At 36.6% G+C, this 61,107-nt stretch overlaps 4 protein-coding genes, 2 long non-coding RNA genes and 1 pseudogene across 8 annotated transcripts in view; 3 read left to right on the top strand and 4 right to left on the bottom strand.

Annotated features, from left to right (window-relative positions):
* The window catches only part of LOC149379003 (uncharacterized), a 3,532-nt gene extending 1,638 nt beyond the window's left edge, over positions 1 to 1,894 (top strand). The window contains exons 3-6 of one of the 2 annotated variants that reach the window (XR_016294202.1): positions 1 to 82; positions 194 to 408; positions 679 to 785; positions 1,408 to 1,894. The exon at positions 1 to 82 is cut by the window's left edge and continues 351 nt beyond it. This is a non-coding gene — a long non-coding RNA (uncharacterized LOC149379003). Of the gene's footprint in view, positions 83 to 193; positions 409 to 665; positions 786 to 1,407 lie in introns of both variants that reach the window. The other variant, XR_016294203.1, reaches the window with a different exon arrangement.
* A 2,181-nt stretch (positions 1,895 to 4,075) lies between these two features.
* On the top strand, positions 4,076 to 6,493 carry LOC149379002 (uncharacterized). Its single transcript, XR_016294211.1, has 4 exons — positions 4,076 to 4,129; positions 4,750 to 4,843; positions 5,251 to 5,571; positions 5,916 to 6,493. It is a non-coding gene; the product is annotated as an uncharacterized LOC149379002 (long non-coding RNA).
* A 6,520-nt stretch (positions 6,494 to 13,013) lies between these two features.
* On the top strand, positions 13,014 to 14,773 carry LOC149379001 (uncharacterized). The gene is made up of 2 exons (XM_089603354.1): positions 13,014 to 13,434; positions 14,464 to 14,773. Exons 1-2 carry the CDS (start codon positions 13,153 to 13,155, stop codon positions 14,572 to 14,574), a joined length of 393 nt encoding a protein of 130 aa, XP_089459480.1. The 5' UTR covers positions 13,014 to 13,152; the 3' UTR covers positions 14,575 to 14,773.
* Positions 14,774 to 24,482: 9,709 nt separating this feature from the next.
* LOC149379000 (putative disease resistance protein At1g50180) lies at positions 24,483 to 27,669 on the bottom strand. The gene has a single exon (XM_089602497.1). The coding sequence runs from the start codon at positions 27,597 to 27,599 to the stop codon at positions 24,834 to 24,836; it is 2,766 nt and encodes a 921-aa protein (XP_089458623.1). The 5' UTR covers positions 27,600 to 27,669; the 3' UTR covers positions 24,483 to 24,833.
* A 924-nt stretch (positions 27,670 to 28,593) lies between these two features.
* Positions 28,594 to 40,924, bottom strand: LOC149378999 (phosphatidylinositol-3-phosphatase myotubularin-1-like). 2 transcript variants are annotated; one of them, XM_089602498.1, is made up of 19 exons: positions 40,619 to 40,924; positions 40,469 to 40,537; positions 38,885 to 38,959; positions 38,511 to 38,582; positions 37,931 to 38,000; positions 36,937 to 36,986; positions 35,797 to 36,086; positions 35,615 to 35,688; positions 35,477 to 35,540; positions 35,308 to 35,373; positions 34,781 to 34,880; positions 34,575 to 34,688; positions 33,856 to 34,025; positions 33,696 to 33,780; positions 33,119 to 33,346; positions 31,917 to 31,976; positions 31,693 to 31,757; positions 30,545 to 30,824; positions 28,594 to 29,575 (listed from the first exon to the last, which is right to left on the bottom strand). In XM_089602498.1, the coding sequence occupies exons 1-19, from the start codon at positions 40,703 to 40,705 to the stop codon at positions 29,057 to 29,059; spliced, it is 2,538 nt and encodes an 845-aa protein (XP_089458624.1). In that variant the 5' UTR covers positions 40,706 to 40,924; the 3' UTR covers positions 28,594 to 29,056. The 2 variants fall into 2 exon arrangements, with proteins under 2 accessions (XP_089458624.1, XP_089458625.1); XM_089602499.1 differs by lacking the exon at positions 38,511 to 38,582.
* Positions 40,925 to 51,732: 10,808 nt separating this feature from the next.
* On the bottom strand, positions 51,733 to 52,402 carry LOC149378998 (sufE-like protein 1, chloroplastic/mitochondrial; annotated as a pseudogene).
* A 1,230-nt stretch (positions 52,403 to 53,632) lies between these two features.
* Positions 53,633 to 56,560, bottom strand: LOC149378997 (type-1 restriction enzyme mjaxp r protein (DUF668)). Its single transcript, XM_089603032.1, has 2 exons — positions 56,404 to 56,560; positions 53,633 to 55,779 (listed from the first exon to the last, which is right to left on the bottom strand). The coding sequence occupies exon 2, from the start codon at positions 55,642 to 55,644 to the stop codon at positions 54,025 to 54,027; it is 1,620 nt and encodes a 539-aa protein (XP_089459158.1). The 5' UTR covers positions 55,645 to 55,779; positions 56,404 to 56,560; the 3' UTR covers positions 53,633 to 54,024.
* Positions 56,561 to 61,107: the final 4,547 nt, after the last annotated feature.

Genomic DNA, 61,107 nt, shown 5'->3' with positions numbered 1-61,107 from the left:
TGAGTCCAACAAGTACTCGATGCTCGATTTTGCGCCGTGAATTCCTTTGCGTGTCAGCAGTCAATACTTGTCCGAAAGAAAAGTAAGTAAATATAAACCATGTCTGTTTTTTTATTGGTTTTCGGGATTAGTTCGTGTATTATTATCACTTGGTCGTCATCATCTCTGATCTGTCTGCTGATTGGTTGTCTAGGGAGTGTTGAGTTCTAGTGTTTTCTCGACATCTACCATCTGAGAGATAGGAAGACCATTATATACAAGAAAGCATAGACAAAGACAGAGACAAAGACAAAGACAAAGACAAAGACAAAGACAAAGAACAAAAGACGAGAGAAGATTTTCCCGTGGGCCTCACTTCTGAAGACACTGCAAGAAGGTGTCCGAGTTGGCCTCGGAATATGCACCCAGGTAGATTTCGTGCATTTTTCTTTTGTTGCTGAAACATTAACAAAATTTGAGATCCTTTACGAAAAGAAGTAGAGGCTAAATGATTTTCAAATTTCTACCCTTGATTTGTCCAGAAGAGTGAAGTTTTTATATTTAAGCACTTTATATGTTACTGTATTAGTGATAACTATCGAATTGCATTGTGTATATTCATGTATGTTAAGAATGAAAGAATCTTTGTTTATTTGGAGTGAAACCATTAATGACTCGTTCATCAGTTTCCATTTTCAGGTTCGCACTATGGAGACATTGACAGTTGTTGAAGGCGAAGATTCCGAGGGCGATTTAATAGTAATTTTAAAGGTGTTATAATGGAACGGAGTTACGACATACCAAAGGTAAGTCCATTGATTGCTAGCTTCTTGTTGAAATCATTGATTCAATATTATTTTTAAAAAGCTGATACTCGCTCAAACACATTTTCGTTTCAGTTTGTTATAAATTATTGTTGTTTTGATGTTTCCATGACTACCATGCATTTGGATTGATATGATTAAGCTTAAAGCGATTTCGCGGTAAATTGCATTTCTCAAACGCGAGTTGGAAAACATTTCAGTTCGAGTTTGTTGTACAAAAGTAATTTTTGGTTTTGCCTTTCCGAGCTTTTGAATCTGATTTTATTTATATATTTAATTATATTGCTAGATTTGGGGATTCGATTGTTGCAAGTGGAGTTTTTAATAGATACGATTTTTTTTTTGCATTGAAAAAAGGGAAAAAAAATTCAATTGCTCTCGATTCGATTAAATACAGATGCATACTATCAGTAGCGGATCTGTTTAATTTTTGTCCTATTAAATGTATCAACAATTAAATAAGATGATGTATAACCTCTTTTATTAGGTAATTTGTCCCGAAGAACGGGTGGTTCTTTTCTAATCGACAGTGACATAATACTCTCGTGCATGTTTACTTGCCTACTTTCTCTCCTGTGTGTTTACGATGCTAATATATATGCAGTGACTGCTTCCATTCACGGAAGCTCGTGCTGTAGCGGCGATAGAGGACTAGATTTTGACATTAAAGATTTCCAAAGTTTGATCTCCAATCTCGGAAGCCAGCTGGAAGGAGACTGACTATCACTGGAAGGATTATTAGATTGTATTTATTATTGTGTATTCGCTGTGGCTTTCTTCATCAAGCACGGAGTTGAAATCGTTTTCACTGTTACTGCTTTGTCGTGAAATAAGTCTGAGGCTCGTGCTCGCCGGAGACGGGGAGTTGAGGCCGAACAGAGGTAGCTTGACGCCGTGCCGCGGTGGAGATTGCCAAAGCCCAAAATTGTAACTGTTCGCTAATTTCAAACGGTATACAGTGAAGTAACAAATACATACTCTGATATGCTTGAATAGAATTGTACGTTCATTCATTAAAAAAAAAAATGTAAAATTCGCACAAAATGGAAAAAGGAGTATAGTAAAATATACTATTTAACATTTTATGATCATCAATGCCTATTCTTTCAAAAAGTGATATCCTGTGATTTAGAGATTATAGTTGGTGCTGTATCTATTAGTTAATGCTGTTATGGGACTTTATATATATATATATATATATATATATATATATATGTATGTATATATATATATATGTATGTATATATCTCGAAAAAAAGTAATCGGGTTTAATCGGGTGAGTTCTTCGAGTTATTTTCGGAAAGTAATCGGGTGACAATGTTAATAAGTCATATGAAAAAAGGAAACAAAATTAAATCAAATTAAACCGAAAATAATCGGGTGATTTCTTCGAGTTATTTTTTACACACACATATATATAAAAGAACTTTTCAAAAGTCCATATATAAAATAAAATATTTAGTACTCTTAAACAATCAAATCTACATATATATTCAATAAGTAAGTGACATAAGTATTACAGAAAAAAAAAAAAAAAAATAGACTAAAATGTTTGTGTTTCTCGCTTTAAATAATAGTTCATAAAATCTCGTTCGTGTCAAATATTTGCAATATTAAAAAAAAAATTGTTTATTGTTATTTTAGTTCAACCCGATCGCATGACCACCTATTACAATCTAGACTTATAGAATTAAATCAAGACACTTGATTTCTTTATAACTCTAGAAACTTCACAACATATCTACCATAATTTTTAAAATACTCTACGAGCTTCTCTGTCATTCTTATTAATCTAAAGAAATTTATCCATGATTCTAGAAGCTTTGAGTTGGTGAGTACAACTCAATACTCAGGTGGGACCCCCTCGTGGAGCAGGCCGAATAGGATCCCGCAATAGCCTTCGTGTTTGATACTCTCGACCCTAAAACTCAAAAAATCTTATGTGCCGATTTTATTTTGATGGTCATGCGATCAAAAGATTTCTTGAGTTTTAGGTCGAGAGTATCGAACACGAAGACTATTACGGGACCCTATTTGGTCTGCTCCACGAGGGGGTCCCACTTGAGTATTGAATTGTAATCACCAATTCAAAGCTTCTAGAATCATGGATAAATTTCTTTAAATTAATAGAATGACAGAAAAGATTGTAGAGTATCTTAAAAATTATGGTAAATATTTTGTGAAGTTTATAGAGTTATAAAGAAATTAGATGTCTTGATTTAATTCTATAAGTCTAGATTGTTATAGGAGTTAATTTATGGGGTTTTTTTTTTTTTTTTTTTTTTTTTTTATGTCCTTTAAAAACTACATTTCCATTTATTCTTATTTTTGTAATACTACATTTCCATTCATGAGGAAAGTAATTTGACAAAGTAACGCATTGTCAGGTTTCGTCCACGATTTCCTAAAATGGTAGAGAAATCGCTTATAAAAGCATCGCAAAGCATCGATGCTTTCCGTCCTAAACCATTTCTGAATTTTCCCATCTCTTCTGCGGCGCGATCATTGTGTGGTAATGTTTCAGTTTCTTCCTATTCATTTTTTTAGTTCAATTGTTATTTTCTTGCGAGCCTTTGAATCTCTCTCATTTTCTAATCTGTGTAGCAAAAGAATTCCCAAAGTGATATTTTCATAATAATTTTTTAGCTTTGCTGTATCTGTTAGAAACCTTTAGGTACTGAGGGTTTTGAAATTGATAATAGATGAGGTCTTTGTTGATTTTATTTGTGATAATTTCATGGATGTGTTTAATATTTGTTGGTCAAGTCTTTGATGGAACTTGGAATAATAATAAAGCCATAATATTAAATAAATAAATAAATAAACTAGACAATGAATGATTTTTCAAACTTATATTTTGTATTCTTGATTTGTCCTAAGAGTGAAGCCGATTATTTGAAGCTCGTGATATGATACTGATTTTGATACAACTATTAGATTGTGTATTTTTATCCATCAAAAGCATGTAAGACTCTTTTTTAAATTAGTTTCAACTGTTTCCATGTTCAGATTCGCGCTATGGATACTTTGGCTGTTGTTGAAGGTGAAGATTCTGAGGAAGATGATGGTAATTTTAATGGTGCTCATATGGAACGGAATAGCGACATACCAAAGGTAGATCCATAAATCACTAACTTGCTATGCGAATCATCGATATGGTTTCATTTAAAGAGCCGTTACTTGCTCGAACATTTTTATTTCAGTTCGTTTGAATTTATTTTAGTTTTGGCGTTGCCATAGTGACCAAACATTTGTATCTAATCTGATATGATTTTTTTTTTTTTTGCAAGATTCGGTGGCTCGATTGTAGGCCAGCCAGAGAAAAGGTATGAACTAAAATTGGGGTCTGTCTTTGAACTAACGTAATTTAACGGTTTCGAAGTGCTAGTCCATTCAATTCAATGATTTTATTATGGGAGTCCACAAAAATAGCATCACATGAACTAAACTTGAAAACTTTAGATCTTTTAACTGTGCGTCTGATTTGTATTGGCTTCATTGATTCCTTTGAAGGAAGATATGGGAAACTAATAAATTTAGAGTTCTTTTAAAAACCATAAGTAATTCTTTATTCTAATTATAAATTTATAGAATCGTTCAAATTATTTTCTTTATAAATTTTTACTATGACAACTTGGGAAAAATTTATAATTTTCCAATCAATCATCCGTTTTTTTTTTCTTCGAGAACTGTAGTTATTGTTATAGGAAAATCATATTGAAATCAGAATTTGATCCCAGAAATCCCTTTTTGGCCGACTGGTCTAATTATTTGCACATTGTTTTGTGAAGAAAACAAAAATATGAATTTCGTTTAAGCTGTTTCTTTTTGTTAGCTTGAATAATAGTTTTTCATATTTAAATTCAAATTGATACGTTCCCGGTGTCTATAAAAGACCTTGTTAATCCTCACATAAATCGTAATTGAGATTCTCTCTTGCCTACAGAATATGATCTGGAATTGAAAGAGAGCTGGAGCAAAGAGTCGGAATAAGGGGAAGTCTTGGGCGTCGGAGATTGAGATTGGCGAAGAAGGACAAGGTTTATTTTCTTGTCCACTTATTGCATTCTGTTTTTTTTTTTTTTTTTTTCATTCTTTGATTTTTATCTATTTTGTGCCTCACATATTCATTCTTTGGGGTTTGACTCCTTTTTTTTTTTTTTTTTTTTTTTTTTTTTTTAATACAATGCTTTTACTAAGCCAGTCCACCACAAACATCCCTTTTTTGGATGACTAATCAACTTACTTGCACCTTGTTTCATGAAGAAAATAAAAATATGAATTTGTTTAAGCTCTTTCTTTTTTAGAGCTTGAATAATAGCAGCTTTTTTTTTTCCATTTAAAATCAAATTTGCATGTTCACCCAAATAAATCCCCCCTTGCCAATCAATCGTCATTCGAATTTATTTTAAATGGCCGAAATAACTTAACTTTCTGTCTATAATAGGGCTCGTTAATTCTCAATCCGGTTTTCTGGCATGAAGTTATAATTCAGCGTATTGTGTAGCATCACAAGACTGTTTTCTTCGTACCCAATGAATGGGAGAAAAAAACATGAAGGGATGAGCAGAAATAAGAGCGGGCTGATGAACTTTATCGAATCCAAGGCTCCAGATCGGAAACCCTTTCTTCGCCCACAAGCAATCCGACAGGCACCGTGAAGTGACCGGATTCTTCACGGAGACCAACTCCGGCGTTCCTGACCCATCTGGCCTTCGTCCCCGACCTGAGGCTATCACAATCCGATCATCTTCCTTCGGCTTCGGATGTAGGCTATTTTCTTTTCCTCTTATTGCAAACTGTTTTTTTTTTCTTTCTTTACATTTTATGTGTTTTATGCCTTACACTTTATTTACTAGTGTATAGTACATAACCAGATGTCAAATCAGTTTTTTATTTTTTTTATTTTTTGTATATGTTTGTAGTCGTCTTGTTTTTTTTTTTTTAATGCAAAAAGTCACATGTTACTTGCAGTTGGTCTATCTCTCATATGGACTACAACACTTCAGTGATTTTGCTAGATAAGCTGATATTTTTGCTAAAGGATGTTAGATGTAATAGTTATTTCACTGGAGTCCCCAAGAGCCATATTAAAAAGAAGTTTCTTTGCAGCTGAGCCATCTTCATGAACGGGTTCGCGACGCCAGTGGCGGGTACGAAGAGCGAGCTTTTCCATACGTAGTGAAGATGAAGAAGAAGACCCAAGAGAGCCTCAAATGCATAGCGCCGGTTTTGGAGAGAGCTTGACAGTCTTGGAATAGGGACAATATTGCGGATCGGTGTCCGAATCAAAATTGTGACATTTATGCTGATCCCGATTTTTGCTCTGCCAGCGTTGCGAGGCATCGCTGCTGAAGACAACGCACCCAAAAGTACATTTAGAATATGCACCCAAAAGTACATTTAGAAGGTGTCCCGGATATCCTCGAGAATACGCACCCAAAAGTACATTTAGAATGTTGTAAAGACTCTTTGTTTGTGTAGTGTTAAACAAATTATGATGCGCTGATATTGTCGGTTATTGATGCAAAGATTCCGAAGGCAGGAATGGTATATTTTTTCGGCATTTTAAGGGAACTGAGTAGCGACATACCAAATGTAAATTTATCAATCACTTGCTTGTTATGGAAATGATTTATTTGTTTTTTCTTTTTATTTTCTTTCTAAAATGACACTATTGTTCGTAAAAAAAGGGGAAAAAAGAAGTTTATTGCTCTTGATTTGACGATCATCGTAGTTGCGGATGTGCAGTAGCATTGAAGAAGTCGTGACCGAAGATTCGAAAGTGGTAGGAAAAGAATATTAGGTTTTTTTTTAGATTTCGGTATTTTGACGTTTGTCTAGGCTTTTTGGGATTTTTGAAATTACTGGTAGAATAACAACCCTCTTATTATGTGTTTTTAATTTTTTTTTTCTGGGTTTTGTTGATTTATGGTTTATTTCGATTGATATATGTTTAATTTTTTTTTTTTCTAGATTTATTTAGGTTTATTATTAGGTTGAATATTCCGGGTTTTGTTGATTTGTGGTTTATTCCGGTTGATATATGTTTAATTTTTTTTTTTCTAGATTTATTTAGGTTTATTATTAGGTTGAATATTCTGGGTTTTGTTGATTTGTGGTTTATTCCGGTTGATATATGTTTAATTTTTTTTTTTTTCTGGATTTATTTAGGTTTATTATTATGGTTGTTTATTTTTTTCTGGATTTATTTTTCTAGGTTATAGATACGTTTACCCAAATGTTTAAATCTTTTGAAATCGACAGCTCAATGTCTAATGCACGGTGTTAAATCTTATGCTCAATGTCTAATGCTTAATTGCACGGTGTCAATTTCTGTTTATTAATACGTTGTGTTGGAAATTTCAGAAATTGATTTATAGTTTTTGGTTAATGCATGCTTATTTCAAAATCTGCTTTTCTCTGTTGAATACATGCTCAATGTCTAATGCACAGTGTTAAATCTAATGCTCAATGTCTGATGCTTAATTGCACGGTGTTAATTTCTGTTTATTTATTTTGTCTGTAATGTTGGTTAATTTAATATTTAAATCAAAGATTGTGTTTATTGTTAAAAATTTGGTAAATGATGGTTAATCTCTGTTTACTGTTAAAGGTCAAATGGAATGCTAAAGATTTTATTTCTGAAATTTCTGGATTTTTTGGAATGTTTAATAAATCTGTTGGTAAATGTTGGTAAATGATGATTAATACTGAATTTGATTTTAAACCAAAATATTCTAGTATAATATTTTGTTGAATTATGGGTGTCAATTTACACGAAAGGATGGGAGAACATGACAGGGCGTCTAAATCTTCGAGGAAAAAAGTGCCAAATCATCAAGTAAGGTATGTTAAATGATATATTTCATAACTAAAAGTACCTACGCCTAATACTAAGTCCGTGTATCGCGGATTGGAGAATTTGTAGTGCAACCAGAATTCTGGAACCCATAAATAAGAATATGTCAACATTCCAAATTGGGAGTATTGAAGGACATTCTGTCTTGTCTAGAAACTGAGAACCAGAAAAGGATTTTTCGTGACGGGCCGTTTCGAAGATTGACACAATTTGTTGGTGACACGTTTCCAAAACAGCTTGCGCATTTGCTTGTTTTGCATCAAGTAAACAGCAAAAAAGAAAATGAACTACGGTTCAAAATTGGAGGCAAAAGTTTAGTCTTCACACTATGATTTGTTGGTTATGTCAGGTTAGTATTTGAAATTAGTGTTTTTTTTAGGCTATAAATTAGTGTTTAATTCTTCCCTTTATATTAGAGTTTATTTAAGTTCGGTAAATTATTGTTAATTTTGGAGCTGGACCTGTTGGTTTTCATTCAATTTCAGGTTTGAATTGTGATGAAATTCCAGTAGCAAATGAAGAAATTTGGGGAACAATTTAGCATGACGTTTCATGTCAATAAAAGACTTGCGAATTTCATGAACTCTTATAGTACTCTTGCAATCTATCCTGCAAGCAAATGACGAAGAAAGAGTGTCGCTTGTAAATTAGCCATAGTCGAACACGTGTTGATATCGAAGCAACCAAAAGTGTTGATAGTGCAAGAGCATCTCAGACTTGCTGTCAATCCCGAAGAGTTTGTAGAGTATCCTTGGGGCCAAGCAAGTTTCAATGCACTATGTTCTTCGATGCATAGTATCTCGTTGAAGCTTTCTTTGAAAACATTGACAGAGTACGATATCGAAGGCTTCATTTATCCGTTACTGGCATGGGCATACGAAGTGATACCAGCCCTAGTTGATCAAGAACTAAAGAAACAACAATGTGAGCTATCTAAGGATGTTTAAATGGATGTACAACAAGAATCCAGAGTACGATGATCTCATTGACAATATCTTTGGTAATGAAGAGGTATGGAATACTTAGTGTAAATGTAGATTGAACCATTGTTACTTAGTGTTATTAATCATTGTTAATTTTTGTAAATGTAGAATGCTCGATAATACGAATCATATTGTATACTTAGTGTTATTAACCACTATTAATTTATGTAAATGTAGATTGAAGGACTTGTTATATCAGCCACAACAGAAGAACAAGATATGGATGACACGGGAAGAGAAGTAGTTGATGACATTCCTGAAGAAAAGACACCGACCAGAAAAGGAAAAGAAATAGTAGGGACTTCTGATGGGAATGAAGATAGTGATCCAGTGGTCTTGGAAAAAAAATAAAAAAATCTATTTAAAGGATAGAATACATATGTGTTAAGTTCGAAAAAACAGTGAAAGAGGTAAATGACCTGAAAAGAAAGCATAATAAAGACATGGAAGAGAAATCAAAGTATTAAAGAACAAAGTTCAGCTGCTAGAGGAGAAACAAAAAGATACAAATATTGAAGAAGTAAATTTCTTATACCCATAATTTCTTTACATAATATTATATGTAATCTAACGATGTGCATTGCGTTCACAGATTTTCCAAGATGCTAGTGGAGAAATGAATTTTGACGACATCATGGTCACAACTTTTGTAGAAGAGGTAAATTTGAAATTGTAAGAAAATGTTAATCTATTTCAAAACCATAAATTCATGTTAATATTACTGATTAGTTCTATGTCTTTAGGATGATGTTGTTGAGGATGACAACCTCAAAAAATATGAAAGCGATGTTTCGAATCGAATCGACTCTATTTCAAAAGTTAAAAATCACGGGTGCTCAAAGCTAGTGGTTGAAGTAAGTATATTTCCAAAGTGATAAAAGAATTGTCTATGTTGTTTATTGAACATGATAACGGCCGTTAAATTTTTTTTATTGAATTGCAGTGGAACAATAAGTGGAGACCAAATAAAGCGTCTGAATTAAAGGCCGCAAGCGGTAAAACATCAAAGGATGCAACCAAACAGCTTAGCGAGACCTCGCGGACTATTGTTGCAGAGACAACACGTCCGGTACGTTGTCACCATTGAAAAACTGTAACAAGTCTTGGTATTAACGTTTGGCTGTAACAAGTCGTGGTATAAATAAGGTGTAGAAAAACTGTCACCATTGTTCGAAAGTTTAAAAAGCGCTCAACATATGAAGCTGGTAAATGTGTCTTTAAAGAAATTAATACTAAGTTAACCATAATTAACACTAACGGTGTAAATTAACTAAAATTAACACAAACTTTGATTATATTTACAGGAAGAAGTTACGCAGTTAAACGACAATATAGCATTTATGATTGACAACATAAATCTTTTTGGTGTTTTGATTGACTCTAGAACTGAGAATCTTTCTCAGTTTCAACCACAAGATTACGTGCAAGCTGTTGCGCCAAAGAGGTCGGCTAGAATTCCAAAATACAATCTTACCAACCACAAGACTATGGACGGCCCAAGAGGGCTACAAAATCTTCAGCATTGACAAACACCTTACACTCAAGAAAATAAGACGAAAAAAATGATGGAGAGGCAATCGGAGAATTGACGAGATTTAGACCTCTTCTATTTAGATAAATTATTTTGCTATTGTTATGAGCTAGTTTTTTTGGTTTGCTGAGCCAAAATGTTCTTTTTGTTTAAGATCATTTGACTTGGTTTTATTATGTAGTATGTAAGTTGAGCTTAAAGCTATAGTTCCTACTATTTTGGTTTGAGTTTAAGATCATTATTGACACTATTTATTTATGTTAATTATGTGTTCTTTTTAGATCATACTTGACTAGATTTATTTTTGTAAATGTTCCAAAGCTGGTTTATTTTGTAAATTCATATAGACTTGGTTTATGTTTGTACAATACCTATAGAATGGTGATGGAAAGTAAAGAGTAGACAGATATATGAAGATATTGCTTGATCGGTGGTGAAAAAAACGTTAAGACATAATTTACAAAACTAAACATAAATAACACTAGGACAATTAATAGGCAACATACTCGACCAAGTCAATAATGATTTTAAAATCAAAGAACCCTATTAGATTATCCAAATATTAATCTCAATACCGGGTCTGATATTCTGAAAAAAAAAAAAAAAAAAAAACAAACAAACCAACCAAATTGAATTAAAAACATAGATCCAAAACATAATTGTACCGAAATTTTAATGAAAATTAAATAACAAAAAAAACTAAAATTTGCAAGAACGCTTATTATGTCCCGCTCTTCAACATTTTCCACATCTTTGATGATACGGACGAAACATCTCACACTTAGCCCGATATCCCTTCTGTTTCGGCCTTCCTGCTTGGACTTTATGAATTGGAGGATGAATAAGTTGAAATTCTAGTGGTAAGACCCAATCTCTGTCATGTTCAATTAGGTTAACGTCCATTGAATAAGTAGCAATATAACCGTTCTGTGTGTAGTATTAAGGTATAAAATCCATTGGCTTTAGGTTCAACCTCCACAAAGTAGCGAAAACATGCGAACATGGGAACAAATCCAATTGCCAAACACCGCATGAACAGGTTCTGTTGACGACATCAACAACCTTGTGGATAACACCGTCAAAAACTTCAAACTGATGGGCATTGATCGGCTCTATCTGCACATATGTAAATTTACCGTAATTAATAGTAATTAACAAAGCAATTGAGATTAACAAAAATTTACAAACATTTACACTGTATTGCTTACATTTATAGTACATGCATCCACTTCAACCTTCGTGAAGAGTTTAAGAACTTTACCAGTAAGTCTGAATACCATGAGAGGAATTAAATCTATTTTTTCATTAAACCACCGTTGTAGCAATCTTCTAAAGCTCAATACAAGACAAGCTACATGCCATCCCCAAGCTTCTTTCAAAACCGAATTGAGACATTCGAAAATATTCGTAGTCAATAAGTTAAACCTTCTACCAGGTCTCGACCACAAGCCGCCACTGAGCCACAGTCTTCGCCTGGCCATGGCCATGCCTCCTTCTCCGCCTTTTCCCTTGGCCATGCCAAGGGCCTCCACCCATGACATCGACTATGAGCTGCGATTGAACTACTCTCTTCACCTAGGCCATGGCCAGGCTATCGTCTCCGCTCGTACTCTCGATCAGGGCCATGGTCTCCCACCCATGTCCTCGACCACACGCTGCGACCGAGCGATGGTCAGACCTGTGTCTCCATCTCTTGCCCTCCTCCCCAGCCTACCCTCTCCACCATAGACACGAACTTTGCCCAAAATGACCTTCAAGGCCACCAATGGTCCCCCAATCGAACATAAATGGTCGCCATGGATACCAAAGTCGCCCTAGCACCTTTTAAGTACATTCCTAACATATAATTATTCTTCCTCTCACCACTTAATATGAGGTCAAAAAACTCTTTCAAACTTGGAAAAAAAAAACTTCATTTCACTCTACTCTCCCACTCAAAAAACACGCAAACAGAGGAACAATGTATTTCTTTTATCTTTAGAATTGAAGGAAAAAGAACATTTCTCTCACAATTAAGATAAACTCTCCCTCCACCATACATAAAACACACAAAGAGAAACATTTCCCTTTGTTTTTTGCTTGAATTGAGGAAGAATTACTATCGTATGTCCTCTCCCTTTCTTTAATGTTTCTCCAAAAACAAAGGTTACACTATGCCAAATTATTTTCACTCTCAAAAGTGTCAAAGAACTTGAGAAATCTCATTGATGATGATGCGTATATCGTTGATGATGAGGCGTATTTCCATCATTGGGGAAGTATCAGCCAAGATGAGGTCGATAACCGAGGTTATGAACGAGGTGTCGGTGCTTTTTGAAATTATGAACGAAGTCTTCGCAGTCAATTGTCGTGGAGGTTGAGGCTGGTCTGTAGCGTGTAGGTCGTCGAGGAGCTGAGGGGGTCTAATCTAGGAGGTATCGAGGGTTGAGACGAGATTGAATGTGGAGGACTTGGTTGCGGTATGTCCATCAAGACCATGTAAGGGCCGCGAAAAAGCGGAATGATTCCGGGCCAATGTGATTGGCAATCGTAGCAAGAAATCGATACTTATCAAATTACAAAACAAAGAAGATCCTATATATTAATTTTAGGAATATCCTTAGTTATTTATAGAGAGAAGAAAAAAAATAATTAGGCAATTATTTTCGGATTTGTTGTATGATAATAGTTACTTCTTATTTCCCGAATTCGCTTACACAACCTAGAATTCTCCGGATTAATATAAATTATAAATCCGCGCTCCCGTATCCGAGAATTGTCTTGATATGGACGACTTGTGGGACTCACTAAATAAGATCAACATTAAACATTAATAAATAAATAGAAAAAAATAAAAATAAAGAAGAACACAGAGAAAGCTAACAGTACAAAACCCATAGTTTTCATTTACATGCAAAATCCTCTCATCTCTGTATTCTCCGCCGATTCAGAACCCGAAACCCAGCTTTCTCAGACGCTTTTTCGACACCGAAAATGTCGGAGAACACCTCAATCGCGAGCAAAGAAACCGAGCGGAGAGAAGCGAGGAACGAGCTCTCGCTGTTCCCCAACTTCAAGTTTTCATTCCCGTTTCTGAAGCCGAAAGGAGGTTCCAAGACCGAAGGCGATAAGGCGAAAGAGGAAGCGAGTCCGGAAATGGAAGATCCGAAGCCGATGATAGTGAGATTTCCCAAGGCCAAGGTCACGGTTCCTCCTCCGGAGGTGGCTGAGAATCACGAGACTGGAAAGACTTCGAATCCTATCATTCTCTGGCAGGTAATTTGTTTGTTTGGTTTTTAGAGTTTTCGGTCTTTGTTTGTTGCGAAAAATCGGAGGAAATGTCGATTGACTCGATTACTTTACTGGAAAAGCTGATCATTAGTTGTGGTTCTTGCTCTCCGTTTGAAGTTCGGTCTTATTTGGAACTGAGGTTTCTCTTTCTCCATTTTTAGGTTTAGGGGTTTCGTTATGAATGGAGTCGTTTTGTACAGATAAATCAGTCATGACATGTGAGAGGGCTTTGTGAGACAGATTGGGAATTCGTTGGGCATTGCATTTGTTTGAAATTTGGTTGAAGATAAAATGGACGAATTGACTCAAATTTAAAGCCCATTCATGTGATCTGAAGAGTTCAAAAGGTTCATGTTAACGGAATTCTATATGCATACTCATATCTCGCAATAATATACGCTTAGAAAGAAAGGATTCATAGATAGTAGTTGACTGATTGACAGAAATAGCTTCTTTAAACTGACATGTCTTTGTTTGTTTTTTTTTTTTTTTCCTTTGTATTAATAGTTTGCACTTTGATAATTATCAAGAAACATTTTAAATTTCTTTCGGGGCCTTGCTAAGTTACTTTCCATATTTATTTGGAGATGTTCATTATGTGATTATTTCTTTTGTCTAGCTTTTCCTTTGCCTGCAACCATTCTAGTTGCCTACACACTTTGTTCTTGTATAGAATTGATTTTAGAGTTTATCAGAGGCTTAATTGAGATAGCTCAAGGGTCTTGATTGAAGATGTGTATGATAAACTAACGCATTCACGAACTTTTGTTCTAATCAACAATATCCCTTCATAAGCCGAGCGTAACTTGTTCCACATGTTGTACTTCTCAATTCCTTGATCTTAGCTAACTATGCTCTTCACGTTGGCTTGTTGTAGTTTCTGAAATCTATAAACCAATGTGTAAACATGACATATATCTGCATTTGCTCTTTTGAAAACTAAGGCTCAGAAAGGGTCTTAAATTTTTTTTTTTTTCCTTTTGGCGTATGGTTGAATCCCCTGCATTTTTCCAGGTTTATGCTCTTGGAGGGTTTCTTGTTTTGAGGTGGTTTTGGGCACGATGGAACGAGAGGAAGGATCGGAATGAGGATTCCTCCGACAATGATCCGAATCCAGATGAATAAGTGTGTGTGTTTGTGATTCTGAAGTGTGAATTACTAAGTGTCGAGTACAGAATTAACTGCCTTTCGTATACCTACGAACGTTTAGTGTTGATTACGGATCAATTCATGAGTTTTGCTGTGTGTTTTCGAGCTACACTTGTTTGAAAATACTGTTATAGATAGAGAAATTTCCTCATATCAGTGAACAGAATTTGTCTTTTATCTGCCATAGTTACAACTCTACACAATCTCTCGCTTTTTCATTTTGTCCGTTTTTTTTTATTAGAAAAGTATTGATCGGAAAATACAAAATAATTCAAGGACTGAAAGTACACGGGGCCTTAAAATACAGGAGGAGAAAACACAAGACAGGCCTTGAGAAACTAGATGCTATTTTTATCATCCCAACTGAAATATGCAGTACGAAGAAAAATACATCCCAACTGACTACTACTCCTTTTAAATAAGTGATAAGGTTTAGGACAATTAAAGAAAAATTGGAAAGACCTATTTATTATTTTTATATTAAATTATATTTAATCCAAATCTCATTGCATAAAACCTGTCGACAGTGCTAAAGAAAGAAATGAATATTTTTATTATTGCTCTATTAACTCTAAAAGTTTTTGTTTTCTATTTTTTAACTTTTGTAGTTGTACTGAAAAATTATTTTGCAATTATTTTCAAAAAGCTGTTTGGTATTGAGAAATTGAAAAAAGTGTTTGGTACAGTTTTCATTTTTGTTTTTGAAAAAATGAAAAGAGAAGATGAGGAGAAGGAGGAGAGAAAGAGAATAAATTTTTTTCCAAAAACATCTTTTATTTGTTTTCAGTTTTCTTTACTCTTTTACAAAACAGCTGCAAAAAATTTTAAAAAAAATTTCCGAAAAATTAAACCAAACGCATTTTCGTTTTTTGTTTCCAATTTTTTTAACTCAAAAACTCTTTTTGAGATGAGAACCAAACATAGCCAATAGGAACTTGACATAATTTTTTTTTTCCCGAGTAATCTCTGTTCTATTAGTACTGTTTTTTTTTTAGTATGGGCATTATCGGTTAGGATTACATGATATATTAGTAGTGCAAAGCGCAAGTGGCATTATCGGCCAAGAATACATAATAGGTGGCACTATTGGCCAAGATTACATACTTTTTAGAATAAATCTTAAGGGGTATGCATTTCTGCATCCCATGAGGGCTTGAACCCATGACCTCTCCGTGGTGTGTGTGTGGGATTACCGCTAGACCAAGCTAGCTACCACACTATTAGTATTGTTTTGTTAGCATTGAACAATCAATATTTACCGAGGATTAAAATTTTGAGGTATTGCGGGGAATTTTCGTCGAAATTGCGCTATTTTTGGGATTCCGGCACAAAAATGACATTTTGGTCGTTTCGCCACTTTATGTCGTTTTGTCGTGGAAATTTCATCGCAATTTCTATGTCGTTTTGCTCTGAATGTCGTTTGGAACCTTATCTTTGCAAATCGGCGACGTATCCTCGTCATTTTGACAGTGCCCACATTATTTCGACGCCGTCCGTGCAAAATCAACAATATTTCCGTCATTTCTTGGTAATTTCGGCGACACTCCCGTGTTATTCCCACTGTTTTGTGCCGACAGTTTGAGTTTGTGATGAAATCGAATTGTTCTGATTTTTTTGGAAAAATCTTGCTGAATGAAATATATGTATTTATGTTGTGTGGTTCACATATGTTTTTCTCAATTTTTTTTTAATAGAATCCAAATTTATTTGATATTTTGAGACTTATATTTCAAAGTTAGAATTTATTGTTGTTTTTTATAGAACCCGAATTTATTTAATGTTTGAGACTTAGATTTCAAAGTTAGAATTTCTTGTTGTTTTGATAGAATCCGAATTTATTTTAATGGACTGACTACTGTGATCTCCAAGCACGAACCGATGGTTATTATCAACCCCACCGTCACTCAACCTACTCTTTTTTATCTATGTTGAACTTAGTATGTGTTTTGAACTTATCTTTGTTTTTGAACCTATTAAGTATTTTGGACTTTTTGTTTATGTTTTTTTAATGATGTGTGAACTTATTACGTGTGTTCCAGACTTGAATTTGGAGTTTAAATTTATTATGTGTGTGTTTGAAACTAATTTTGCTAAGTGTCTGAAGTATGGATTTTATTTGTTATATTAAGAATTATGCAACATTATTTTCGTCGGCATTTTCGTGTTTTATCGAAATTTCCGTCGGCACCGCAATATCCGTCGGCACAATTTCTTTAAATTTCCACATTTTGTTCGTCGTAATTCCCATCGGCCACCGCAATTTCTGTTTTTTGAAGCCACCAGCACGAAATCGACCGTCGACATTTCAATCCTTGATATTTACGATTAGACTTTCATAACGGCACAAAAGGCCTAATACCATTATTTTTAACTAAAAATTCTACTATATATTAATAATACCAAATAATTGTCACTTACCAAATATCACCCAAAACCCAAAATTTCACCAACTAGTACCAAAGTATGCGAGATAAATAAATGTTTCCCCAACTATCCTCAATCAATATTTCCTTTTTTCTCTCTTTTTTCCCTCACATCCCTTCCCTCTTTTCGTTTCTTTTCGTCAGTTTTCACTTTCACGTTTTCAGCCTCCTCATCTCGCCGGAATCTTCTTCACGATGCTTACCGGAATTTACACCATCAGCTGGCCATAATCTCGCAAAACAGTCGTCATTTTTCCCTGGGAATAGGAGATTTGAGTCACATTTTTATAGGTTTGAATGCTATACCTAAATCTTCTCATTTTCTAAATTTGTAATAAATCTGCTCATCTTCTTTATTGGTTCTCGTTTGAGCGTGGGTCGGGTTTGGGTCGTCTTCTTCCTCGCTCCGGAGCTTTGGGTCGTCTTCTTCCTTGCTCATTAGGTTTGGATCGAGATCCAAAAATTCTTCCACCAGATTTGGGTTAGTTCGTCGTCCTTTTAACAGATAAGAACAAGTTTAAGTGATTTTTTTCAATTTGAACATGGTTCCAATGCGTTTCTGAGTTATTACTTCGCCGAAAATAGAGTTTTTATTTTATTTCAGAAGTTGGGTTTTTCAGGTGTCACGAAGTACATACACTTTGTGACACATGTTTCACAAAGTTGATGCATTTTGTTACACATGTGTCACAAAGTGGATGTATTTCGATGTTAACAACCTTATTTTAAAACTTATATCTAATGTGACCAATCGTATACAGGGATAGTGGAAGTGAGGCTGAAGAACTTGGAATGTTTTGAAATTAGAAGGTAAAATTTCATCTCCGCTCAAACATCATATATTTTCAAACTAGTGTGTTATGAAATTGCCCAACTTCGTTACACATCAGTCACGAAATAGATGCATTTCGTGCCTGATGTGTTACGAAATGGATGCACTCTGTTTTGATGTGTAACGAAGTTGGGCAATTTCTGAAGACATCAATCAAAACAAGTAACGAAATGTAGTTGACAATGTGTACACCTTTATGCTTACCTCAGATATGATCCAATGCAGACTTGTTTTGCGGAGGAAAGAAAAAAAAAAGGTCGACCGCAAGAGAGAGCTACGTGCCGCAACCCAATTCCACCAGATATGAGAGGTGGAGGGATGGGTAGTTTTGGTTTGGTTTATAATTTGACATCGGACCGCTTTTGTTATTTTATTTTTGTGTTTCCTGTGCCACAGATGAAGACCTCTTTTTAATTATATCTCATTTCCTTTCATTTCATTTTAGACTCCTATTGAATTTGGCATGGAACTCTTTTGTAGTTTCTTTTACTGTTTGACGTGGTTTTCTTTACTGCATGTTTTATTGTCAAAGGTGAATCCGTGACAGATCTGTCACGAACCTATGTATTTTGTGATTTTGGCTCTTTAGCAAACGTTGTGCTATCCTAATTAGCCTCTTGAGTTGCTATTGTTAGGTAATGCTCAGTCTCTCTAAAGATAACATACTGACTAATAACAGATTTGGACGCTTCTCCATCCTTGTTACAAAGCTTCCAACTCTTGGATAATCGACAAACATATGCTCGAGCATGCACAGTCAAATACCATAAGGTTGTCGAGCTTTGGAGTAGACCACTCTACACTTGTATAGTGTCCTGCAATTCCACACCAGCGATAGGCATCGATTTATCAAATAAGCCTCCATTTTCATGGCCTCCCCCTAACCCTCTTTTATTCGAACAATATACATTGCACACCCTCTCAAGTAGTGTTTAATTCATCCGCTTCACAAGTCAATTTTGTTGCGGGATATTTCATATGGTCTTCTAGTCGAAGATTGAAAATATAATAATAAGAAAAACATATATATATATATATATATATATATATATATTATCTATGAAGCAAAATCAAAACAAATATCTATCGAGTTGTAAATAATTATGACCGGAGAATATTTAAAAAGAACCAAACTACTTAGGAGAGAAGTCGAAATGCAAAACACACAAAAAAAAAAAAAAAAAAAAAAAAAAAAAAAAAAGAAGTAGTCTTAATATTTTTGCTCACCAATAATCTTTGTAATCTTAGCATAACACCCAACTATATTCTAAATATGTGTTAATTATTAGCACAAAGAATTGAAATTTGAAAATAAGAAATATGAAACATTAGAGGCTGTAAACTACAGAATCAGATTCTAAAAGCGCAATAAAATTCGTACTTTGGTTCCCCATGTCATCATTCCTTTAATTTGTCAATGCAAAGATCTATTCTAAAACTCAACAAGCCACACTTTATTTTGGTGTAAATAAGCTTTCAATATTTGATGTAGTTTTCATAATTCTTATTTTAATTATATTCTAAAGTTTGTTTTTTGGTTTAATAGGATTTTTAAGCTTGAGTGCCAAGGTGCTCACAGTAAAGGACAATCGATATTGATTTAACTTTTTCATTGGACATCATAGAAAATTTAGAGATATTTACCTTTTAATTTTTTTGCATGGTATTATCAATATAGGTGTAGCTAAAGTTTATATTATCGGAAATGATATGTGACACGGGTCACGACAACGAACGACCCACTCACGTTTTGACACGTGGCACTGTGCTGCCACGTGTCAAAACGTGAGTGGGTCGTTCGTTGTCGTGACCCGTGTCACATAGCAACGCTCTTATATTATAGTCGTATTCATTGGATGATCTAGATAAACCTAGAGAAAAGTGGGTGGATGAATCATGTACAATCATTTGTTAATTTTGACAATTAGATAATATTTATCAAGTTTGACTACATTGGATGATTTAGTGATGTAATCGGGTTGGATTAGTCGGTCTTTTCATGTGTTCTCAATCCGAACCGTAGGGTGAACCTATGTAGGGCGTTGGGCCACCCCAATTTTTTGCAAATTTTTTTATAAATATCTCAATTTGATATGAAAATTTCTTAAATATTTATAATTATATAAAACTCCGTAACTACTGATTTGTTTTCATAAAATTTCCCAACTACTTTATTTATTTCTATCTTAACATAGCTTTGCTTCTATTTTTAATGAATGTATAAAAAAAAATTAACGATATTCTACAAAATTATAAAATATGTCTAATGATACCATAACATCAAGGTAAAACTATAAAATAATGATAAAAACTATAACATGAATATAGTACATATATACATTTAGAATATAACTTAATTTTTATAATTTTTTTCTTTTTGATTACTTTACTTGTGTTGAAGAATTTGATTACAAATTAACTTAGTATTTAAAGATAATTTAAATACTTATTTAAGGATATGCTTTGCGTTTTTTATATAAGAAATCAAGTCGTTCAATATTATTTAAATGAAGGATATATTTTGAAATATTTCTAATCTTTCTTGATGTATTTAATTTATATATTTTATAATTTAATTTTCGGCCACCCTCAACTTCAGTTCTTAGTTCCGCCCCTGTGAACCCCTACAATTAATTTTTGTAGTTTTAAAATTCAAACCAACCTGTTTGAAAGGTAAAGTCAAACCAAATCAAACAAAAAACTAATATTCTCGACACATGATTTTATAACTCGAATGAAAATCATATACGTATATAATACATTATGTCAATTAAAATCAAAATTTTACTTATCTTAAGAAATTTTACATATTAAAATAAAAGTTACCCCTATTTTAATTATCAAATTTTCATGTATACGCAATTAATAAAGTATAATAATGAGTATTGTTTGATTTAATTATAATATTATTTAAAAAATGATATTTTTTTATTAGCATACATATAAAATATTCGCAATCTTAAAAAATTAAAGGATTAACATCATCACGTTAGTTTTGTTCAACTCAATCTCACGGCTATCAAAAACCAAACAAATCCAAAACAATTACGGTTTGAATTGGTTATAACCAAGGTTCTAAATATCGGCGATATATAGGGATATATCGCCGATATATCCGTTTTTTTTAAGGCTCGGTAAAAAAACTGATATAACAGCCTAAATATCGTTTTCTTCCCGATATACCGTTTTTCTAAAAAAAATTCCTACAACAGCCAAAAACATAAAAGTTATTCCTAAAATACCTATTTTCATAGATCTAAACAGGTCCAAAATTTAAAATTGAGTTCTTAGGAATATGAATACTCATTATTGCTTATTAAAATTCATAGAACTACATATGAAGTGATTTTTTTTAAATGTAAAACAAATTCCTACAACAGCCAAAACAGAAAAGTTATTCCTGAAATACCTATTTACATAGCTCTAAACAGGCCCAAAATTTAAACTTGAGTTCTTGGGAAGATGAAGACTCATTATTGCTTATTAAAATTCATAGAACTACATATTTTTATATGGAGTGATTTTTTAAAATTTATTAATTTCATAATAAGGTGAACTTTATTGTTAGCTAAATAAATGTTATATATTCATTCATTACGTATATTTATAGATATAAATATACGTATATATCTATATAGATATGTTATATATATATATATATATATATATATCTATTTAAAATATAATTGTTATATGTATCATTAAATTATATATACATTTTATATATTTTTATAGGATTTCTGCCGATATATCCGTCGGTATCCGATATATCATCGATATATCATCGATATAATCGGTAGTCGGTATTTAAATTGTTATAGAATATCCGTCGATATATCCATCGATACTCGATATATCCGTAAAATCAGAACCTCGGTATGGGTATCGGTATCGATATTTTAAACCTTGGTTATAACCCAAATTTCTTAAGGTTTTAATGGGACATTTAAAAAGTGTGCGCTTTGTTTGGATCACCGGATTGTTTGGTTTGGCAGTTTTCATGAATACCCCGATGACTATAGATTTTGTTGATATTGGATAGATTTGTATTTCATGTCCATATAATTTGAATTGGAAAACCGAATGAACATCCATATATTTATCTTTTAAATTCAGGTTCTAACCGTATGGATAAGCTCACACTAACCCGTCAATTTGGGATCCGATTTGGGATTTTCCTTGGAAGGTCTCGGGAAGGAATTGGAATGTAATGATATCAATTTATACATAAGAAAGGTTTTCTATTGAGTTTCTACAACGGTTATTATTTTCGTCGTGCAAAAAGCAGACTAAAATCAATATCTCACCACAGAACTACCATCTGACACCACAGTGAAATGTTTAAAAATAGTATATCCACTGGTCTACACAACGTACAGACTACTATTATGTAAAGTCTCTCCGTGGCAAGAATGTGAAATTCCACAACAAAGCATCTACTGTTGTAGAATGTCTCGCCGCGATGAGGATACTACGTTTGGGAGTGATTTTATACAACGGTTATGTACCGTTTTAAAAACTCAAGTTTCTACAATAGTTCTGAACCGAGAAACTTGACTTTCAACAATGATTTTTATGCCGCTATAGAATCTTCTACAACGAAAGATTCTACAACTGTTGTAGAAATTTTTATGAAAGTTTTTTTTCCCCGTCATAGAATCCTCTTTTTTGTAATAGTGCACTATCATCTTCTTCCATTTTTTAAACTTTTCAAAAGTTCCATCTTTATACTTCAAGATATGAACTCACTCCTTCTCAGAGCAATGACGTGTTGAAATACTAATATCAACCTATAGTTATTGGCTTAATAAATTCCAAAACCTTAAATTCGTAATTTCTAACAAATTTCATTGTCATTTCATTTACTAAAAAAAAAATTAACTCTTTTTGCTAAAGCCTTCGTCTTCTTTCTCACCCTCAAGATGGTACATTCATATTTCCATCATTGGTGCCTTCAACATTTTCCATCTTTGACCTCCTTTCTCGTAGATTCTAGAGTGGCCGCAATCATCTTGAGTTAGTCTCAGCAAATAAATACAGTCAAGATGAAATGGAGACCGAGAGAGATAAGGTATATAATTAAATTGAACAGAAAATTAGAAAATAGCTTAAACATTTGACATTGCTAAATAGTCAACGTTCGGTAAATCTTAGATAAATAACCACTTTCAGACATGTAATTTTAGGTAAATAGCCAACGTTTGGTACATGAAAATAAATATTTACCTAAGTTTTACATCTGAAAGTGATTATTTACCTAAGATTTACCAAATGTTGGCTATTTAACAATGTCAAATATTTAAGTTGGTTATTTTCCTAACATAAATAACCACTTTCAAACACGTAAATTTTAGGTAAATAACCAACGTTTGGTACATGAAAATAAATATTTACCTAAATTTTACATCTGAAAGTGATTATTTACCTAAAATTTACCAAACGTTGGCTATTTAGCAATGTCAAATATTTAAATTGGTTATTTTCCTAATAGACCCTAAATTGAATCCCTGCAATTTTTTTTTTTTTCAGGTTTCTGCTCTCGGAGGGCTGCTCATTTAATGTGGTTTTGGTACGATGGAATGAGAGGAAGGGTTGGAACGAGGATTCCTCACGATTCAAATCCAAATGAATAGGTGTTTGTGACTCTGAGTGAATTACTAAGTGTCGTGTACAGAATTAACTTCCTTTCAAGTTCTTACATAACGTTTGGTGTGATTACAGATCAATCCATAAGTTTTGCTGTGTGTTTTCGAGCTACACGTTTGAAATTGCTGCCATAGATAGAGGGGTTTCCTTATTAATGTAAACAGAATTTGTCTATTGCCTATCATAAAAAAAAAAACCACTCTGCATAATCAATTCATGGACTGCAAGTAGCGGGTCTAAATATACAGGAGGCAAAAACACAAGCCATTCCAAACTGACTACTATTTTTTTTTTTCCTTGGTCCAATAGATAGTCATATTCACATGTATGTTTTGTATTTAGTTAATCTTTAATAAATATTTGGTAAACAGCTAACTTTTGTGTAATCAGTTGTAAATAATTGTAAATAGTGTAAATTGTTGTAACCGTAATAAAAGCTGATTATTTACCAAATAACTTTTGTGTAATCAGTTGTAAATAATTGTAAATAGTGTAAATAATAGTAACCGTAATAAAAGTTGACTATTTACCAAATATTTATCATGGCTAAATAACAATTTAAAAATGCAAATATGGCTAATTTGTTTTTTTTTTTAGTTAAATAAGTTTAAGACGGTTAAGGATATTGGAAAGGCCTGTTTATTTCCTATTATATTGAATTCTATATAATCCAAATCTCGTTGCATAAAACCTAAGGAAGTCCTAAAGAAAGAAATAAATAATTTTATCAGTGTTTTTGTGCTATTGTTACTGCATTTGTAATGACAGCTCTTCTTAAAGCAAAACCCGTGTTTTGTTAGTATTGCACTTGCATAATCAGATCTCAGATATGCCTCTTTTAAAGATGGACATTTACTTGCCTTGGAAACCTGAACAAAAATAACTCTGATACACTTCCTTTAACAAAAACAGTTACTATCTTCCACGGAATAAGTGACAATTATGATTGATTTCCAAAACACAGACAATGATGCATTGTAAAGAATCTCACTCTTCATATTCACTGATACCCATTAAAAGATGTTGGGATCTCAGATTTTTTTTAAAAAGAAACTTAGCATGTATATCAAAAGATGGCAAAAGCCGTGTTACAAAGTCTTTTTACATCACCAGAGAGACTAACAGACCGAACGTAGTTAGGATCTCAGATAAAGCTATACTATAATAATTCTAAGATGGTTAAGGGGTGGAATTAGAATAATGAGAAGTTACTTTTACCGAGTAAGTCTATGGATTATTGTTCATTTGTGAACGGTGAGGATTTTGAGAGGAAATGAATACATTCCTTGGAAATGTATACGCTATTTCCAACTAGTGCAATGATCGAGTGAAAATCATTCCATGAAAATCTCTTCATGAAAGTTTCTAGTATCGAGGAACGAGACAGAGGTAACGTGACAAACCTTGGCATAATCTTCACCCCCAATCCCATCACCACTCACTCTAAGCCTGTCTTGAAACAACTCGGGCATGTCAACGATCTCGATCCGCCGCAGCGAAGCCACGAATCTGAGCCCGTCCGGGACCGCCCTCAGCGCCGGAACGTCTTCGACGACCAATCTCTCGAGACTCGGCATCGCGTCTCTCTCCACGACCCACTCTTTCAGAGACGACAGTCGACACAAATGCAGCGTCTCGAGCCTCGGAAACCCCCCTCCGGTGCTGCACACCATTCTCGACACCGCTAACGCCTCGTCGCTCAGCCGGAGAATCCTCAGCCTCGGCAGCCTCTCGAGAACCGGCATCGGGTCTCGGCTCAGCCACGAGTGCTTCAGAGTCAGCTTAGCGAGTCCGCGGAGAGAGGAGAAGTACGATATCGAGTTTCCTAGTTGGCCTTGGAGGGCTAGAGCCGAGAGGCTTTGGCAGCGAGAGAGTGATCGGAGCGCCGGTGGGAATGTTTCGTCGGTCGGGATTTCGATTTCCAGCGATCGGAGCCGGCCCGATCGGACGACCGGGGATCTGAGCAGAGCCGAGGCTTCGTCTCTGCTACCGAGCTCGATCCTCAGGTTCTGGAGGCTGGTCAGCTTGATGAGCGAGTCGTGTCCGATCCAAGTCTTGTGGTTTCCGAGCGAGAAGCATCGCAGATTGTTCATCCGAAAGGTGACGCTGCTCGTCCACGCGCTCCCATAGTTGAGCCTCAGTGCCGATATCAAGAGGCGTTTGAGGCCGGTCAGCCTCGAGATCCCCCTCGGGAGGGTCCAAATTTCCAGGTTGTCACGGAGGTCGATGGTCCTCAGTCGCCGGAGGTTTCCGATCGAGTCGGGTAGTTTCTGAATCCCGGTGTCTCTCAGCCCCAAGTACATCAAGTGCCTCAGATTGCAGATTTGTATAAGCGCCTCAAATGTGACCTTGAATCGGTTGAACCCCAGCTCCAACGACCTCAGGAGCTCGAAACTCTCGTTCTTCAGACACGAAGCGGAAAAGCCTCCGATGGCAAAGCACAACAGGGATCGGAGATTGGGCGGTCGGTTTCTGAACCCGTCGAAATCGCAGCCCGGGTGGACCGCAATCCTCCGCGAGTGGACCGTCTTCGCTGCACGTTTTCTCTGAATGATCCGAAAGAAGTTCTCTTCCCTTGCTTTCGACATGCAAAATTCTCTCATAAGATCATGGATCCGATAGGATTTTATCCCCGAATCGTTCCTCTTGCTCACTTGAAGCATGCACCGGTCTACCAACTCTTCTAGATATTGCTTCGCCATGTCTTCTTCTTCTTGTTCTTCTTCGATCGGTGATTCAACAATCCCTTCGGCGATCCACAGCTCGACCAATGTCTTCTTGGGTATCTCTTGATCTTCCGGGAAGCCGCTCAGATAGAGAAAGCAGGGCTTCAAGTGATAAGGTAAGTCGTAGTAGCTCAGAGCTAAGATTCCCTTCACTCCCTCGTACTCTGGTCTCGGTCCGAGTTTCTCCATGATAAGAGAACACACGTCGCCACTCACTCTCTCCCACTCTCCAACCGATCTCTTCTTCCCCAACAAGCCTCCGAGGACAATGATTGCAAGAGGTAGACCCGCGCATTTCTTAGCCATTTTCTTTCCCAAACTCTCGAACTCTGAAGGAAAATCGTGGCCGAAAGGGAAAGCCTTCCTTTTCAAAAGCTCAAAGCTCTCATCCAACGTCAAGAATGGAGGTTCGATCGGAGATGATTGTGAATCCGCGAGCAAAGCGACTTCCCTATTTCGAGTCGTGAAGAGTATTTTACTACCCTTTTTCCCTCTTGGAAACGCCCTTTTAATGCCGTCCCAAGCCCGGACTGTCCATACATCATCGAGAACCACGAGATATCGCTTCTCTCTCAGCTCAGTTCTGATGGACTCGATCAGATCGCTCTCTTTCAACATTTCTATAAGCTTTCTTCTTTTTCTCTTCTCTTCCAAACTGCTCAGTCTTTGTTTCCCCTTCAACCCAGTCTGAATCAAGATTTCAGACAAAATGTCCCTCACGACATACTTCTGGGAAACACATACCCAAGCACAACAATCAAAGTGCAATCTCACATCGGAATGGTTATAAAGCGTCTTTGCAAGAGTGGTCTTACCTAAACCACCCATTCCAACCACAGAGACTACAGAAAGGCGATCTTCAACCACCGTCAACCGAACCATCAGCGCCTCCACTAGGGTTTCCTTCAATCGGATGGGCTTATCATCACCGTCGTCCTCCTCATTTGGACACGACCTTCTCAGATCCCTCTGCAGATCTTCTGCGGCGGAAAAACCCGTCTCTTCTCCGACTCCGTAAGTCTGCCTGCTCCGAAAGATATCTTCCATCTTTGTCCGGACAGAGTCGATCCGGTTCCGAAACCGCCGGAGATGGAAGACCTTGAAGCACGAGCTTGGAAACCCAGCGGCAGAGGCCTCAACTAGGTCATCGACATCCCAGGAAACGTCTCTGACCTCCAATATCCAGTTTCTGAAGCGTTCGTCGTGGTCGTGCCTACGGTCGGCGTCTCTAAGGAAGCACTGGATCCGTTTCTTCTCGGCCCGGAGTCGCTCGATGTCTTCTCCGATGCTTGACAACGAAGCCGCTTCGCAGAACAGAAGATCAGAAGTTGTTTGGATTGCCTGAGACACAATGGATGCTATAAATTCTGACATGTGAGTGATAGATAGTGTATTATTAACCAAGTCAATTGTCCTTTTAGATCTTCCCGAGTGAAGGACTGAAATAAGTCTTTCAACACTTCCGAACGAGAAAAGTGAAGTTCTTTGATTAAAAAAAGTTTGGCCGTTGACTGGGCTCACAGATTGTATTATATTTATATGAAATGTTGTGACGTCGAGACAGATAGATAGATTCTTTAATAATATAATAAAGTTTTGTAAGACTTTCAAATAACGATCCAAAATAGGGGTCAAGATAAGAAACCATATCAAGATTCTCAAGTTATTGTTTCTTATTGGGCTCTGAAGAGCCAATCGCTTGAAGGACATTTATTTGTTTAATAAGCTTTGCGTTTTAAATTCGGATATTATAAAGCTCTGAATATGTATTTGCAGAACAAAAGCAAAGCAGAGCTATCTTCCAGCTTGAATGACTCACCTAGAAACCCATTTAATGACGACATGACACTTAAAATATTTACGAATGCACTCTTAGGGCAGGGCATGTTTGGTTAGAGATAGATAGATGAATGGAATCCAAGACTTCTTTTTCCTTTCTTTTTTTTAATCTCAACTTATATATAAATTTCATTGAGGCTTAGTGTGAGAGTGCTAGACGTTTGGTGACTTCTACATCGACCAGGGTAAGAGATCTCCTATCGAAGTAGCTTATCTTACGGATATAGTTTCTACGAGTACACGTCTTCAAGCTCTGACTTGGGATACAGGTTTCAAGGATTAAGTTCAGAGATTCTATTCTTTCTTACCGGTTACTGTCTGACTGGCAATATTGACTTCTCCGCATTTGTTGCTCAACCGATCAGCCAGACATTCGACTCTGAAAAGTCTGGCTTAAAGAAATTACAAAGCTTCAAATAAACCATTATACAAAGTATAGAAAACAAAACAATTCAGACTTGTTCAGCTACACACACACACATAATCTTTAAACTCAGACTAAAATTATCATTAGTGCCATAAAACTGTGTCGAATAATAAAAGCTCTTTTATTAATTATTTGGAAAATTAAGCAACATACAGAGATACATCATACATACATAGGAAGCTAGCAAGCCTGAAAAGCTGAAACATGCAGGCAGGCTAACCTAGCAGTTGAATAGTTATAGAACTGTACTCGATGTGGACTACCCCGTATACCATATCGGCTTTATTCCTAATCCTCGGTATCTTCATTACACAAATAAGATGGTCCAGAGACCTGAACTCTATATCCTTTGTACAAACTCCCGGGACCCATTTAAGGGTCCAGATTAATTCAATTATAACTTGCCACGTCATGTGTTCACTTGATGACAAGCTTCTGAGAAAGAACTCTACACGACCACCAAGGGATTCTGATCCTGCGCTACTAGGTTGACTCTCTACTAATTCCAGATAGATTACCACAAAAAGGGAAAGGAATGAAAAAAGTCAGAGCTTGACCTGAATTTTCATTTGGGCTCAAAGTAACCATCGTAAATAGATAGGCGGTCGAAGGCGTCGAAATTTGCCCTCAGCCCGACAAATTGGCTGCTGAGCTGGGCACAACCGGCGTCCGGCCACCTGCAGCCTCCGTCTCGGGAGCGAAGCGGGCACAAGGCTTCGCACGCCCGGCCCACCGGGTTCACCGCAGCAGCATTGTCCTGCTCGACCGTGATCGACACAGACAGGTCTCTCTCGCTGCTTTGTAAAATGTTTTCCGGTTGCCTCTTCGAAGGAGAGTATGTGAATTTATCGGCTGCGTTGACCACACTGTTTTCAATGTCAACGGTGCAGTCCCCGCTCCTCGAGAATTGGATCTTGCACCCCAACGATTGGACGGCTCGTTTGATGGCCTCGCTCTCCTTGCTGGCTCTCTTGGCCAAGCTCAGAGCTGAACTGCTCACTTGCTTTTCGTTGCGTAGTTCTGCACTCAGAGACTCAACAGAGGCTGATATTTCCCTGGCTTTCTTTTCAGCTGCCTCTTTTGCCTGTCCAACATAACATTCATTCGTTTGAGAGCAAGGACTGCGTACAAATATTGGAATGACAAGAAAAGGGAAATTCTTATTGGAACCCTAGTGTCTCCACAGAATTAAAATAAGTAGGAGGAATTATAAATATAAATAAATAAAAAGATGGAAGTGTATAAACAAGTGCCTCATTTGTCGTCTATAGACAAATCCTAGTCTGTAACCATACCACGGTTTTTTTAAACTGTCTCACAGTACACTTGAATCGAAACAGTCGTATGCATTTCTACATTGATACGTTGAACACTAGACATTGCGAACAATAGGCTTGTGGTAACATTGAACTATTAGTAAGTAAACAGATTTTATGCATCTTTTTATACCTTGTTACTCTCAGTTTGATGGCTTTAATATTGTAGCTTAGTTGCATGTGACAAAAATAAATTTTAATCACTATTCACATCAATCGGTAGATTTTTGTTTTGCTTGTCGAATATTTCTATAAATTCATTAAATTGTTAGCCGGTCATCCATGTGCGTTACAAAACTAGCTTCTAGTTTTGGTTCCTTTTTTTTTTTGGTTACTTGGTAGCAGATAGACTGATGGGACATCATTTTAGAAAGGCTTATCTAACAAAGAGTTAAGTGTAACTTGGATAGTCATATTTGTCTGTCTTTGGTAATGGAATGTGGACAGTCAAATTTACAAAATAAAGTTGACCTATTTGAGGGCATAAGATTAACGTCTTGGAGTCACAAAAGAAAATCTCCTCCTTTTTTAGAAGTTCCTAGTTTCTGTTGATGTTTTCTGTGATAATCCTCCACCGCTCAACATGATCTCTTATTGGATCGCTAGTAGTGGATAGTTCTTTTGTTGAAAAAAAAAATCGTACCAAGTCAGCATCTCAAGTAGTTGAGAACTTAGTTTCTTCTCGGGCGCCTAGGTCTTAACGTGTAAAAATATCAAAGCAAAAGAAATCACTTTACCTTTTGCAATTCAGAGAATTCAAAAGCCATCTTCCGACACTCGGCTTCAACCTCCCCTGCTTGGGCTTCGGTGGGGCATGACCAACGGAGATGGAATTGGGGCCACAAGATCGGGGCTAAAGCCGCGGCTGGAGGCAATATAGCACCACAGTACTTCTGTGGGTCGTAGAAGAGGTTATAGTGCACGTGAGAACTTCCCTCCGAGCCACGCAAATCAGATAAATACTGCCACAAGCACCCGGAAGCTTCGGCAATGCTGCATTGCTGCCTCTCCTTTTCACTGATATGTAAAGCACTCAGTTAAAAAAAACATAGTTGTTAGTGTCTATATAACAGAATACAAGACGAGAGTATATATTTTGCGCTGTTTGATGAAAGCATCATCATTAACATTTACGTTGCACATGTATAATTATGAAAAGCATAATTTGATCGCTTTATACGTGTTTATATCATTCAATTATTTATCATTTGCAAATATATTTTTTTTTAAACAAGAATCTTATATTAACAGGCTAAAAATGCCAATTTACAAAAAGAGAGAGCAAAACGCTCTCCAGACCAATTCATAACCTCCCACAACAAACCAGGAGGTCGGTCAGAAAATCATTTGCAAATATATGAAAAGCTGTGAAACAATGATGTTTTTATATTTTTTGTTTTGTTTGATATCATACGACTAAATTTGTCTGTTACATAGCATCTAATAATATTATAGCTTATGGAAACCAGCACAATGGTTAGAATCACTTTTCCACAATAGTCATACAGACTTGAAATAACCGATTAGCTTAATTCTTTCTACCTATATTCCGATCTACTTCACGTATCGTAGTCTAGCCACATGAGGGAAAATCCAGTTCAAGTTTTCTTTTCCTTTTTTATTAAAAAAATAAAAAAGAAAAAAAAAACACACTAGAGAATTATTATTAATAAATAAAGGAGCCTGGCCTCTCTGTTTTATCCGCGATTGGCCAAGGGCTATCTAGTTTGTAATTTGCTTCATTCTAGATGAAGCTTTCATTTTCCCCTCTTTTTATATATTTTTTCAGTTTCTCATAAAAAAATAAAAAATAAAGGAGCCTGGCAAAGCCAAGGCCCTGAATAACAATCCAGTTCAACTGAAACACTGATAAAAATTGGGTTACCTGTTACACAAGAAGTTTCCGAAACGACAGGAAAGCAGACAATCCACGATATCCACTAAGAAAACCTACAGTTCACATGAAAAGAAAATGCGTTGTTGCTCGACATTTCAAGACAGCAAGAGCCAAAAATTTCTAGCATTAGCAGATTTTATTAAAACAAAAAAAATGGCTTTAAAAAAATTATATTTATCTGTAAATATCACGCGTGAGAAAAGGAGACATACCGAGGAGAACTCGAAGGCAAAAGGATACATTCGCAGCAATTGCGAAACGCAGTCAATCCACTGCAAGATTGGAACATCTCAATTTTTAAGTAACACCAAGGGTAAGACCAAAACCCACTGAACTTGAAGGAAAATTCTCAATAATTTGGACATTTGAGGAAAGACTATTTATCTTAGTTAATATATAACTAGGCTCAAAAGTCGTGATGGATGTGGGACTATTACCTTTCTTTCTATTATGAACTTGTAAAATCAAGAGTTATCCTCCTCAAAGCTTATACCATATAAACACATTTTCATTAAAAAAAAATTCATGAATCCTAAACTAGACCTCGACCAAACAAAAAGATTTATAACTATGGAATTGGGATTAGCTCGGGGCCTGAGGTTTCAAAAACTCAAGAAATTTAAGCTCTAATAAACAAACCCAAGCCTAAGGTACCCCACTGAATTTCAGATGGAATATGGCCTTTGACATGCACAATCATTTTTTTACACGACGACCTCTTATTTTTAATGCAAGGATTACAGCCAGAGCATATTGGTGGGAGGAAACCCATTTTTCTTTTCAACCTAATCACTGCCTGACGTGTCACAGCAAAGCGGAGACTAAGGAGCACCTTTTTTGGGAAAGCTCGGAGGCTAAAAAGGTCTGGGGTTGGCTCTTAAAAAAGTTGGGGATAGAGTTCAATTCAATCTCCTCTAGTGAAAAAAAAAAATTACCGTTCACCTCAACAAGAGAAGGAATTCGAGGTGTAAAACAGATGTATTGGCTGGATGTTGGAATATTTGGAAAATCAGAAACAGTCCTCTCTTCAACGATGAAGAATGAGATACGAACAAGCTACTAGACCTAACTAATCAGATTATCGCTGTATGGTTACATTCTTTAAATTCTGATTTTCGTAATTATTCTTTAGCCGACCTTTACAGAGATTGGGATGTGGCCATTTGATGTAAGGAAAGTCGATTTGGTTTTAGTGTTTCTTCTTTGTCTCCTAGGATGGGATGGCGTGTTTGTCAGCGTATCGTCTTCTATCCTAGGTTCTTCCAGTTGTAAAATACCCCATTCATTAATACAATATTTAGTCTCTCTTAAAAAAAATCGGTAGCAGGAAAATACTAAACAACAAAAATAATGACCTTGATGATAACACAATAAATAAATCATCAAAGTCCAAAGATATACATTTTTAACAAACCTGCAAGAATATGGGAGAATAGTTATTCGAAGTCTGAGCATGAGAAGAACCAGAATTCTGAGATGCATTGGATGCTGATGGTTGACGCATGGGAGATGGAGGGAAACCCCCAGCAGATGACTGTCTGGCTAATTCAAAAGTTATGTTTCCACCGCCCGATACAGTTGGCATGCCAACACGATCAGAAAATGGATGACCAAATGAAAGCCAGTCTTTTTCCACAAGCGCCTTGAAACAAGATAAAAACAGCAAGATTTATGGGCTCCAAACTCCATTAAAAACAAAAATCAGTACAAAGTGAAATAACAGGCCATAACAGAAGCCCATACTCATGTATACAAGTACAAGGAACCAAATGTCAATCATGAAAACAAAAAGGCATGCCAAGCATAGTAGAGAAAAGAGGTGTATTAAAAAAAATCCCACTTAGAGAGTCATGGAAAGGGTATGAATGACATTCTGAAAGAAAATGCATCACTAGCGTATTAACATTCAACAGATTCATATTTTTAAGAGCCTCAAAGAACTAGCATAAAGAAAAGTAATGATACTGAAATTTTTTATGTCCAGGTAGTACCTGAAACCCTTTGAATGTTCGATAATACGGATCAAGCAGCAAACTGGCAAGGGAAACAAGTTGGGTTGTTCTGTCCCAACCATCACTACAAATAGTAGAACACGGGAATGTTAAAAAAAACACATAAATTTGACATACCCATAAGAAATTGAAACCGCACCTGCAATGTACAAGAACAGATGCTGATTCTAGAGCAACACGAGCAGCAATCCATGCTGAACCAGCCAATACATTTTGTATGTGTATTAACCAACCACTATCTCCAAGAGTTGATACTGAGGCAGACATACTGCTGAGATTGCCTCCACCCCAGGTCCATCCACCATGCCTCTGCCAAAAAATAAATGGGGATACCCACCACTACTTATTTTTCTATTCTCTTCAATGAATGAAATGTATCAAGCATAAAAACAACACAATATTTGAGAATTCGCTTATCTCTTTCCATCCATACCCCCCAAAAAATACCTAGCGAAGCCCTCAACTTTACTTTATACTCCAGGTCTTCCCAAAGGTCAACCAGACCCAGCTCCCAGATCCTGGAGCACCCAAAGTAGACCTCATTTACTTACCAAGTAGTTACACTCACAATTCTCATTGGTTTGCTTGCAAGGGAAGCTCATACCGGGGTAATTGATAAATGAAGTTTTCATTTTTGTTAAAAATCGTGATGTACTCTTTCTATGGAACGTGAAAGAAAGAAAATGTTTTGAATACTTATTTTTGTTGCAGCAGTTTGAAGCCTAACAAATAATTAATTTACTCTTCCGTGTTTGAATCAATGATTTAACATACACTTGAAAGGTCATTTACAAATCAACTGACAGCAAGACAGCATTCTGAACAATCATCATAAAATAGTATATTAACAGGGCTCACCAAAAAGGACGACATTCCGTCAGATGAATTAGCACCATATGTATCTAAGTAATCTCTAAGCCGAGCAAAGCTATCCCTCATGGCGTGGATGTTGTCTATCCCGAAAAAAACAATCTGGTAAAAGTACAGCAAGAACATGAATTAGCAAAAATGTAATTTCAAATTTCACCATTAAGAAACCATGGAAATCTTAAACCTGAACAGACCTCAGACTGAAAATAATTTGCAGATGACTCGGACCCACCTCCCATTGCGCTGTTAGCCAAAGCATTCTTTCTAGGTCGGGCGTCAGCTATATATAGTTTCCTAATTAAGGGGGTAAAAGTCAGCAAGATTAACCAATATCTTTCAAAAGAATGCTACCATACAAATACAAAACAGCTCCCCCCTTTTTCTTCATTTCGTGCCTTAAAAGCACAAGTTTTCAAACTGCAAGGATATCACAGGCAGCTTTATGAATCTTATAACATCATCAAACACAGCAATTGAAATCATATCCTGCTGACGGAATCCTCATTGCTAACACGGAGACATATAAGCTTCTGAATTAGAGAAAACCAATAGTACGGACAATGTAATTTTCAGGCTAAAAGAACGGACTGAGGCATCTAAATGAAAGAAACCAATAGGAAGGAAGGACATGATAATATCAAGGCTCAAAAGCTTAGAAAAATTAACAATCTATATTGGATGAAAATGTTTTCTCGATATATTTGTCAAAACAAGAAAATACCTCCGTCTCCCATCTGCACCACCAAGTTGAGCACAAAGACCAGCAACAAGCTTTTCATCCAGATTGCTACAGAAAAAAAAAATAATAAGCATAAATCAATTTTCATGAGGTAAAAAGGTCATCTAGCTGTAGATGTTCCACATTTTGAGGTATTATTTTGACTGATTACCTTCTCATGTTCATCATGAGGCCAACTAAAGGCTGGGATGACCTCGCAAGAACTGCTCCAGTTCCTGTAATTCATGCATAAAATTATAAAAATCATAACAATATAAAAGAAAAGAAACAGATGGGGTTCACTGCATACCTTGATGACACCATGTAACAACAGGCAATCGACATTTAGCACGGAAACTGCAAGCGGTTTGCAGTTCGTCATCACTGGCATTGTCAGCACAAATGTTTTCAACATCGTTAGATACCAAAGGAACATGGTCAAAGCATAGTTGAGAACGCCATATCCCAAATGAAAGGATCAGAAAGACATACGTAATGCATTTTGGGACAATCAAGGCAAATGGATAGGTCTGGCACATTGAATAGCTGGAGTTCATTCTACTTATTCTCCACAAGTCATTAGAGAATGTATAGGATCCATTTTCTATCATGCTTGTTGATGCATGGGAGAAGCTTTTTCCAAGCAGACGAAGATATTCGTCCAACAATCTCACTTGAGGATTAGTATTACTGAATTTGGAAGGCCCAGAAACTAACGCATAAAGATCCCACACCCTTTCTGGCTTGGTACACCTTAAAAGCGCATCAAATATTGTACGTCTCTGTATGTACCAAAATTAACAAATCAGACCAGATAGCAAGCCGAACAGCTGTTCATTGCAATCACAGCAACATGCGCCCAAGCATGGAAACCCATTTACAATGCAATAACTATGGTGTGCTGTGCTTTAGAAAAAGAAAAAGGCCAAGCTACGGCGAATAAACTTTCCAAGTACTGTCAGTTGAATGTTCTAAAATTATGTACTTCTGTCAACTTCAAATAGAGAAAAAAAAAATTGCACATGGATATTAATCTCGCAGAAAAATTTCAACCATACACCCCAACTGGGTGGTTTGTAGGTTGTATGCTGCTGCTGCAAAGAAAAGGTTCTCCGAACCATATCAGGGCTCTGAAGAATTATGGGGGAAAAAAAAGGCATTTTTTTCTTTTTATTAAATATGAACTTCAAATTACACTATGACTATTAACAACTTCAAAATTGTAAGCTTTCGTATTGACGAAAATGCATCTCTTTTTGTTCAGCTTTTGCTTCAGCGTGACTCAAACTCATCTCCTCATTTGGGTGGTGGTGCTTAACACTGAGCTATACCCTCCCGTCGCCTGATCTTCACCCTTCTACTAACATTTTACGCAATTTATTATTTTTATTTTTATTATTAAAAAGTGGTAATATATATATATATATATATGTATAATTTTATTAATCAAAATTTATATATACAGGTAATGGATGAATAATTTAGATCTAAAGTTATGCTGGAACCAAATTGCAGAATCAAAGCTAGAACTTGAATGAGTAGGTGAGATTTATGACAGTAAGAGATCGATATGAAACCAATTATAGAGCCCTATCTTAATATTCATGTCAAAAAAAGGATTATGAAGCTAACCTGCTTTGTTCGCGGTCGAAATCCAAAGACGATAATTCGCATGTCTTTTCCTGAAGAAATAGAAAAGAAAAAAAAAACTTGATTGAATAATTATTTTAAGATATATGCAAAAGGAATTGAAGGGCATCTCTGCGGGTTGGGGCAGAAACTAATTAATTAATTATGTTGATTAGATTACGAATAATTCTGAATCACTAGAAATGCAAATTTTAGCATAACCACAATTTTACCAGTTACACTTCTTATGACTATAATTATTCTAGTACCAACATCAACATTTTTCTTAAGCAGATACCTAATTTCCACTGTTTCTCCAATATAACTCAAAGAGTTCTCATGTTCCACTAAAGTAAGTTTCCCCACTCCAAATGTTACTGATGAGATTTTGTTTAGTTTTCATTCTACAAATAAAAATCTGCATTTTTTCATTTACAGTTCAATTTATTTAAAGACCCAGTTAAAATCAGAATAAACTGTCTCGTAAAACAAAAAAAATATATCAGAATTGATGTAGCAGATACAGAATTTGTTTCCAAGTCAACAAAAAAACACACGCAAACAAATATAGAACCCCAAAACTCTGATCCAAAATAATGTATAGAATAATATCATCACATGTAATTTAGGAATTTTATAAAAAAAACTGAATGGTTTTCCGTTTCTTAGTCTAAATTAGACTAATGAATAAAAAATACAACACGTGACCTTGTTATAATTCTAATTTCAGATACTTTACAGGTTTATACGGGCCTCTACTCATTTCAAACATCATGCAGTAGAACCTTAATACTTTTTGGGAAAATGTGTTTTGATTGGACAGAACAGCCTAAATATTATATTAGAAATTGTGGTAAATGACAATAAAATAAAACAGCCCATCACCATGAATCTGAAGTCTAGAGTTCAGCAAAAGTCAAAATAATAGGAAAATTTCAGCAAAAAATAAAAATAAAAATAAAATACATGGATAAATTTCTCAGAGCTTGAAGCATACCAATAACCTGCAGAAGTCGCTGGGCTGGAATCTTGTCCGACTGACGAGTAACCGATTCTTTCTTCACAGCCTAAAATTCTTAAGAACACTATATCAAATTCCGTGCCAATTTAGATAGATTCCAGCAAGAATAGATAGACAACAGCCAGCAGTTAAAATTCAGGATTGAAGTAAATAAAGCATCACCATCCTACGACGCAGTATATCAGAAAAAATTTCTTTTATAGTACTTGAAATAAAAATTCAAGAAATTCCTATGCTGCTCTAGAGACATCTTGACAGATTTTTTTTTCTTTTTTTTAGTGATTGAGCCAGCATAAGATTTCACAGATTCACTTCATCCACACTCAGACTTCACAAATTCACTTCCCTACCATAAAACCAAGTCCTGATGGCTATGAAGCCCATTTAATGATGGATCAAGTTTATTATACTCCTATATACAAGTTAATTTACACTTACGCATTCTCGATTCACTAGCTTGTTAAGAGGATTTTCTAATATCAAGAACAAAAAATTATTTTATTTTCTTAAAACAATTTAGGAACATGATATAGGAAATGTGAAAATCCAAACTTACAATTTTACTGAACTTCTCAATCGTCATCAGCGGTATGGTGCCAAGGGGGATGATATTCCTAGTTCCTTCACTCTATTACCGATAAAAAAAAAATTAAAAAAAAAAAGGAACAAATAAAAAAATGAGAAATAGGACATTAACTGCAAACAAATGATAACACTAGAAAATGCCGTCTGTAATTGGGCTAGAATATCTTGTCCTCCTAATGAGTAATGAAACTATAAATAAACTAGAAGAAAAAGAATCATTTCAGATAGGAAATGAAGTTTAGTCAGCAACCACAGCCAGAATAACTTTCAAGATAAAATTCAGTATTGAACTCAGATATACATGCGGACCACAACTACATTGTGCCAATACAATGCATCACTTACCAGAAAAAGAAGTCGAAAATTAGTTAATAAAAGAGTGCCAGCCTCGTCAGTGTTAACAAGAACAACACCATAACCCTGAAAGTAGATAAAAACAACCCCTTCTTTAATAAATAAATATAAAATAAATAAATAAATCCAACGTGGGAAAATATGGTCATGACATTGGCACATACATCATTGTAATCCGTCAAGTGCCAACCATAATATTCAAAACAGAAGATTTCATAAACTTCAAGAAAATATCTTAAGACATTGAACTTTATCATTTAGTGGTTGAATTACCTTTACAATTATGAATCGGAAAAAGACATGCATTAAAATTGAATCAATGAGGCACTGAATCAGATCAGATCAGTAAAATGTTTTTGAAACTAGAGCAACAAAAGCATGAAATCAGTATCTAATTGAATCGTAACATCTAAATACTTTTATTTCTCAAAAGCCTGTTTAATGGGATTGTCAATTTCATCCATTGTCAACATCCTAAATATGAAGTTTGTGTCATTACAAGTGTTGGCCAAAGATTTAGGGTTTTGGGAAGACACGAGGTGTGGGGATGATATATTGGCAGATTGTTTTCCCGCTTTGGCCCATTGATGTCCGCTCAAAGGCGCCCCCATTGCAAGATTCGCAAACCGAACTAGCAATATCAATAATCAGACTTCGTGGAATTTACACTTCCCTGGAAACCTGACGACGATAGAAGCTACCGAAGCAATAGAACTCTTGGAGGCGCTGGAAGGAGCCAAGTTATGGGAGGGAGTCGTTGACTGTCGCTTGGATATTCGATGCTACGGAATTTTTGGTCAGATCGATGTTTAGCACCTTGCGAATCCAGCCCTGTCACACCTTAAGCTGATCTCATTTAGAAATCTACAGTCCGGAGCAAGTTTCAATTCTTCGGGTGGCTGATAGCTTTGGGTAGGGTAACTTATCCTCGGTCAGCGAGCTATTTTCTTTGCACCGGAACACATGAAAGATCCAAAGTGAGCTGCGGCCGTCAAAGCCGGAGTTTTCGCTGGATTTTGGAATATTTGGAGGATCAGGAATGGAAGTCTTTTCAACGACGAAGGATCAAATGTCAGTCAGCTTCTTGAGAGTGTGAATCACAACATGGCCTGAGACTTCATTTTTTGTGCCCGGAATTTGAAAACTATTCTTTACCAGTTCTTTCTAGGGATATCTTAGGGGCTTTATGATGTAAAAAAAAAAAAAAAAAGGCTTGCTGGTTCGGTGGTCGTTTTTTCGTGGTCTTTTACCTGGTTGGCGTGTTTGTTTCGTGTGCGACCGGTCTTAGGACAATAAACAACTCACATCTGATGTATATATACTTCATACATTTATAATACTTCTCTGTTTTTTTTTTTTTTTTTGTTGCCAAGGATTTAACGTCAATTCCAGTACAATTCCTAATTTCACCAACATTGTTGAACTAGATGTTCCAATCGCCAAAGTGCACAGAACAAGGAACAAATTGTTTCTAATAGCAAAACTAGGCATATCCGAAGCACAGCTACAATAGGATTATTCTTTTTATTACATGTCGAAACAGAGTAACTTTCGGAATTAAAAAAAAAAAAATACCTCGACCACGACTTGCTCGGCCTCAATCAAGAACTCGAAATTCGAATTAGAAATCGACCGCGAAACCGGCTGCGAAAAAATAATCAAATTGATTTTCAACCAAAAGGAGTCAAACTCGGACAATATCACCAAACCCTAGAGCGATCAAACCTCGATTTTGGTCCATTCGAGAGCGTCCCAGCTGCTCTCGGAGGAGGAGTCTCTGAGAGGCGCCGATCGGCCAGAGCGCGACGCCATTGTCGCGACAGAGATAGGAGAGAGAAAGAGGGAATAGAGAGAGAGCTTGTTGTGTTAAATGCTTGGCGTGGAATGAAATTGGGTATGATCTATATATATGACCGACTATCTACCGCTAATCTGTCATTCAAATCAAAGGGGTAGTTTTTGGTTTTTGGCAACTCTCTCGTCACGCAATATCTGGCTATGTTTTTCCGTTCCACTTCCACCACGTCACATATTCTCTCATCATCAAAATAATTAATTATCCTATTATTCAAAAATGAAAAATCATTACCTAGGGAAATGCATTTTATATTGGGAAAATATCAAGAGTATTCCTCGTGTTTAATCGAAACGCAAGATTTATCTTTTCGATTTCTAAAAATATCAAACATATCTCTTCAAATACTATTTCAGAAGATTGAGTGTTTGAGTGATTTGGATTCTGTGTTTACGTGATTGAAGACTCACGTGCGTTTGAAGATTGAAGTCATCCGAGCATAAGTGGTTGCTTGAAGAGTGGAATTGAGGAGTTCAGAGGAAGTCTATGGTCTAGGTATTCACTTGTGGTAATAGTTATTAGGGCCTTGATTTTGCGTTGTAATCATATAAGACATCGCTTGTAATATTGACTACTATATAGTAAAATCTTTTCCACTGGCAGAGTGCCCCCAGACGTAGGTGTATTGCACCGAACTGGGTAATCATATTGTGTGTCATTTTCTTATCGCACTATTTGTTGTTTATCCATTATATGTGTTCAAGCAAGTTGTCGGACACATTGTCAACACTTTGTGTGCGACATCTTGTCTTTGCGACTAATCGAATTTCAACATTGCTTCTAAGTTATTCACAAGTGACAAATGAGTTGAGGAAATAACAACTAGAAGGGTAAAATGGTATTTTTATAAATCCATCTAGTTGATGATATTCATGAAGGGTAAACATAGATAATATTCAATGGATTCACTCATCACAATTAAGTAGAATTTTGAGTAAAAAACATATTCATTTGAACCGAGAGATTTTCAGTGTCAACTATTTGGTAGAGTCAGTTGACATTAAGCTAGAACTTGGAAAAGGTTTGTGAACTTTTGTGTCGAAGCATGCTAGCTCAAGCTTTGTTCATTTGGATCCATGAGGTCACTACCACAAGTCATTAGAATATGATTTGTTAAACTAGTAGTTAAGTCAAAACAAGTTCAAGTGTTGAACTAGACGAATTTTACAAAAAATTGTCTAAAGGGTAATTTTGTCCATAAGGACATAAGATTGTATAAATGTCAAAATAAGATTTTGGACATTGTCATATGATGACAATGTGAATTAATCCACACGGCCAAGATTGGATTTAGGCCTTGAGGATTGAATTTCATTTTATGGAATTTTATGTGAAAATTCTATATGGGTTTTTCTTGTATTGTCTTGAACAAATAAAGAAACATCTAGAAGCATGTTCTAGATGACTATTTTCGTGGCCTCCTTCAAAAGAAAGAAAGAAGTTATTTTGTGCATTGATATATGAAGATACTTGCAAAAAAGGAAAAGAGGAAACAAATTTATAGCATGTAGCTATTAGTGTACACGGCCAAAGAGAGAAAAAAAGGGAAACAAATTTCCAGCCTTGGTATTTTTATGATAGGAATGGGAAACAAATATTGTATTCATGAATATGTGATATTCAACCATAATATAAAGAAGAAATTGTCTCTTCAAGGCAATCCATTCTCTATAAATACCACACCCCATTCACAATGTTGAAACAAGTTTTTGGTGAGACCTTCTCTCTCTAAGTTGGCCGTCCTCTCTCTCTCTCTCTCTCTCTCTCTCTCTCTCTCTCTCTCTCTCTCTCTCTCTCTTCTTACTCTTTTGTTTTGGCACCTAGGTCCTCATTAGACCTAGCGTTTTGTATTAGCTATTTGGTTCTAAGACTAGTTCTTGAGTCATTGTGTTTAATAGTGCCCACACACTAAATCCTTTCTAAACTCGAAGACTCTGGTGGTAGAAACTATCATGGTTACTTGGATTAAAGAAGACACGAAGAAGACAAGCTAAGTGGGGAGACGAGCGATTCAACCAATCCAAAAGCTTATCAACGCTCAAGCTTCAAGCAAGGTTGGTAACGAGTGAAAACTCATTATGGTTTTATTTTAGATTATATGTTCATGCACTTTGACTAGGTAGTATAATCGTTTTACATGTTTTAGAGAATTTTTTATATTCCGCCGCTTACTAGAAGCGATAAATTATTCATAATCCTAGATCTATTCCAACAAATAAATAGTGATTTGCCGGAAAATTTTAAACTTTGCCGTAATACAACGAAAAGTTGAGGATCTGGATTATAATGAACATCTAAACATACATTTTCAGTAATATTTAACAAATACACGATCAAACATTAAAATAAATAAAAATCAAAACCCTAAAAACGCTAAAACTTTCTTCTATTCCGACTTATCGGTGATGGGTACCGCGGTGGACTATAAAAACTGGCATGCGAACATCGAGACCCACTTGAAATCGAGCTACAACCAAGAAAATCGACATGACCACTACATAAGATTTGCACTCCTTTGTTCGGCTTCCTCAGTACAAATGAGTCGGTATCAACTCGGTTTTTAATTTTATAACGTAGTCAATGTATCGATAATACTCTTTACCAGCTATAATATCGTGAAATTTTGACAAGATATTATAAATCGATACGATATTTGTACAAAAAATTATCGAGGTGTTAAAAATCACGAGATATCAGCTGTATTTTAAACTTTAATTTTTCTCTATGTGCAAAAAGTCTATTTTTAAATTTATTTGTTGAAAAATATCCCGCGATTTGTTTTTTTTTTTTGAAAAAATTACACGGACTAGCCAATCTCAAACGTTGATACTGCAAAGTAGCCAACGTTTTAAGATTTTAAGCAAAATAGCCAATTTTGACGATGTGGTAATTAAACTAATTTTTGTTTCCAATTTTCCCTTTTTTGTATAAGTAATGAAATATTTTGTTCTGATTACATATTTAAACTCATTTACTCTCTCTTTTTTCTCTCATTGATTGGTTGACTTTTTTTTCTTCCTGTTTATGAGGATCGTAACCTCCATGACTTAAAAAAACTCCATTACAACTCTGGTCTTCGTCTTCGCTCTCGGTACCACGCGTAGTGCTGCCTTCGTCTGTCATGCTACCGACAGAGGGGTGCGTTTCTCCGACCCGCTGTGATTGCGTCTACCGGATCCAATGACGCTCCACTCTTCCGGTGTTTCTCGCGACGGTGACCGGGCCATCTTAACTCCAAGAACTTCCTTCGCCCTGGGTTCGCGCGATGAAGACGAACCAATGGTCCCTCAGATCTGGCGCGGGTAGTCTCACTCGACGACGTCAGATCCTATCCAGACTCGGTGGTGTCTTCTCTGCATGAGTTTTCCTCGGCGAGGTCCGAACTAGTCTGACAAGCACCGGGTGAGGACGAAGGCCGGCTTGCGTCATTGCCTCCATTCGCGACCTGTCCAAATCCGACTTCGCGGTCGGTGAGAGAGTAAAATCCTTTGCGAGCTTAAACGAGGAGGCTGGGATTACCTCCATCAAGGCCTCGGCTGCGGGCCGATCAGCGGCGCAAAGACCGCCAATCAACGAATTTTTTATGCATCGTTTTAGGTTGGTTGACGAGGATCCAATGGCAAGATCGCAGATCATAGAGATTGAACAATCCAGGTCGAGGAGGTTCCGGATCTCATCCATCAAGGCATCAACTTCAGCGGGCCGGTCCGGCATGGCTGTCTGGAATCCCACAATCGGATCGGTATATTTGTACTTTTTTTTTGTAAATCATGTTATATATATAACTTCGGTTTATTTATGATTATTCGTATTAATTTTGTGGGAGAATTGACGACTTTGTGTCTCCGGTCGTAGAATTGGCGGCTCGAGACGTATGCTAGTTGACTCAGCAGTGAGATGTATTTGTATATGTATCTCGTAATATTTTTAGAGAATTTTTTAGAATAAATCCCATTTTTACCCCCTGAACTCGTACCTTCGTTACCTTTCGCCTCCTGGACTTGAAAATGTTGCAAAACTCAACTCAGAACTCAAACACGTGTTACAAGGCCCCACTTCCGTCAGTATTTGGACGTTAAGTTTCACGTTTTGATGACGTGACAAAATTTTAAAGGGTATAAGAGTGTTTTCTATTATTCTAAATACTTTTAATACTTAAATATTGTTATCAGATTAAATAATTAAGTATTTCTATTATTCTCTCTCATCTCTCTCTCTCTCTCTCTCTCTCTCTCTCTCTCTCTCTCTCTCTCTCTTTCTTCTTCTTCTTTTCTTCAAGACTCGGTTTCCATCGCTGCTTTCTCTGAATTGATCATCGAGTTCAGCTCATTATCCTCTCCAAGACTCGAGCTTTGATCGGAATCGGATCGAATCGAGCTCGGTTCCTCGGGATTCTCGGCTCCGACGAGCAATTCCAGGGCTTTCTGATGCGTGTCGTTCCGCGATCAAAAATAAATTCCTTAATTGAATACCAAGTATAGCAGCAAATAAGGGTCGAACCCACAAGGACCTAGATTAATTAAATGACTAACTAATTTCAGGAAAAATAATTGTAATACAAAGAATCGGGGGTTTTGGAAATTATAAATTTAACAAAGAAAACCAAATGGCAAAAAGACACGGTTAAGGTTTCATTCGCTCCCGCAACAATCCTATTCAATCTTGGTTCGACAATACTCGCACAACTCTATTGAAATCAACGTCCACAGAAAATCGACACACGCGGTCAATAATCTCCGCAATCCTTTGATATTAGCTAATCATGACGTTGCGCCGATAAAGAGCCCTAATTGTTAAACAACCTAATGAACACGCGCCTAGATTTAATCTAACAACAGCAATGAATTCAGAAAGCGAGACGAACAGAACAATATAAATTCAACACGCGTGATTCAATTAATTTCGGTTACTTTTTTCACTACGTGCACAAGATCCTTGCGAAATACGTACCCGTAGTCGCACCACTAATTACTAGCAATTCTAACAATTACGGATTAAAATTGCGAGTATGGCTATGAATAATTATATTCCTATCTAGGTGATCAATCCAAACAGAAACACAACAATTCATGAACACTGAACAATTGGAAAAGAAATAACAACTTCAATATAAGAAATAAAAAGCAAAGTCTACACCAAGATCTTCAATTCATGTTTTGGGATTGAAATTCCCCTTAACCGTTCAAAACCTAACTAGACATAATTAAATAAAAAACAATACAAGCAATAGAAAAGAGAAAGAAGATAGAACGAGTTTTGGAGTCAGGACGGTCTCCACGGGGAAACCGTCTGTACTCCAGTTGTCGCCGAAAGTCCTCTTCTCTCTTCGTAGTCTTTGCGGCTCTTCTTTTGCTCTGAAAATCGTAGTCTAAGTGTGCTAGGTCAAAATCCCGAAGTCCCTTTTTAATTGGACTCCAAATGGGCTTTATTTGAGTCGCATTGGGCTTTCAACGGAACTGTACCGCGGTACCCGTGTGCTGTACCGTGGTACTGCCACTGATTCTTACTCCTGTACCTAGGTACTAGACTGCTGTACCGCGGTACAGCTACTGCTTTGCTCCTCTTCAGTGCGCTGATCCGTTTGCCTCAAAAAATTGACATTTTAGCTTCGAACTCCCCCGGATTCACCTAAACACATGTAAACACTCAAATCATAAGATGTTCAATTGTAAACGTGATTTTATGTGATTACGATGAATAACGTGGTGAAGAATGATCACAAAATAACAAGAATTATGCACTTATCAAATCCCCCCACACTATCGTTTTGTGCGTCCTCGTACAAACTCATAAATTAAATCCTTAAAATTAACAAAATAAAACAAATAGAAAAAGAAGCTAACTAAAAACAGAATCCGAAATACTCAAATCTCAATCCATATCTCAACAGTTAGATGGCGTGAAAGAACATACCGATCATGACCCAAGACCTCTTGAAATACAAGTTCCTAAAGTGCTCCACATGTACTTATTGTTTTTGCTCGAATGGAAATGAGACTGAATCACTTTACCCGGTATATCTTTTGCAAAATGAACACGTCAACTCGCTTACCCACTGCCCCCGATTTTGGTCTGTATCTTGAAAGGACCAGATGATATGCTCGAACTCCGGAACCGTCTACACTGAACGAAGGCTCTGCTCAAAGTCATGAGGTCTTTCAAGGGTTGTAATGGGGCCAGGGGGTTAAATGTGGCTAAGTAACGGAGGAAATTTGGGATTCTGAAGGTTCACGAGTTCATTTGACGCTAAGGAGCTTTTTACCCATTTTCCAAATCCCAATGTCTCTCGAAGCACTGATACCTAACCAAACACTGTTTTGCAGCAACAAGGACATCTGATCTTTTGTAATGATCGACCTTTACTTTCTTATTTTTTTTCTTTCTTTTTTTTTGACAACTATACTTTCATTTCACAAGAGTATTTCTCGCAGCATCTCTTTCAACTCAATCATTTTTAGCACCTCAACTCCCAGAATTCAGATTTTTTTCTTTTCAAAATAACTACACAAGTTGAAAATAATGTCCGAATCCTATAAAACATCTTTTATACCGAGAAAAAATGTCTCTCAACCCTAATTTCCAGGTAAGTAACCCTAAAACGTCAAATTCACTCGTGAACAAGGGTTTGGAGGGGAATTATTTTTAAGTGGCTTGGTCATGTGGATGGCTCAAAAGAAAACGGCTATAGCGTGAAAGGCTCAGAGGGGCTTACTATTGGGATGCTCTCGCAGAGCATCAATGAGGGAACTTGGTCGATTTGGTCATGGTGTTATTATCCTAATTGCCTCAATCATTCTCTAAGCATCGGCACGATCGCACTTCGCGCTTCGAACGGTCACCGAAGATGAGTTCTAGACTGGCCCTGGTGAGAACAAATGAACCGAAAACAGTTAAACAAACAGTTGACAAGTAACACTCGCGGAACATTTGTTCTTTATCCATGATAAAGTGTTCAGGGGAATGATGTTTTGAGCAAAAACAAGTCACATATCAAACAAATTAGGAAGTTGAGTTCAAGCTGTGTTGGGATCAATTCCGATAATAATATTTTTTTTTTGAAAAACTGTTGAGCCATTGAGCAAGTATTTGATATTCAAAATCGCACAAAACGAGAAAATAAAGAAGTTACCCTAGAAAGAAGAATAATATACATGCGTTATCCCCCCCACACTTATGACACACATAGTCCTCGATGTGAAAATATAGCACAAAATCATAGTGTAAGGAAATGAAAAACTCCCTCGAATGTCAAGGTCAGCCCGTCGGTGGTGTTGGAGGCTGGAACGGCCATTGTGGTGGCCAGTCGGCTGGCTCTTGATACTGGAACGGTGGTGGTATTTGGTGAGGTGGAAGCTAGTACGGTGGATGGTCGGAGTTGATGGAGGCGGGCTCGAAAAGTATGTTCAAAGCGTCTGTGTGGCGAGCCAAATGTGACGTGGGTGTGGTGGTCGCACATGTCGCGATAGTGGGCATGACACAGCAAGTAGTGTAGCGCGCGCTCGGTGAAAGTGGGAGGGGGCGCTGGTAGAGCTGGCGGTGGCTCATTGACTGCGGGTGCGTGGTTGGGAAGATGAGGCGCGGCTCGTTCGTGCCCGCTTAGTGGACTTCGGAGGCATCTGAAAAAGTGAGAAAACAAGCATACCAAACGATCACGGTACCACGATACACAAACTATAATTAAATTTCAACCAATTCCTGGGGAAGTGTAATATCACGTCACATGTTCATATATAATTCCAAACACTCCGCGCAATTGAACAACACTACTAACCCACGCAAGTTAACAATTTCAAATCAACCAACAATATTCAACTATTCCCAATTGAATTGTTATATCACTAAAAAAACTTAACGAGAACCACACACATATCACCCAAATCACAAATCCATATAAACTTCCACAAAAGAGCAGACTCAAATTAATTTGATAGACTCACTTACTTGGATTGAACAGTGGTGGTGTGTTGGCGGAGGGACTTACTGTGGCGTCGACGGAGGTCGTCGAAAGGTGCGCCGCGAGGGAAAGCTCACCGGAGAGATGAGGAAGATCACGCTATAAGGAGAGGTCGGAGGCGAAAGACCGCTTGGCGGTGACGGAGATTGTAGACGGAGCGCTCGCCGGAGTGGGTTGTGCGTGAATCGTCAGCACAGAGCTCGTCGGAGTTGTAACGCTGGAAGTGACGAAGAAGAAGAGTCGGAGTCGAACGACCGCTCGCCGGCGCTGAGTGCCTGATTGGGCCCGAGCGGTGGTTGATTGCAAAGAAGAGAGCTCGGCGGTGGTAAGGTGAAGAAGAAGACAGAGGAAAAAGAGAGGTTGAAGAAGAAGGCTGTAAGGTGACGAAGAGAGAAGAAAAGAAACAGGGACGTGGGTTTAAACTTAAAACCTAAGGCTGATTATTATTACTTTTTTTTTTGGGTTGTACCGTGGTACAGAAAAATAGTACCGTGGTACACAAAAAACGAGCTCTCTAGAAATTGTTGCAGACCGTGGTACAACCACTTGTACCGTGGTATTAATTTTTTTTTTTTCAGTAGCTGTACCGGGGTACTTCTACTGAGGTTTTTTTTTTTTTTTGACAGGAAGAAAAGAGAAAATTACCAAAAATCAAAAATAAAAATGAGACTCGGGTTGCCTCCCGAGCATCGCTTAGTTTAACGTCCTCAGCCCGACGTGAAGTGGATGTTATTCAAAATACGGTTTTCTCCCGTGGAGAATCGAGTACGCCACCACGAATGGATCTTTGTTTTTTGTGCCCTCAAGCTTGGCATGATACGAATGGCGAACGTGTGGCGCACCAACTAACTTCAATTCGGTTTCACAGATTTTGGGAGATTGAAAGCTTATTGCTTTTGTCGGTGAAGAAGAAGTAAGCTTCACGGAATTCTTGTCGACGGAATCTGCGATTATCAATGTTAGCGTACGAAGTGGGGATTCATCTTCTTTACCTGGCGATTCATAGCCTTCAACATCTTCGTGTGATGACTCGTCAAATATGGAGTCGTGAGGCGTTTTCTCCATTGGAAAAATGGGCAAAGATTCTTCGATGATGAGCTCCGGTGGCACCTCCGGGATATTAGCTTCTAACCGGCTTAAAGATGTAGCCAAGTAGCTCATGTGATTTTCAAAGCTTTGTAGTTGGACATATGTGATTTGTTGGAACTCGAGTGTGTTGATCGCCAATGTCCTTACAAGCTCTTCCAATGACGTGGCTTGTTGTTGTTGAGCGTCGTAGAATCCCAGCTCAGTCATGTTAGAATCGTTCTCCCAACCGTAGTTGTTCATTGAACAATTCCAACAATGATAATCGAACTCTGCCATGTTATCCAACATAAAATAGGCTTGATCAATAGATTGTTGGTAAAAAGAGATATTACCGTTTCCTATTTCAACCCAAGCCCTTGCTCGTGCATTCAAGCCATTAAGAAATATGTCGAGTTGTCCCTCTCTTGAAAATCCGTGATATGGAAGTTGACGAAGCAAATTTTTGAATCTCCACCAAGTGTTATGCAAAGGCTCCGAATCTTGTTGGCGAAAACGGACGAGGATCTCATAGTGTGACATTTCAAATTTGTACCTCGAACCAAAAGAAAAAAAAATGTTAGCTGGAAGAAAAAAAAAACTGAAACAAAAAAGTCGAATAATTAAATAAAGGTCCCCGGCAACGGCGCCAAAATTTGATGCGTGTCGTTCCGCGATCAAAAATAAATTCCTTAATTGAATACCAAGTATAGCAGCAAATAAGGGTCGAACCCACAAGGACCTAGATTAATTAAATGACTAACTAATTTCAGGAAAAATAATTGTAATACAAAGAATCGGGGGTTTTGGAAATTATAAATTTAACAAAGAAAACCAAATGGCAAAAAGACACGGTTAAGGTTTCATTCACTCCCGCAACAATCCTATTCAATCATGGTTCGACAATACTCGCACAACTCTATTGAAATCAACGTCCACAGAAAATCGACACACGCGGTCAATAATCTCCGCAATCCTTTGATATTAGCTAATCATGACGTTGCGCCGATAAAGAGCCCTAATTGTTAAACAACCTAATGAACACGCGCCTAGATTTAATCTAACAACAGCAATGAATTCAGAAAGCGAGACGAACAGAACAATATAAATTCAACACGCGTGATTCAATTAATTCCGGTTACTCTTTTCACTACGTGCACAAGATCCTTGCGAAATCCGTACCCGTAGTCGCACCACTAATTACTAGCAATTCTAACAATTACAGATTAAAATTGCGAGTATGGATATGAATAATTATATTCCTATCTAGGTGATCAATCCAAACAGAAACACAACAATTCATGAACACTGAACAATTGGAAAAGAAATAACAACTTCAATATAAGAAATAAAAAGCAAAGTCTACACCAAGATCTTCAATTCATGTTTTGGGATTGAAATTCCCCTTAACCGTTCAAAACCTAACTAGACATAATTAAATAAAAAACAATACAAGCAATAGAAAAGAGAAAGAAGATAGAACGAGTTTTGGAGTCGGGACGGTCTCCACGGGGAAACCGTCCGTACTCCAGTTGTCGCCGAAAGTCCTCTTCTCTCTTCGTAGTCTTTGCGGCTCTTCTTTTGCTCTGAAAATCGTAGTCTAAGTGTGTTAGGTCAAAATCCCGAAGTCCCTTTTTAATTGGACTCCAAATGGGCTTTATTTGAGTCGCATTGGGCTTTCAACGGAACTGTACCGCGGTACCCGTGTGCTGTACCGTGGTACTGCCACTGATTCTTACTCCTGTACCTAGGTACTAGACTGCTGTACCGCGGTACAGCTACTGCTTTGCTCCTCTTCAGTGCGCTGATCCGTTTGCCTCCAAAAATTGACATTTTAGCTCCGAACTCCCCCGGATTCACTTAAACACATGTAAACACTCAAATCATAACATGTTCAATTGTAAACGTGATTTTAAGTGATTACGATGAATTACGTTGTGAAGAATGATCACAAAATAACAAGAATTATGCACTTATCACTTTCCTCTGCATAAGCTTCAACATGTTGAGGAAGCCATTGTTCCTCGACGGAGTCAAGCTCTGGTGAAGCCCTAAGAGGATCACGAAGTCCGGCGAGACTCGAAGGATCTCGTCGACCGGTCTGCCGCTGAGTCCGTTGACCAGCAGAGCGGCGAGTCCTTTGGTGAGGACCGAGTCGGAATCAGCCTCGAAAACGACGTTCCTGTCCGAGTCGAGAAAAGCCCTAACCTATACCTGAGAGACGCAACCTTCGACCTTGTTGTTCTTCGTCTTGAAGTCGCCGCTCAGAGGCTTCACGTTTTTCTAGTAGAAGAGCAATTGCTCGTACTTGGCCTTCGGTTCCTGTACGGACTGGAAGAGCCTCACGATCTCCTAGAGCTTCGGGGGAAGGTCTTCCACGGCTTGGACGGAGCTCGGAGGTGAAGAGAAGGCCTTCAATGGCGGCGAGTTTGTGGCAATTCGCTCGAAGGTGATCGGTCGGAGGAATTTGAGGTTTTTTTAGGGGCTTAGAGAGAGTGAGGTGGTTTTGAAGGTAGGGATTCTGGTGGCGAAGAATATTCGCAAAGCTGAAGAGGAAGCCATAGCCATGGTTAAGGTTTAGCTGGTTTGAGAGAGAGTGAGAGATTCGATTTTTAGGGAGATGAGAAGTATCTCTTCTCTTTCTATAATTAAATAATTTTGGATTGATTGTGTTTGGAACCCTTGTTTAGTCTGTCTGGTCGTGCGTTTGAGATGATATTTTTAGGGTTGTTGTTAGTCTTTTATTCTTTTGTTTTGTCCGAAAATTATTGCTCATGTGGCTTGAAGTCGGAGGAATTTGAGGTTTTTTTAGGGGCTTAGAGAGAATGAGGTGGTTTTGAAGGTAGGGATTTTGGTGGCGAAGAATATTCGCAAAGCTGAAGAGGAAGCCATAGCCATGGTTAGGGTTTAGCTGGTTTGAGAGAGAGTGAGAGATTCGATTTTCAGGGAGATGAGAAGTATCTCTTCTCTTTCTATAATTAAATAATTTTGGATTGATTGTGTTTGGAACCCTTGTTTAGTCTGTCTGGCCGTGCGTTTGAGATGATATTTTTAGGGTTGTTGTTAGTCTTTTATTCTTTTGTTTTGTCCGAAAATTATTGCTCATGTGGCTTGAAGTTGAAACTTGTACTGAATATGGTTGTCCAAACACGCGAACCAGGAAAGAAAAAAATGCAGAGAAGAAAAGAAGAAGAAGAAAGGAAAGAGAGAGAGAGGAGAGAGAGAATAATAGAAATATTTAATTATTTAATCTGATAATAATATTTAAATATTAAAAGTATTTAGAATAATAGAAAATATTCTTATACCCTTTAAAATTTTGCCACGTCATCAAAATGTGAAACTTAATGTCCAAATACTGACGGAAGTGGGGCCTTGTAACACGTGTTTGAGTTCTGAGTTGAGTTTTGCAACATTTTCAAGTCTAGGGGGCGAAATGTAACGAATGTACGAGTTCAGGAGGTAAAAATGAGATTTATTCAATTTTTTAATCTATTAATGGAATAGTTATTTATTGTAATGTTTTTTTTTTTATTTATATTATTTTTGTTTATTAATTTATATTTGATAATCCTCCATTTTAATGAAGAGTATTTTTGTCTGATCTGATCAAGTGGGTTAATATTATTTATCGACTATTTTTCGCAAAATAAACCAAGACTGGACCAATTTATATTTTTTATTGGTCAGTCTAGCTCTCTTTTTTTTCTTTTTTTTTTTTAGTTTATGCAGCAATAATAGTTTACCATTCGATACTAATTACCTGAAAAACGAGCAATACGCGCTAATAGTGAAAATTCTCCAATGCGGCGGGATAGCGGAAATAAGTGCATTTCTCAAAACAAATTATTTTATATATAGGCAAAAAAAAAAAAAAACACATTTGAAAAAAAGAGGTCACGCGTACACTCAAATTACAGCAGGGAATAAAGCTGATAAGAAGCTTAATAAGAGTTACAGAGAGGAAACTCTCCCCTCCAGTTTGTTTTCTAATCTATGAATATAACAAAAACATTTATACAAGTTTACAACGATAACACCAAAGAGTATAAAGCTAAAAATAATATCTACCTTCTAATGATTGCAACGCCTAAAACTAGAGAGTGCCAAACTTGGAATTTCAGGAGTGAAGAAGAACACGAGACCCCCACTTGGTTGCGGGTGGGACAAAACGATCTTCACCGAAAACAAAAGAATTAGTGACTGAAATCTTTACCTTGGGGCTTTTTGAGTCGGGGCGAAAAATAAAAAAGAATGTCATCCATCGATTTCGAGGTAGGAGTCGTATATTCTAGCGGTAGGGCATTCGAGCATGGCTTTGGCGTTGACTTCTCGGGTGACCCTCCAGACGTAGTTGAGGCCGACGAGAAGCTCGGCGATGGTGGCCTCGGTCTTGTCTTGGCTGGCGAAGTGGAGGGTCTGGACGAGCAGGACCTGGGCCTTGGAGCCGCCGTTGTGCTGCTCGAAGCTGCGCTCGGACTGCCAGCGGATGGTGTTGTGGGCCAGCGGCGCGAGCCACTCGAGAATGGCGGCCATGGCCTCGGTCCACTCGCGGGCCAACCCCGCGTCGCAGCACGAGGCCAGGCTCCTCGAGAACGGCCTCAGCTTCTCCCGCAGCAGAGCCCTCAGCCCCGAGGGCAACATCGAGTACAGATCCTCCCTCGCGTCCACCCCGATCAGCTGCGGAGACGCCGCCAGCTTCTCGATCACGATCACCACGTTCGCGTAGTGCAGCGCCAGCGCCCCCGCCCCGAGCGTCCCCGCCGGCGCCGCCAGCTTCCACTTCGAGACCGACCCCGTCACGCGCCGGTCCGCCACCAGCCGCCCCGGCTTCGCGCTCGATCTCTGCCATATCTTCTTGCCGTACTTGCTCATCCCGGCGAGCGGGCCCGACTTCATGCTCGCGGTCGCCGATCTGGCGAGCGGGCCCGAGAAGAACCCGTTTCGGCTCTCCGAGGAGGCGGCGCCGAGGGGTCCCGAGTGGAAGGTGTTGGCTTTCTTGCTCGGTTTCGCCGCGGACGGCTTGGATTTGGAGGCCAGGCTCTCGAGGGGCCCGGACGCGAATCTCGGGAGCCCGGCGGCGTTGCCGCGGGGCTGGCGGGGCGGGGGTTGGAGAGCCGCGGAGACGGATTGGGTGCGGTGAATGTGATCGAAGTCGTGGTGATCTTCACTCGCTGATTGGGAGAGCCCGAAGACGTGCTTGATGCGGTTGAACACGGTGAAGAGAGAGCGGGCCAAGAGGAGGACGGCGTAGTCGTAAGTCCTGTTCCAGAGGGACAGGTCTTTGAGAGTCCTGACTTCGTGCTGCTTCCACGTCACCTTCTTCTGAAACTCGGAGAGGCCCGGCGAGGCCTCGGTTTCGCTGCTCTCCTTCATCCGCCTCAGAGTCTGCTCGAGGTCCGCGAGAACTTCCATCTCCTGATACAGGTTCGCGTTCAGCGAGATGAATTTCTCCATCTTCTTCGCCTTCGTCTCCATCTTCCTCCCCGAGAAGACCCACCCGTTCGGGTCCGCCCCGAGCCTGACCCAGTCCTCGAAAGCCTGCTCGAAGCTCTTCAGGGTCGGGTCGGAGCACTTCTTCCCGATCCGGGCCACCGATTTCGCCACTTGGACCATGTTGTCGACCATCTCGGCCCATATGAGCCCTCCCACGTACTCGTCGTCGTCCGAGACCAGCTTTTTTATGCCCACCGAGTTCGATACCTCTTCTCTCAGACGGTTCACCTGCTTCTCGCCCAGAAAGTGCCATAGGTGGATCAACTTCGACATCAGGCTCGCGATTTCGAACGCCAAGACTCCGATCACCGCCTTTTCGATCGCCGGCTCGTGCTTTTTCGGAGCCTTCCAAATGCTTCGAAACCATGACTCCGCGACCATCGTTGTTAATCCCCTTTATAAAATGCTCTCTCTAAGCCGAATTCCTCATCATATATTTCCTCCGGGCTCCGAGCGATCGAGCTCAACAGCAGTGAAGCAGGTATTTCCTTACTTTAACTGATATTTCAACTGCACCTGAAAATCAATTAGACCAATGAATTTAACAATTACCAATACACTACATTGGATTGTAATATAATATTTACAAAGGAAAACATGTGGCTAAAAAACAAAACAAAAAATTACCAAAAGCGGGTTTTCTAATTAATCTAACCAAGAAAATAGAGAAAATCAGATGGAAACATTTTTTTACGCCGGATATCATACCTCTAGCAACTGAGTCAAGAAAAAAAAAAAAAATATATCAAACAAGAGTTCAACCAAGTCCGTTAGAATTAGGAAAAGGAATTCAATTTTACATTTATTTTTCTCTTGCTGTTTATTTTCCCTTCCCATATGAAAACAACAAGAATATACCAACTAGGTGCAGATAATTGCCAAGAACATATTCTCAAACAATACACGAAAATGACAAAACCAGCCCAAATCTCGCAAAATAAACAGGCTAAAAAATTCCGAAAAACATATTTCTTTCGCTCGTGTCAGAATCAGACAAGTTGACGAATTAGGAATATACATAAAAGCATAATTCGTCCAAATGCAAAAATAATAATAATAATAAATAACAAAAAACAAAGCATGAAATCAAAATTAGGGGAAAGTTTAGAGCAAACGATGAGAACCAAAGCGAAGACTCACCGATCAAAGAAACGTTGACGAGTTATAAGAGTAGTTTAAGGTTGAAACTGGAAAAAGGAAACAATAGCTTGGAGAGAAGAGAGGAAATAACTTCGAAGTTTCAGTGGGAACTTGGAGCCACATGACATGAGAGAAAATGTTATAATGAAACAAAGCTAAAGACGAGTGAAATAAATGATATATTCACTTCTTTATTATTGTTTTGTTTTTTTTGCATATCTGTCCCCTTATTTTTCTGATATCTATCAGATAACCCCTTATATCTAAGTCTTTGCCATGCTGGTCCTTCTACTTACCCCTTAAATAGCTGTTACATTTGTAAAAAGAAAAAGGAAAAAAAAAAAAAAAAAGAGAGTGAGGTAGTTGCGAAATATTTTTAAAATGGTAAGTAAATTATAGATATATAAGAACACCAGATATTCAATTTCTAATATTTGCTCAGTGCTCGAATATTTTACCAAATCTGTGGATCATTGAAAAATATAGTTGCAGGAGTTTGAGTTTATCAATTATTAAAGGTTAAAGTTTTGACTCTTTTTAATTCTAGGTCAATTTGAGACTAACTAACTGATTAGTTTTTTTTTTATCATTATTAAAAAAAAACAAGTAATGAATTCTTATCTTATTTTTTTACACGTTTTACACAAAACGAAAAAAAAAAAAAAAAAAGATGCAATTTTACGCCGCCATATGATGAACAAGTTATAAAAGCAACTCTCAATTTCTTCATTTGAAATAATTATTGTTAATATGTCAGCTCTAGTCCTGCGTTAATTTTCTTATTCAATGTATAAACTATAAACACTCAATAAAAAGCTGCCTTAAAAAAAAAATTAGGCTGGTGAAAATGAATTTTTTTTTTTTTATCGTATTGGAATAATGTATCTTTTTTTTTTTTTTTTTTACTTTTTTCCTTTTTTTTTTGCTAAAAGATATTCACTTATTTAGAAGTACCACACGGAATTTCTTTCATCCTTTTTGTCGTTGTACTTTTTTTTTTTTTTTTTTTTATTTGTATAATGATTTCTTCTCTTCTATCTAGTCACCTAAAAATTCATTGTATTTATATCCTAAAGGAGTGTTTCTGTCCATTAAAGATAGTTAGCTTCTTTTTCGTTCACCTTTGTTGACCTCTAAAAGACACGTCCAAAACGGAATTTTTTTAATTAGGAAACGGAAAAGCCAAATACTACCATTATGTTATAAAAATCCAAATTATTTTGTGGCCTGATAAAGATAACTCAGCATATACATATTATAACTTCAAAATTATACATCTTTGACCGACTGAAATTCAACAGACATGGCCTACGGAATATTAATATATATTGAGCTAATTTTATTTTCCCTACACCAATCTCGGCTGATATAGAATTATTTAATTGTTGCATTTATGATTGTTTATGGTATGTTTTTTCTATTTTTTCGTAATGTTTTTTGCGCGAATTTAAACTTTTGTTTTTTTTATTAATATATCCATTTGAATAGCCATTAATCAAAACAAAAACAAAAAAATCAATCTAAATTTCATTTCAAGCCATAAAAAGTATTAAACGTAAGTTACATAACTCTCTCACTTCTCAAACATTAAACGACGTGATATACATATACTCTCATATATAATATAATATATATATACACAGACGCGTAATGATATTATAACACACGCACTCTCTCTCTCTCTCTCTCTCTCTCTCTCTCTCTCTCTCTCTCTCTCTCTCTTATTTTGTTCTCCTTCCTGATATTATTCCATTTTTTTCCTTTCTAATTATCGTCCAATATTCTTCATGATACCCATACTTTTCAATATAAATTTTTCTTGTTAGGAATTGTAAAAAAGAAAAGAAAAGAAAAAAAAACCCCTACCCCTTTACTCGATATCTATAATTATATTTTCCTCCGATTTAGGTAATGATTTTGCACTCTGTATATTCTGACGCAATCTATAATTTAAAATAACGCTCGCATAGGTATTAGGTATTAAAACCAAGTTTGAGGATTTATTTGCAAAATATAACACCGAAAATATATGTCGCAATCATTAATGGTGACCACGCGGAAAGTTGTAGTTTTACTTATTTAGCCTCTAAATACACCAATAGTCCGCTTTGTGTCAACCCACTATGTCACAGTGCATGTCTATATTTAATTGATTTTAGATATGACTATATATGAATATATTGAAGATAGTATACATAAGTTGAAATATAAAATGATCGACTCCACCAACACGATTAAAAATAACTTAACACAAAAAATATATCTACCAAAACTCATTCGACATGGTTATTAAGTATATTCTACAATAAACAAAGATGATAATTAAAGCTCATTCCGATCAGATTGTAATATACATATATATATATATATATATATATATTTATATATGAGAAAGAAGATTGTAAATATTCCAAATATAAGTAAACACGATCATAAATTTATAACTCACTTATGACATAATAAATAAATAGACGAACACTACCACTTAGTAAAATAACAAATAAAACAAAGGTAATTACAACTTTATTTTTATTTCCAGCTTTTATGGTTTGTTTTAGTACTTTTAACTTGTATATTAAAACATAAAAATTAAAAAAAAAAAAGAAAAAAAAAATCTCAGCCGATAATAGTTTTATTTCGGTTGGCTAAAGCTATTTTTTTCAGCAAGCTAGTTTTGAGCAGTAGTTATTTGAGTTTGCATATGAAAATACATTTTCATATAATTTTACAGAAAAATAGTACTACACTATATACATACATATATGTTTACGCTTTTTTTTAAAAGAAATATATATGTTTAGCTTTAAATCATAGCACGGGTTTTTATTCCGGGATATATTTGTTGCAATCTCATAAATAAATAAGATTACAATGAGCAAAAAATTAAATAAAAGTAAGACCATTACATTTGGTATTTTTATCATTACGCAATTAAGTTATTTTTCATATAATATGAAAGTTGCATTATTTAAAATGATGATTTTTATATATAAAAAAAGTAATGTTTGTTTGTTTTAGAATGTATGTCAAAATATATAAAACGTGTATTTATAACTACAAGAAATTACAAGTAACTATCTCAAATAATAATAATTATAATAATAATAAGAGATTTGTAAGTAATTAGTCCACTTTAAACGTGTGATTTTACATGTAGCCTATGTTTGAAAATTTTTAGGGATATAACCAAATGGCTTATGTGGCAATAATTAAGGTATAATTTACCCTTATTTATTAATAAATTCGTCACTCTCTCTCCTATTTTTTTTCAAATAATTTTTTTTTGCATCAAAACTTCAAAAATTCGTATTTTTCTCATACGAACTCGAAATTGAGTGATTTCAGATCCTACAAATTCGTGGCGTCGAGATCTTCAAAAATAGACCCATTGTGTTTGATGAAAAATTATGTTTAATGCATCATAGTTACGTTTACATGTTTCTTTGATAATTTCAAAAATTTCCAATTATTTCCATATTTAAGGTAGTAACGTGATTTTTCTACATCTATGGTATTAAACATGATTTTTCATCAAACACAATGGATCTATTTTTGAAGATCTCGGCGTCACGAATCCGTAGGATTTGGAATCACTCAATTTCGAGTTCATATGAGATAGATATGCTTTTTTGAAGTTTTATGTAAAAAAAATGTAGGAAAAAAGTAAGAGAGAGAAAGTGACGAATTTTTTAATAAATAAGGGTAAATCAGACTTTAATTATTGCCACATAAATCTCTTGGCTATTTTCCTAAAAGTTGTGAAACATAGGCTAAAAACAAATTTCATAGTTTCATTTTGGCTATTTCGCTACACTGGCCTAATAATAATCATTAAATAACGTTTGAGTGTCAAACGGTAATAAATAAATTAATATAAATATGTAATGGGGGATTATCAATAAATAAAAAATCAGTCAAAGAAAGATAAGTGGAGCGTTGGTCGAGACTCGAGATAATCATATATGTAATCCTCAGTCTTGGTTTCCTTTGTCTAATTAGGAATCTAATGTTTTCTCTGGAAAGACGTAGAAGTAATAAAAGCATGTAGAAACCCCAGGTCCCCATATTATTTCTCACCTCTAGGTCCTCATTATTTTTTTGTTTTTTGTTTTTTGTTTTTACTAGTTCTAGGTCCTGATTAGAGTATTGATTTGCTTATGATTTCTTAACTGAGTTTTCCTATTGAAAATTGTAGTATCCAATTTTTAAATACAGAATTGATTATACATATATAAATTGGATTTAAACTTTTTGTATTTCTTTATTTTAGACCGCACATACAAAAAAAAAATCGGTAATACCATAAATCCGACTGGATCCTGTTTTTGCCGGTTTCCATCCAGACCGAATTGTGTACAACTCGAAACCAATTAGTATTTAGATAGATAAATTTCATAAAGTGGACCTAAATGTGTACAAAATATCATTACTAGACTATGTTTTTTTAAAATATCTAAAACTGAACCTTTGGCTCCAAAATGGACGAAAATACCCCTCTAACCTTATAAACCCTCTTTCTCTCACATATTCTCACTCAAATCATCTCTCAAGCTCTCAAATCCTCTCAAACCCTCTCTATTTTGGAGTAATCATGGGTAAGTTAACTAATTTTATCATTTTGATTATATTTTTGTCTAATATTTAGGGGTTTAGGGTAACTTAGGGTTTAGAAAACTTTTAGATCTAGGATTTTTCGGCTAAAAT

The sequence above is a fragment of the Urtica dioica genome, chromosome 12, assembly GCF_054948205.1.
Source record: "Urtica dioica subsp. dioica isolate 48M chromosome 12, U.dioica_male_clone48M_v1_H2, whole genome shotgun sequence".
NCBI classification, from domain to species: Eukaryota; Viridiplantae; Streptophyta; class Magnoliopsida; order Rosales; family Urticaceae; genus Urtica; species Urtica dioica.
This window is presented reverse-complemented; position numbering and strand designations above follow the sequence as displayed.

What these genes read in the sequence shown, in the direction of transcription:
- LOC149379001 (XM_089603354.1), top strand. Translation starts at nt 13,153, where the DNA reads ATGTCGGAGAACACCTCAATCGCGAGCAAAGAAACCGAGCGGAGAGAA. An exon ending in ATCCTATCATTCTCTGGCAG is followed by an intron (nt 13,435 to 14,463) that starts GTAATTTGTTTG and finishes GCATTTTTCCAG; the next exon opens with GTTTATGCTCTTGGAGGGTT.
- LOC149379000 (XM_089602497.1), bottom strand. Translation starts at nt 27,599, where the DNA reads ATGTCAGAATTTATAGCATCCATTGTGTCTCAGGCAATCCAAACAACT.
- LOC149378999 (XM_089602498.1), bottom strand. Translation starts at nt 40,705, where the DNA reads ATGGCGTCGCGCTCTGGCCGATCGGCGCCTCTCAGAGACTCCTCCTCC. An exon ending in GGTGCAGATGGGAGACGGAG is followed by an intron (nt 34,881 to 35,307) that starts GTATTTTCTTGT and finishes CCCCTTAATTAG; the next exon opens with GAAACTATATATAGCTGACG. An exon ending in GAACATTCAAAGGGTTTCAG is followed by an intron (nt 33,347 to 33,695) that starts GTACTACCTGGA and finishes TCTTGTTTCAAG; the next exon opens with GCGCTTGTGGAAAAAGACTG.
- LOC149378997 (XM_089603032.1), bottom strand. Translation starts at nt 55,644, where the DNA reads ATGGTCGCGGAGTCATGGTTTCGAAGCATTTGGAAGGCTCCGAAAAAG.